We start from the raw sequence: 72089 nt of genomic DNA, 5'->3' as shown, positions 1-72089 counted from the left end.
CTACTATTATTCTGACATTTCACATTCTTAAAATAAAGTGGTGATCCTAACTGACCTAAGACAGGGTATTTTTACTAGGATTACATGTCAGGAATTGTGAAAAACTTGAAATGTATTTGGCTAAGGTGTATGTAAACTTCCAACTTCAACTGTAATCCATCCACCTGACAGGTATGACATATCAAGAAGCTGGGGACAATAAAAAGACACTCTAAAATTTTGCTACAGATGTCTCAAGTTTTGAGGGAGCGTGCAACTGGCATGCTGACTACAGGTATTACTAGAGCGGTTGCCAGATAATTGAACTTTCATTTCTCTACCATAAGCTGGCTCAAACGTTGTTTTAGAGAATTTGACAGTATGTCCAATAGGCCTCCCAACTCCAAACCACGTATAATCACCCAAGCCCAGGACCTCCACATCCGGCTTCTTCACCTGCAGGATCGTCTGAGACCAGCCACCCGGACAGCTGATGAAACTGTGGGTTTGCACAACCAAATCATTTCTGCACAAACTGTCAGAAACCGTCTCAGGGAAGCACATCTCGTCATCCTGAAAAAAAAAATCCTCACCAGGGTTTTGGCCTGACTGCAGTTTGACGTCTTAACCGACTTCAGTGTGCAAATGCTCACCTTCGATGGCCAACTGTTAAATAGTTAAATAAAATGTTATTTAAAAAAATGCATTTGATTTGAATACATAGAAACACTGCCGAGATCCTGAGGCCCATTGTCGTGCCATTCATCCACCTCCATCACCTCATGTTTCAGCATGATAATGCACAGCCCCATGTGCACAGCCCCAGGATCTGTACACAATTCCTGGAAGCAGAAAATGTCCCAGTTCTTCCATGACCTGCATACTCACCAGACATGTCCCCCATTGAGCATGTTTGGGATGCTCTGGATCGATGTCTACAACAGCGTGTTCCAATATCCGGCAACTTCGCACAGCCATTGTAGAGGACTGGGACAACATTCCACAGGCCACAATCAACAGTCTGATCTACTCTATGCAAAGGAGTGACCAACAGTCATGTGAAATCCATAGATTAAGGCCTAATGAATTTGTTTCAATTGATAGATATCCTTATATGAACTGGGAGTCAGTAAAATCTTTGAAATAGTTGCATGTTGTGTTTATATTTTTGTTTACTGTATATCAAGTTTCGCTGCTGAATATGTGTGTTAATGTGTGGTTACACCAAAAATCTGTCAATCAAAAAAACATTAAAATCCCAGCTACAAATGCTGTGTGAGGTGTTAGGTTTGTGTGCTGATTATATGCCGTCAAGTGTTTGTAGCAAATTCCAGAGATGGAAGGAGTGAGAGAGATGGAGGGAGTGAGAGAGATGGAGGGAGAGAGAGAGATGGAGGGAGAGAGAGAGAGAGAGATGAAGAGAGAGAGAGAAAGAGAAAGAGAGTGTGAGAGAGAGAGAGAGACAGAGACAGAGAGAGAGAGAGATGGAGGGAGGGAGTGAGAGACAGAGAGAGATGGAGGGAGTGAGAGAGAGATGGAGGGAGGGAGTGAGAGAGAGAGAGAGAGATGGAGGAAGTTAGAGAGAGATAGAGATGGAGGGTGAGAGAGACAGAGAGAGAGATGGAGGGAGAGAGAGATGGAGGAAGTTAGAGAGAGATAGAGAAGGAGATGGAGGGTGAGAGAGACAGAGAGAGAGATGGAGGAAGTTAGAGAGAGAGAGAAGGAGATGGAAGGTGAGAGAGACAGAGAGAGAGATGGAGGAAGTTAGAGAGAGATCGAGAAGGAGATGGAGGGTGAGAGAGACAGAGAGAGAGTTGGAGGAAGTTAGAGAGAGATAGAGAAGGAGATGGAGGGTGAGAGAGAGAGAGAGACAGAGAGAGGTAACTCACTTTAGTGATGGACTTGTACACTTACCCTCCTGGCACTTTGCCTGTGTTCCCTAGCAACAACTGGAGTTTAACACACACACACACACATACACAGGATGTTTGCCCGGCCAATAGCCCTGTTTGTGTGTCCTCTGATTAATGGTCACTACATACGATCCAGTGGCGGACTGTTAATGTCATATAAGGTCTCTCCTTTACAAACAAAGCCTTTCTCTCCACTGTCTACTCAGGCTCCGTCCCACACTGATACTCCACCCCTCCACTTGCAGCCGATGGTTCCAGACCGTCTCCTTGGCCAGGCCATGTTATGTCTCGACCTCGCCTTTCTGTCACTGTGCACCGCGGCACAGCTGTGTGTTGTCATACAGGACCAGTCAGAGGGCAGCTGGCCATGGCTCACTGTCTATCTGAAGCTCTGCTGTGGAGAGGCCTGCCGGGTTTATAGAGACACTCTAGCACATTTTTTTCCATAGTTCACAGCCGCTGAAACCCACTGTCTCTGTTGTGGAAGGAGATGGCGGCTGTTGGTAACCATGAAGCGATGGGTTTTTAGACCTGCCAAGGGGTTATAGTGGTGTTTAAGATCCAGCATCCTTCTCTGTCTCTCTCTCTCTCTCTCTCTCTCTCTCTTTCTCTCTTTCTCTCTTTCTCTCGTTCTCTCTCTTTCTCTCTTTCTCTCTTTCTCTCTCTTTCTCTGACTTTCTATCTCTTTCTCTCTCTCTCTTTCTCCCTCTCTCCCTCTCTCCCTCAGCCTTATCACCAGAAAGGTTTCCTCCAACCGGGGCCCATTTCCCATAATTCCCGATCTGTATGGTCGGTTAGCCAGATGCTGAGCCCATGAATCTGTTGACAACTCATGACAAACACATATTTATATACATATGTACTGGAGAAGTTTATGTGTCCAACTCCAGACATAGTTCCTACTGGTAAAGGAATGACATAATACTGTTCAGGAGACCACTGTATGAGATGGTGTTTATATACATTATAATGTCTTTTTACTTGTTTAGCATCAGCTCAGTCTGTCAGACACATCAGAGACACTCAGATCCATCATGCTCAGGGGCCGGCCACACACACACACACACTAACACACACTCATACTAACACACACACACTCACACACTCATACTAACACTCACACACACTCATACTAACACACACACACTCACACACTCACACACTCATACTAACACACACACACTCACACACTCATACTAACTCACACACACACTCATACTAACACACACACACTCACACACTCATACTAACACACACACACACTCATACTAACACACACACACTCACACACTCACACACTCATACTAACACACACACACTCACACACTCATACTAACTCACACACACACTCATACTAACACACACACACTCACACTCATACTAACACACACACACACTCATACTAACACACACACACTCACACACTCATACTAACACTCACACACTCATACTAACACACACACACTCACACACTCATACTAACACACACTCATACTAACTCACACACACACTCATACTAACACTCACACACTCATACTAACACACACACACTCACACACTCATACTAACACTCACACACTCATACTAACACACACTCATACTAACACTCACACACTCACACACTCATACTAACACACACTCATACTAACACACACACACACACTCATACTAACACACACACACTCACACACTCACACACTCATACTAACACACACACACTCACACACTCATACTAACTCACACACACACTCACACTCACACACTCATACTAACTCACACACACACTCACACTCATACTAACACACACACACTCACACTCATACTAACACACACACACACACACACACTCATACTAACACACACTCATACTAACACACACACACTCATACACTCATACTAACACACACACACACACTCATACTAACACACACACACTCACACACACACACACTCATACTAACACACACACACTCACACACTCACACACTCATACTAACACACACACACTCACACACTCATACTAACTCACACACACACTCACACTCATACTAACACACACACACTCACACTCATACTAACACACACACACACACACACTCATACTAACACACACTCATACTAACACTCACACACTCATACTAACACACACACACTCACACACTCATACTAACACTCACACACTCACACACTCATACTAACACTCACACACTCATACTAACACTCACACACTCACACACTCATACTAACACACACACACTCATACTAACACACACACACTCACACACTCATACTAACACTCACACACTCACACACTCATACTAACACTCACACACTCATACTAACACACACTCATACTAACTCACACACACACAGACTAACACTCACACACTCATACTAACACACACACACACTCACACACTCATACTAACACTCACACACTCATACTAACACTCACACACTCATACTAACACACACACACTCACACACTCATACTAACACACACTCATACTAACACACACACTCACACACTCATACTAACACACACACACTCATACTAACACTCACACACTCATACTAACACACACTCATACTAACTCACACACACACTCATACTAACACACACACACACTCATACTAATACACACACACACACACACACACACTCATACTAACACACACACGCACACACACACTCATACTAACACACACACACACACACACTCATACTAACACACACACACACACACTCATACTAACACACACACACACACACACTCACAGACCTGTGTTATCTTTACGGTAGTAGCGTACCTTTGCCGTGTATACTATCCAATGAGAGAGGCCTCCAGTTGAGGTAAAAAAGCTCTTTTCAACAGGGTTTATGTATGGTGAAAGAGAGTCAGTGTGCTTGGCTAAAAACAGTGCTCATTCATCTAGTGTCAGAGCTTGTGTGTGTGTGTGTGTGTGTGTGTGTGTGAAAGCTGAGGCCCACTGATTACAGCCTGAGCTCAGCCAGCTTACTTAATACACCTCCACCTGGACCAGAATGCACTGGTGCAGCTAAAAATAGACCAAATGGGCCACAGTGGGCTTCCTTTGTGTGAGGTTGGAATCTTGTGATGACCCTCCGCCACGCGCCACTCCAGAGAAGGAGGGAGGGACTGTTTTTCTCTCTCTCCCTCTCTCTGTCTCTCTCTCTCTCTCTGTCTCTCTCTCTCTCTCCGTCTCTCTCTCTCTCTCTGCATTTCAGCTGTTTTCCTCTCCTTAGGTATTCTTTCTTTCTCTCTTCTATTTAATATATTTCTCTCTCTTTCACTCTCTTTCTCAGTCTCTCATTTTCCCTACCTCTTCAGTTCTCCCCTCAGTCGGCACTGTTTGAGCTAGCACAGCAGCCCCTGTATTTGAGTGACACAACAGGTCCTATGTGTGGCTCTGAGGCTCCCAGGGAGAACGGGGAATGAGAGGAGAAAGGAGGGGAGTTGAAAATGGATTCCTCCCCAGAGGGCAGGTACCTCCATGGGCACCGATGCCCAGGCTGCATCCATCTCCCAGGAAACCTGGGAGAGCGGCAATTTTACATTTTATTGGTAGGAACCGTATATGGCGGGAGAGAGAGAGGGGGGAGGGAGGGGGAGAGAGATATGGGAGAGAGGGAGGGGGAGAGAGAGAGGGCGAGAGAGATGGGGGGAGAGAGAGAGAGAGGGAGAGAGAAAGAGAGATGGGGAGAGCGAGAGAGAGAGGGAGGGGGAGAGCGAGAGAGATGGGGAGGGGGCGAGAGAGAGAGAGGGAGAGAGAGAGGGGGAGGGAGAGAGAGATGGGGAGAGAGAGAGAAAGAGGGAGAGAGATGGAGGGAGAAAGAGGTAGAGAGTGTGAGAGAGACAGAAGGAGGGAGAGAGAAAGAGGAAGAGGGAGAGAGGGAAAGGAAGTGAGAGGTAGAGTCTGGTTTACAGGTTAGGTTTACTGTGACATCTGTCCAGTGGTATGAACTTTGACCTCTGTGAGTTGATATGAGTCACAGACAGGAAGTGCTACCGGGGTCAGTGGTGTTGAGTAAGGGGTGGAAACCGTTCCATCACAATGGACTTGAACCCACCATTGAAAGAAAGAAGGAGAGAAATGAGTGGGAATAAGATCGAGATAAAGGAGAAGGATGTGGGACAAGCAGATGGGAAAAGAGATCGGGGAGGAGAGAAAAACGACAACTGTGGGAGGAGACAGCAAACTGAGTGAACAAAGCCACATCTTCACACCATTCCAGTCAAGTAAGACAACCGATGACAACCTCAGCAGTGTGTGTCACTGTCGAGCTGCACGGCGCGGCGACGTCACACAGGCCAGCACACAGCAGGAAAGGTTCAAATTTACGACGTGGTAACACCATGTACACACAACACTATTACGGCTCCTTTATTTTGGCAAGGTCAAGGCCAGGGGCTCCCACAGTTTCTGCAGGATACATCATTGTAAAGAGCAGCGTCTGTGTGTATGCTGCCTGCCCTGGTGGTCATTATGCAGGCAGCAACTCACATATTTTTATCATGCAGTAATCCAGTCCTTGGATGGTTGGATGTGCCAAGCACTCACTTTACACTCTGAGTGGCTCGGTACTTGGCAGAGTTCTGTCCTAGAGTGGTTCTTGGGTTGAGGAGAGAATGTGTGGGTGTTGGGGGGGGGGGGGTAGAGAGAGGGTGGAGGATAGTTGACAGATAGCTCCCATGTGGGTGAGGTTTGTTACTAACTCTTTCTGTTTACTCCTACCGACTCCTAACTCTGCCGCTCTCTTGTCGCCTCATCTTTTCTTTTCTCCTCACTCTTTTCTCCCTCATCTCCTCTCCTTCACTGCTCTACCCTTTATTCCTTTCAATTATCTCCTCTAACCTCTCTCCTCTAACCTCTCTCCTATCTCCTCTAACCTCTCTCCTATCTCCTCTAACCTCTCTCCTGTAACATATCTCCTATCTCCTCTGACCTCTCTCATATCTTCTCTAATCTCTAAACTCTCTCCTATCTCCTCCAACCTCTCTCCTATCTCATATAATCTCTAAACTCTCTCCTCTAACCTCTCTCCTCTAACCTCTCTCATATCTCCTCTAACCTCTCTCCTATCTCCTCTAACCTCTCTCCTACCTCCTCTAACCTCTCTCCTATCTCCTCTAACCTCTCTCCTATCTCCTGTAACATCTCTCCTATCTCCTCTAACCTCTCTCCTATCTCCTCTAACCTCTCTCCTCTAATCTCTCTCCTATCTCATCTAACCTCTCTCCTCTAACCTCTCTCATATCTCCTCTAACCTCCCCCCAACTCCTCTAACCTCTCTGCTATCTCCTCTAACCTCTCTCCTATCTCCTCTAACCTCTCTCCTATCTCCTCTAATCTCTCTCCTCCAACCTCTCTCATCTCTCCTCTAACCTCTAAACTCTCTCCTATCTCCTCTAACCCCCCTCCTCTCTCCTCTAATCTCTAAACTCTCTCCTATCTCCTCTAACCTCTCTCCTATCTCCTCTAATCTCTAAACTCTCTCCTATCTCCTCCAACCTCTCTCCTATCTCCTCTAATCTCTAAACACTCTCCTTTCTCCTCTAACCTCCTCCTCTAATACATTTTCTCTCCTCTAATCTCTCTCCTCTAACCTCCTCTCTCCTCTAACCTCTCTCCTCTCTCTAACCTCTCTCCTCCAACCTCTCTCCTCTCTCTAACCTCTTCCAACTCTCTCCTCTCTCCTCTGTCTCTCTCCTCTAACCTCTCTCCTCTCTTTCCTCTAACCTCTCTCCTCTAATCTCTCTCCTCTAACCTCTCTCCTCCATCTCTCTCCTCTAACCTCCTCTCTCCTCTAACCTCTCTCCCCTAACCTCTCTCCTCTAATCTCTCTCCTCTATCTCTCTCCTCTATCTCCTCTAACCTCCTCTCTCCTCTAACCTCTCTCCTCTCTCCTCTAACCTCTCTCCTCTAACCTATTTCCTCTAACCTATCTCCTCTAATCTCTCTCCTCTAACCTCTCTCCTCTCTCTAACCTCTCTCCTCCAACCTCTCTCCTCTCTCTAACCTCCTCCAACTCTCTCCTCTCTCCTCCGTCTCTCTCCTCTAACCTCTCTCCTCTAACCTCTTTCCTCTAACCTCTCTCCTCTAATCTCTCTCCTCTAACCTCTCTCCTCCATCTCTCTCCTCTAACCTCTTTCCTCTAACCTCTCTCCTCTAACCTCTCTCCTCTAACCTCTCTGCTGCACGTTTGCCTCTTCTGTTCTCCAGCCTCTTTTTACTCCTTTCCTGTGCCTCCTCTCTTGTCCATGTTCTGTTCTCCAGCCTCTCTTTTCCCTCCTTTCCTGTGCCGCCTCTGTTCTCCATTCTCTGTTCTCCATTCTCTGTTCTCCAGCCTCTCTTTTCCCTCCTTTCCTGTGCCTCCTCTGTTCTCCAGCCTCTCTTTTCCCTCCTTTCCTGTGCCTCCTCTCTTCTCCATTCTCTGTTCTCCCGCCTGCTGCTGGAGTGGAATCAGGACCTCAGGACCCACCTGGAGCTCCAGACATCTCTTCTCAGCCATGAACAGCTTTCTCTCTCTCGCTCTCTCTCCTTCTCTCTCTTTCTCTAGCTCTCTCACGGGGCCTACTGTATGTTTGTTTATTTGTTATACTTTGCCTCCAGAGAGAGAGATAAAGAGAGAGTGAGAGAGAGAGAGAGAGAGAAAGAGAGAGAGAGAAAGTAAGCAAGATAGAGCTCCTGAGATCCCAGAGCTTTTTGAGGAGGAGAGCAGAAGCTCCTCCAGACCAAAGGCAAACACTGGGCCAAAAGCCAGCAGTACGTCGCTCCAGTCTTCAAGAGTGACCCTAAATGTTTTCCCTATCAATCCATCTCTCTCTTCTCTGCTTTCTCTTGCTAGGTAGACATTAAAATTACAGGAAGGTTGTATCATCCATTGAAGCTGGACATATTTTAGAACCTTGTTTTGGGAACCGTGACGACTCTCCGGTGGGGACTGCTGGCGAAGGGGGTTGCTGGCGAAGGGGGGTCACCCTAATTCATCGTACGGGCAGAGGAAACAGGTCTTGTTGATACAGTCATTCGAGTCAACTGGATAACACATTAGACCATACTAACTGGAGCTGTGCTCCGCACCAGCTGTGCACGTGACCAAAAGAAACCATGCTGAGTTAACATGAGCCCCCCTAATAGATATCGCATAGCCGTATTGGGATGTGATTTACCTGAGCGGTGGGTAAAGTTAATTATTAACCAGTCAACTTTGTTTAGGATATTGGGTATTATTTCGATAGGTCGTTGATTTTAGTTGGGTTTTGAGTTCCAACAATAGCCTATGACATACTGAACCAGTGGAGATTATGTGTGCTTAGAAGCCCACCTGTGTTTTTCTTCAACACAAGAGCCCTATTCTGGCCGGACATGTTGAGAGGCCAAAGGTCAAATTGGGGTTCATATGGTCCTCGAATCAGAACACAGGGAACTGTCCTCTCTCTTCATCTGCCCTTGCTCTCCTCATCCTTCACTCTCTTTTCCTTCAATATCATCCTCACTGACTTTGTCAGGTTGGATTTATCCATTATTCTTACCTCCACTCCTCACACCTTATCTTGAAGTGAAATTACAAACCAGAACCCACATGATCTAATCAAATGAATGAGAAAACGGGAGATGGTAGAGACTGAGTGATGGCGCCGGCGAGGATGGCTGCTATTTTATTGTCTCTTAACCAACCGTGCTATTTTGTTTGTTATTTCACATTGTTTGTAACTTATTTTGTACATAATGTTGCTGCTACAGTCTCTTATGACCGAAAAGAGCTTCTGGACTTCAGAACAGCGATTACTCACCTTGAATTGGATGAATAATTTTCTTTAATGAGTCGGACGAAAGGGATTTACTCCAGTCATCCGAATGGACACTCATCCCAGTCCTTCGCCGGAGAAAGAAACTGAGATTTTGCGGAAAGAGATTGGGGTGCCTTGTGAGGATCAGGCAACGAGTGGCTAATCTGCCTTTGCCATCTGTCCTGCTAGCTTATGTTTAATCGCTGGAAAATAAATGGGATGAACTGAAAGCACGTATATCCTACCAACGGGACATTAAAAACTGTAATATCTTATGTTTCACAGAATCGTAGCTGAACGACGACATTAATAACAGCTGGCGGGTTTTACATTATCGGCAGGATAGACCAGCAGCCTCTGGTAAGACACATTTGGCAAATCTGACCATAATTCTATCCTCCTGATTCCTGCTTACAAGCAAAAACTAAATCAGGAAGCACCAATGACTCGGTCTATAACAAAGTGGTCAAGTGAAGAAAACAGGTCAACATTCACAAGGCCGCAGGGCCAGACGGATTACCAGGACGTGTACTCCGAGCATGCGCTGACCAACTGGCAAGTGTCTTCACTGACATTTTCAACCTCTCCCTTTCTGAGTCTGTAATACCTATATGTTTCAAGCAGTCCACCATAGTCCCTGTGCCCAAGAACACTAAGGTAACCTGTCTGAATGACAACCGACCCGGAGCACTCACGTCTGTAGCCACAAAATGCTTTGAAAGGCTGGTCATGGTTCACATCAACACCATTATCCCAGAAACCCTAGACCCACTCCAATTTGCATACCGCGCCAACAGATCCACAGATGATGCAATCTCTATTGCACTCCACACTGCCCTTTCCCACCTGGACAAAAGGAACACCTATGTGAGAATGCAATTCATTGACCACAGCTCAGCGTTCAACACCATAGTGCCCTCAAAGCTCATCACTAAGCAAAAGACCCTGGGACTAAACACCTCGCTCTGCAACTGGATCCTGGACAACCTTACGGGCCGCCCCCCAGGTGGTAAGGGTAGGTAACAACACATCCGCCGCGCTGATCCTCAACAGGGGGCCCCTCAGGGGTGTGTGCTCAGTCCCCTCATGTACTCCCTGTTCACTCATGACTGCACGGCCAGGCACAACTACAACACCATCATTAAGTTTATCGATGACACAACACCGACAATGATGAAACAGTCTATAGAGAGGAGGTTAGAGACCTGACTGTGTGGTGCAAGGACAACAACCTCTCCCTCAACGTGATCGAGCCAAAGGAGATGATTGGAGATGATTGTGGATTACAGGAAAAGGAGAACCGAGCACGCCCCCATTCTCATCGACTGGGCTGCAGTGGAGCAGGTTGAGAGCTTCAAGTTCCTCGGCGTCCACATCACAAACAAACTAACATGGTACAAGCACACCCAGACAGTCGTGAAGAGGGCACAAAAAAAACCTATTCTCCCTCAGGAGACTGAAAAGGTTTGGCATGAGTCCTCAGATCCTCAAAAGGTTTTATAGCTGCACCATCGAGAGCATCCTGACGGGTTGCATCACTGCCTGATATGGCAACTGCTTGGCCTCCGACCACAAGGCACTACAGAGGGTAGTGCGTACGGCCCAGTACATCACTGGGGCCAAGCTTCCTGCCATCCAGGACCCCTATACCAGATGGTGTCAGAGGAGGCCCTGAAAATTGTCAAAGACTCCAGCCACCCTAGTCATAGACTGTTCTCTCTACTACTGCATGGCAAGCGGTACCAGAGTGCCAAGTCTAGATCCAAGAAGCTTCTAAACAGGTTCTACCCCCAGGCCATAAGACTGCTGAACCTCTAATCAAATGGCTACCCAGACTATTTGCATTGCCCCCTGCTGCTAGTCTCTGTACCGGTACAGACATTGAGTCTGTACCAGTACCCCCTGTATATAGCCTCCACATTGACTCTGTAGCGGTACCCCCTGTATATAGTCTCCACATTGACTCTGTACCGGTACCACCTGTATATAGCCTCCACATTGACTCGGTACCGTAACACCCTGTATATAGCCTCCACATTGACTCTGTACCGGTACCACCTGTATATAGCCTCCACATTGACTCTGTACCCGTACCCCCTGTATATAGCCTCCACATTGACTCTGTACCAGTACCCCCTGTATATAGCCTCCACATTGACTCTGTACCGGTACCCCCTGTATATAGCCTCCACATTGACTCTGTACCCGTACCTCCTGTATATAGCCTCCACATTGACTCTGTACCGGTACCCCCTGTATATAGCCTCCACATTGACTCTGTACCGGTACCCCCTGTATATAGCCTCCACATTGACTCTGTACTGGTACCCCCTGTATATAGCCTCCACATTGACTCTGTACTGGTACCCCCTGTATATAGCCTCCACATTGACTCTGTACTGGTACCCCCTGTATATAGCCTCCACATTGACTCTGTACTGGTACCCCCTGTATATAGCCTCCACATTGACTCTGTACTGGTACCCCCTGTATATAGCCTCCACATTGACTCTGTACTGGTACCCCCTGTATATAGCCTCCACATTGACTCTGTACTGGTACCCCCTGTATATAGCCTCCACATTGACTGTACTGGTACCCCCTGTATATAGCCTCCACATTGACTCTGTACCCATACCTCCTGTATATAGCCTCCACATTGACTCTGTACCGGTACCCCCTGTATATAGCCTCCACATTGACTCTGTACTGGTACCCCCTGTATATAGCCTCCACATTGACTCTGTACTGGTACCCCCTGTATATCATCTTGCTATTGTTATTTACTGCTGCGCTTTAATTATTTGTTATTCTTATCTCTTACTTTTTTGGGGTATTTTGTTAAAACTACATTGTTGGTTAAGCGCTTGTAAGTAAGAATTTCCCTGTTGTATTCAGCACGTGACAAATACAATTTGATTTGATTTGATTTAATCAGGTATTTTGGTTGTTGGCTGAAAGCTAGCTATGCTTCTACAGACTCTTGTTTTGTCTTCGTCTCGTATTTCCAACGTCTCGTATTCCCAACGTCTCGTATTCCCAACGTCTCGTATTCCCAACGTCTCGTATTCCCAACGTCTCGTATTCCCAACGTCTCGTATTCCCAACGTCTCGTGTTCCCAACGTCTCGTGTTCCCAACGTCTCGTATTCCCAACGTCTCGTATTCCCAACGTCTCGTGTTCCCAACGTCTCGTGTTCCCAACGTCTCGTGTTCCCAACGTCTCGTATTCCCAACGTCTCGTATTCCCAACGTCTCGTATTCCCAACGTCTCGTATTCCCAACGTCTCGTATTCCCAACGCACAACACAGCTAAGGAGATTGTGCAATAAGCACAATCAGACAAACTGAGGGAGATGAAACGACTGAACCTGCTTATCTCAGATCAGATAACACCAGCATGTGTGTCCACTTAGCAAGGATTACTTTCACTCAACACCCAATACCTGAGTGGGCAACCAGACATTGCTGTCATGAACAAATTGACATTGCTCGATTTTGGTTGACGAGACAACGGCTCTGTTGCAAGTTACACTTCGTGCTTGTTCTCGTTCACCACCATAGTAACAATCACATCCAGACAGTGATTCTATTAGGAAAATAACATACCTGAATTCACCAGAGCACGACCAAACAAGGCTTTTTCTCTCAGCCCGGTCGGTGAGTCGTCATGTCTATGCTGGGGCATGTTTGACACGCTAACAAAGCAGTAGGGAGCTGGCTTGGACAGCTGCCCATCGATGGAAAGGAGAAAACAAGCATTGTTTCACCATCGTGTCTCATTAAACACCATCTATAGAGTTGGGTGACACCCTCAATCTCCTCAACAGTCTGAATATCAACAAGTCTGAATATCAACAATCTGAATATCAACAAGTCTGAATATCAACAATCTGAATATCAACAAGTCTGAATATCAACAATCTGAATATCAACAATCTGAATATCAACAATCTGAATATCAACAATCTGAATATCAACAATCTGAATATCAACAATCTGAATATCAACAAGTCTGAATATCAACAGTCTGAATATCAACAGTCTGAATATCAACAATCTGAATATCAACAATCTGAATATCAACAATCTGAATATCAACAAGTCTGAATATCAACAGTCTGAATATCAACAGTCTGAATATCAACAATCTGAATATCAACAATCTGAATATCAACAATCTGAATATCAACAATCTGAATATCAACAAGTCTGAATATCAACAGTCTGAATATCAACAGTCTGAATATCAACAATCTGAATATCAACAATCTGAATATCAACAATCTGAACATCAACAATCTGAATATCAACAATCTGAATATCAACAAGTCTGAACATCAACAATCTGAATATCAACAAGTCTGAACATCAACAAGTCTGAATATCAACAATCTGAATATCATATCTACAGTATATTGACAACGTCATAGAGAAAACTTAATTTCCATTTCTCTGCTCCTGACTAGAACAAGAAACTTCTTAAGTTTTCTCCCCATTTTCAGATGGGGATGATTGGCGCGTTTGGCCGACAGGAAGCGCTCCACAAAACAGCTATTTTTTGGCCCATTAAACCCAGGAGCTGGCCTGTGATTTGTTCTGAGAGGAAATAAGCTCTGTGTTCCTACTGCTGTTTTTAAATCAGCCCTGTAGTGTGCCTGTAGCCCATTATAACCATAATTATCTGTGATTGGATTAGCCAGCCATTTTGAAGGGATAGCCACAGGGGCCACAGGGGTCATGCAGCACCTCAGTCAGGAGATCAGCTGACTGACTCATTACATTTGTCGGAGGGATGGATAAGTTATTTCCAGGTGATCGGGTCAGCCACTTGACCGCACACTGTCTCTTTTGATGAAGGTGGTTCACATTCCCTCCATATCGGCACATCAGGGATAGTTATATACAGTACGACAGTACATACCGCCGTAGGGACCTTCACCTCCCACATTGGTATTCCCCATAACACACTCTGGAATGTCTGACAATGACAGTACTGCTGGCTGAGTGCCTTAGGTCATGTGGGTCACACTCAGTCACTGACTGACCCAACTGTAATCTCAATGTCAACACCTGAGCATGAAAATAACATGGAGATGTGTCTCCTCTTTTCTGTTAACAAAAAGGGTCATTTCAGTGTTAGCCGTGTTCGACTAAACATTTTGAGTGTAAAGAAACATTAACTATGCAACTTGGTAAAAAGTCTCACAGCTATTCAAAGGCAGGAAATCATGAATGTCTTGTGTAAATGTCTATAATTGTTGGTGCAGAGAGCTATCAGAAGGTGGGCCGGTTCATCACAGAATCTGTCGTTCCGCGAATCAAATAGGCTTTCTTCAAAGCCTCAGCATGAAGCTTCATTATTCTTTGGCAGTTTGGTGTTTTTCATCTTCCCTCCATATGTAAAATGAGTCACCTCAACAGGGAGGCAATTATGCAGGAAGACAGCTCAGTGGGAATGTGCTGAGAGGTTGGTTCCTGGAACAGAGATTGTGGGCTGGCAGGCCCCAGCATCTGCCAGTGTCTGTGTGGGGTGGCCTACATGCATGGGCATTTGCACTTTAAGTCTAAAATTCGCCGTAAAACAAATTCCTTGGAAATAGGACTTGCAAGGTTTTCCAATCTTCCAAAGCAAGGGGATTTTTCCTCACACACACACACACACACACACACACAACCACACACGTCTGGATCCTTGCATTCTGAATGCCATTGCATAATCATTGTGGGCCGGTCCGTCCGGTGCATCATCATCGTGGGCCGGTCCGGCCGATGCATCATCATCGTGGGCCGGTCCGGCCGATGCATAGAGTGGAAGCAGGTACAGTCACCGTTTGTCCCTTGTTACATTCACATTTGGATCGTTAGACATTCTGGAGCCATTCTCCTATTCACACTAAGTCGTTGGTGTCTGTCAACCTTGTTTGCCAAGCAGCAAATTAATTCACGTCTCAGACACCTTCTCTCTGAGTCGTTATGTGGGTCCATGCATTAACTCTCCCTGGATCCTAGAAAGTCAAGAGTCTGTTTCAGAGGCTTTCATGGACACACACACACACACACACACACACACACGCACACACACACACACGCACACACACACACACACACCCATGGACACACACTGTACAATCCCACCAACGCCTCCTCCCCAGACACCTCTGGCCCAATTCACAAACTCACCAGCCGTTCATATGAAACTCAGTCAGTATCATAATACTAAGACTTGTTTCGTAGTACTACTTGATTTAACCGGCGGCTGAATCCCTCTAAGAAAATAAACCGTTTTTCTCTGAAACACAGTCTACTCCAGCCAAGTGGGCTGCACATGTAGGTTTATGCCCCAGCACTACACAGCTGATTCAAATAAACAAAGCTTGATGATAAGTTGGTTATTTATAATGGCGCCGGAGGAGATGCCGTTTTACAGGCTCCTAACCAATTGTGCTATTTTGTGTGTTTTTTCACGTTGTTTGTAACTTATTTTGTACATAATGTTTCTGCCACTATCTTTTATGACCAAAAAGAGCTTCTGGATATCAGAACAACAATTACTCACCTCAAACTGGACAAAGATTTTTTCTTTAACGAGTCGGACGCGAAGGATTTACTGCTGATACCGGACCAGGCCCAAATCCGTGATATTCACATGAAGAAGAGACGCCTATACAGGGGACGCAGGTCTGGGTGCCTTGTGAGAATTTGTTGGCGAGTGGGTAACCCACCTCGACCATCTGTACTATTGACCAACGTGCAATCACTGGAGAATAAACTGGATGAGCTCCGTTCGAGACTCTCCTAACAACAGGACATTAAAAACTGTAATATCTTATGTTTCACTGAGTCGTGGCTGAACGACGATATGGATAATATACAGTTGGCTGGGTTATCCGTGCATCGGGGGACGGAGGGTTATGTCTACTTGTCATTATCAGCTGGTGCACCAAATCTAATATTAAGGAGGTCTCAAGGTTTTGCTCGCCTGAGGTAGAGTATCTCATGATAAACTGTAGACCACACAATTTACCAAGAGAGTTTTCATCTATGTTTTTCGCAGCTGTCTATTTACCACCACAAACCGATGCTGGCACTAAGACCCCACTCAACGAGCTGTATACGGCCATAAGCAAACAAGAAATGCTCATTCAGAGGCGGCGCTCCTAGTTGCTGGGGACTTTAATGCAGGGAAACTTAAATCTGTTTTACCTCATTTCTACCAGCATGTCACATGTGCAAAAGCCTTGAGATAATTGAGACATGGATTGTGTATGTGTGCCATTCAGAGGGTGAATGGGCAAGACAAAGGCTGTAAGTACCTTTCAACAGGAGTAGTAGTAGGTGGTAGTAGTAGTAGTAGTAGTAGGTGCCAGGTGCACCGGTTTGTGTCGAGAACTGCAACGCTGCTGAGTTTTTCATGTGTATCAATAATGGTCCACTACCCAAAGAATGTCAAGCCATCTTGACACAACTATAGGAAGCGTTGGAATCAACATGGGCCAGCATCCCTGTGGAACTCTTTTGACACCTTGTAGAGTCTATGTTCCCGATGAATTGAGGCTGTTCTGAGGGCAGAAGGGGATGTGTCCTTAATGTTTTGCATACACTCATACATTCCAAGTTTGGAACCACCAAGATTCTTCCTAGAGTTGGGCGCCCGGCCAAACTGAGCAATTACGGGAGAAGGGCCTTGGTCTGGGAGGTGACCAAGAACCCGATGGTCACTCTGACAGAGCTCCAGAGTTCCTCTGTGGAGATGGGAGAACCTTCCAGAAGGACAACCATCTCTGCAGCACTCCACCAATCAGGCCTTTATGGTAAGCGTCACATCTGGAAGAAACCTGGCACCGTCCCTACGGTGAAGCATGGTGGTGGCAGCATCATGGTGAGGGGATGTTTTTCAGTGGCAGGGACTGGGAGACTCGTCAGGATCAAGGGAAATATGAACGGAGCAAAGTACAGAGAGATCCTTGATGAAAACCTGCTCCAGGGTGCTCAGAACCTCAGACTGGGGCAAAGGTTCACCTTCCAACAGGACAATCACCCTAAGCACACATCCAAGACAACGCAGTAGTGGCTTCGGGAGAAGCCTCTGAACGTCCTTGAGTGGCCCAGCCACAACCCGGACTTGAACCTGATTGAACATCTCTGGAGAGACCTGAAAATAGCTGTGCAGCAACGCTTCCCATCCAACTTGACAGAGCTTGAGAAGATCTGCAGAGAAGAATTTGGAAAAACTCCCAGGAGTGCCAAATACAGGTGTGCCAAACTTGTTGCGTCATACCCAATAAGTCTCAAGGCTGTAATTATTGCCAAAAGTGCTTCAAAAAAGTACTGAGTAAAGGGTCTGAATACTAAATGTGATATTTTCATATTTTATACATTCGCAAACATTTGGAAAAACCTGTTTTTGCTTTGTCATTATGGAATATTGTGTGTATATATATATTTTTCCCCCCATCAATGTAATACGTTTTAGAATAAGGCTGTAACGTAACAAAATGTGGATAGAGTCAAGGGGAATACTTTCCGAATGCACTGTATCTCCCCAAAAATGTTATTACAAACTTTGTGACTGACTCCAAGGGCAAACCATCAGGTAGGGCAGAGCACCACCTGTTTAGAGCACCACCTGTTTAGCTACAAAAGAAATCATGTTTTTTTCCCTGTTTTGCATGTTATTTTGACATTAATACGTGTAATATATCAGTTTTTATCATTTTTTTATTATAATAATTTAGTTAATAAAGCCGCAAACAAACATGGTCTCTTTTTTGCTTTCTTGAGTAAGGCAGGTCCAAAATACAGGTGTTTCAGCCTAGCTCAGTGCTTTCTGTGGTGGTGGGGCAGCCAGCGGAAAATACGGAGCGTAGGGGTTGGTAATGTTCTCTAGTTGCGCAGTGATTGGCTCAGTGTTCTGTCACTCATGCGGACATTACGTCAAGCCCTTTGAGTGCTGCCATAGATTTATATTAGAAGTGCCCATCCAAGAAGGCTCAAGGTCATTGGCCACAGATAAAATGACGTCAAATCACATTTACATCTACCGTAGTATGAGTCATCATTATGAATCAAGTTGACAATCTACTGGCAAATCCTTTCAATTCTTGTCATATGAAGAGAAATAATGAAGATAAATTATAGATAAAACATAGCAGTGCTCATCGGCCATCGGACATAAACATTACACAACAAGTTGGAAATCGCAAATTCAACAAGTAGTGGTTTGGAAGGAATCAGTGGCTAACTGCAAGCATTGCAAAGCAATCACTAGTCTGCTATTCAATGGAGTGGGAGTGTGGTCCAAATCTGAGTTTAAGGGTCTCTTTTCCAAGCTTAAAAGGATAAACATTAAACATTGGCCATGCTGTCAATCCAGCATGACTTCTGCCATGTTCAAAACAACTGGAAACTGAAAAAAAAGACCCCTGATTGGGAAAATGTGTTTTTGAACGGTCATCCAACTCTGAATTTCAAGTCGGGAACTAAGGCCTCTTTCTAGAGCTCCGACCTGAAGATCACTGATGTCATGATTTGACCTTGTTTTTTTCTGAGTTTCCAGTTGTCTTGAACGCACCATAAATCCAGAGAATGTCAGACAAAGTTTGATGAGAAAATGTGCCCACAAAGAACAGCCGCACCACCTTTCCTGTTCAAGTGAGCACAGCACAACAAGTTGAGTCCAAAAATGTCTTGTATACTGCCGCATAAATTATGTAATATGCCAGGGAGATATGTATACTGTAGCTAAGAAAGTAATACTAAGTGTATGTTGTGTAGTAAGCTGTTAGTAACCCATGTGCCTCACCCTAATAATTTGGTCATTTTTCCCTTCCTAATTTAGCCAACTGTTCTGACTTGTTGGTGCAGATGTGGCCTATAGCCTGTTTTAGAGAAATGTCATCATCAAATATTATAAGAGCTTTCATTGTCTGCTTATATGCCCCCTTTATTTATCATACGATTCTGACTTGGTGTACAGGGAGAATACTGTAAGTACGGCCCATGTTCTGAATTCTGTCGATGTACATTTCAAAGTGCTGAACAAATAGTTATATTGACTATGTCTGTCCTAGCTCGCTCATTAACGTCTTAATAAAAATGACGGCTTGCCTCTTATCCGCTCGTCGTCCCCTTATGCAATAGCTTTTACATCTCAATTATCAGTAGAAACCACATTTCTTCGGGATCGGTATCCATTCATCGGGACAGTTGAGCTAACATATGCTAATCGCATTAGCCTGAGGTTGTAAGAGAACACAAGAACATTTCCCAGGACATTGACATTTCTGATATTTGCAGAAAGCTTAAATTCTTGTTAAATGCAATGGTTCATTGTATCAGTCTAGAACTTTGCAGATACACTGATGCCATCTAGTGGCCAAAATCGAAATAGCATCCGGGCTGGAATAATACATTATGGCCTTTCACTTGCATTTCAAAGATGATGGTACAAAACAAATACAAAAGAACGGTTGTTTTTTTCTTTGTATTATCTTTTACCAGATCTATTGTGTTATATTCTACTACATTCCTTTCACATTTCCAGAAACTTCAAAGTGTTTCCTTTCAAATGGTACCAAGCATATGCATATGCTTGCTTCAGGGCCTGAGCTATAGGCAGTTAGATTATGTAATTTTCTGCAAAAATGTAATAAAAGGTGCTAATCCTTAATAGGTCAAATCAGCCATATCAGCTATGTTGTTTAAGGCAGTAAATAAGGCTGAATGAACTGTTTCGCTGCTAGATAAGGCTCCACTGATAACCAGGTGTAGCAGTAATAAGGTGTTGGGACTGCTGTAGGCCCTAACAGTTTGTGGGTACCATTTGTCACCGTTATAATGCAATTAATGTATTGTTAGTGATGTGTTGTCCAGTCGCATTTTTTTCGTTTGCGCCTCCAAGATGTACATGCTTAAATCGCCACTGCAAATGTCACTCCTTGCAGGTCTGCAAATCCAGAGACGTAAAACAGCTTTCCTCTAGGAGTTATGGGGAAACAAATCAATTATATTCGAGAAGACGGTTGAAATGGATCCCATTATTTGCATTGACACTGTCACTCATAACCCAAAAGGTTGACGCAGATGTTTTATCGTAGCCCACTGCCCTACTCTCATTTACATATGTGGACTTTGGGAGAGAGAGTCAGACAGGGATGTTGAAATGCCAGAACGCAGAGGCAGTGTCAAAATGCTGCATGAATTGAGCTTTCAGTTCTGCGGTGTTGAGCAGTTGACCGTGAGCGCGAGGAGAGCGCACGCACGGAACAGCCCACGGAGCTGACAGCGCGTGCTGGCATGTCAGGGAGGTTCTTGAAAAGCAGATTCGCGGTTGCTGAGAGAGGAGGACCATTCGGATGGAAAGAAACTGAGCTCCAAAAACCAACCTGTCGAGCGATGTCCCACGTCCCAGACGAAAGAATGAGTTTCGGGATTGATTTTTGGACTGTTTGCAGAGCAAGACAGTGACGTAAATCCAATGACTTTGGTAAGAACCACGTTTCAAACGAGGAATAAAACATTCCGACGGAAAAATGTGTTTTTACATTCCACAAGTTTAGATGAACGTTTAGGTGATCACAAAAGACACTTGTTGCAGAATTTGAAAGGACTGGACTGGTATATCGTCGGCTTCCGAACATAAACGCTATCTAGAGTAGGAGAATAGTCTATTGAGAACAATGCGAACCCACTTCTGTTATCCCGGAACATGTGCAGCGCGCCACTGCACTCACGCTGTGTCCATTATGACAACCAGCAACTTTGTTGCAATGTGCAATGTAGCAAACAATTATGCTTTTATTTTTTATTTTTTCGAGAGAGTGATGCAGTGATTTGAATGTTTTGGTTTTGATGCAGCGTAAACGGAGGGGGTGAAAATGTTTCTCTTCAGTATCCTGGCAAGTTTATTCGCGTTTACTTCACCAACATGTGGTTATCAGATGTCATGGGAAAATTGGAATAGCAATTTGCAAAACCGAGTGAATGAACTTGACAGTCCAACTACTCAACCTCACATCATTTTCATCCTGGTTGATGACCAAGGCTTCCGGGACGTGGGCTACCATGGGTCCGAGATCAAAACCCCAACTCTGGACAGGCTGGCAGCGCAGGGAGTGAAACTGGAGAATTACTACGTGCAGCCTCTCTGTAGCCCCTCCAGGAGTCAATTGATGACTGGCAGGTACGTTTATCCTACTGTTTAGTGGCCATTCAGTTGTGGTCAATGGACAATGCAAGTGTTTTAAATGTGTTATAAAGGGATATAAATGTGTTATAAATGTGTTATAAATGTGTTAAAGTCAAGAGGTGAGTAACTTGCTGACTACACCAGCAGGCGCGTGAGTCGTGGTGCGCCATCACGTGCATGTTGATTTTGTCCATCCTCACCAACACCATCATGACAGGTTAAAATATCAAAACCAACCGTGAACCAACTATGTTCATTTGATGGCAGGTCGAAACACACCTGAAACATTCATGGACATTTAGCTAGTTAGCTGTTGCTAACTTGTTTGTCCTAGGAGATGAACATTGGGTTGTTATTTTACTTGACATGCATATGGGCCTCATTTTTAGCTGGTTCTTTGTCAAATTTTTACCAGGAGTCATAAAGAATGGTGTGTTTCTCTACTCCGATGATTAATCAACATATAAAAAGGGAAACCTAGTTTGTTTTTTGATAGTGGTCTTTAATCTTTCCTCGGTGGCACAGAGGTCTAAGGCTAGAGTGCTAGATGCGTCACTACAGACCCTGGTTCGATTCCAGGCTGTATCACAACCGGCCGTGCAGACCGACTGTAGAGTCACCGTATGTTTTCAAGACACTGAAATGCAAAAGCACACCGTATAAAAATGCTGGAAGCGCAACGAGGTTGCAGCAAATTAAATTACAAAACACATAATTGGATGCTGGAGAACAAAGGTGCACGTCAGCACAGTAACAACTTAGCTGTTTGCAAGTGGAACCACTCTTGGCTTTCCCCATAGCAACCACCTTGTGTTTTGGGTCCACGGAAGGCAACGCTACAGATATATTAAAGAGCAGGGGTGAATACATGACGGTAGCCTGATTGCAGTTTCACTTAGTAGTGTAGTTTATACTGTATGTTTATTAGTCCTACGATGTTTCACATCAGCATTTTTCTCACACACACACACACACACACAGACACAGACACACACACACACACACACACACACACACACACACACACACACACACACACACACAGACACACAGACACAGACACAGACACAGACACAGACACAGACACACACACACACACACACACACACACACACACACACACACAGACACAGACACAGACACACACACACACACACACACAGACACAGACACACACACACACACACACACACACACACACACAGACACAGACACAGACACACACACACACACACACAGACACAGACACAGACACACACACACACACACACACACACACACACACACACACACACACACACACACACACACAGACACACACACACACACACACACACACACACACACACACACACACACACACACAGGACTGTCCCTATAGAGATGCCTGCCTACACCAGCATCTGTTTCGCTCCTTAGGAAACGGGAAGGTTGCTAGGCACCTCTTCTGGCTAGCGTCCGGGAACATAAGGAGAAAAGTGTCTCCCCTTTTGCCGACTCCCCTCACCCCTCTTGTACAGTATAAAGGGCTGATACTGTGGTAGTAGCATCCATATGGAAATGTAGGTGTACATTCTATTACGTTACCAGGTTACTTCTGGGAGGATGATTGCAAGAAAGTGGTGGTGGGGGGGTATCTATGATTCAAAAGAGAAGGGGTTCCTCCAAAGAGGTGATTAGGGGCCCTTTAGAAGTGATGTGTGTGTGTGTGTGTCACTAATGTGGTCAGAAATGTGTGGACAGCTATGGTACTGTAGTGTGCTATGTGCTGTATGTTGTAGGGACCAGACTGTGTTGATTTACCCTCCATGCCTTGCGGTGGGACTGCAGCAGATTGTCAGGCCAATGATCCATTCTATAGAGGGGTTCAAATGTCAAGATGTTCATGCTTTTATCCGTTTGCAGGCTACAATATTAGTAACTTGAATATAGTGCTGAACGTATGATTGTTGTGATCTTTAAACTTTTGCTTGACACTTAACCTCTGTATTGGACTGTACTCTACTGTACTCTACTGTTCTGTATTGGACTGTACTCTACTGTACTCTACTGTTCTGTATTGGACTGTACTCTACTGTACTCTACTGTTCTGTATTGGACTGTACTCTACTGTACTCTACTGTTCTGTATTGGACTGTACTCTACTGTACTCTACTGTTCTGTATTGGACTGTACTCTACTGTACTCTACTGTTCTGTATTGGACTGTACTCTACTGTACTCTACTGTTCTGTATTGGACTGTACTCTACTGTACTCTACTGTTCTGTATTGGACTGTACTCTACTGTACTCTACTGTTCTGTATTGGACTGTACTCTACTGTACTCTACTGTTCTGTATTGGACTGTACTCTACTGTACTCTACTGTTCTGTATTGGACTGTACTCTACTGTACTCTACTGTTCTGTATTGGACTGTACTCTACTGTACTCTACTGTTCTGTATTGGACTGTACTCTACTGTACTCTACTGTTCTGTATTGGACACTACTAGAGTTTGACCGATTATGATTTTTCAACGCCGATACCGATTATTGGAGGACCAAAAAAGCTGATACCGATTAATCGGCCAATTTTTTTTACATTTTCTATTTGTAATAATGACAATTACAACAATACTGAATTAACACTTATTTTAATTTAATATAAAACATCAATACAATCAATTTAGCCTCAAATAAATAATGAAACATGTTCAATTTGGTTTAAATAATCCAAAAACAAAGTGTTGGAGAAGAAAGTAATGTGTGCTATGTAAAAATGTGTGCTATGTAAAAAAGCTAATGTTTAAGTTCCTTGCTCAGAACATGAGAACATATGAAAGCTGGTGGTTCCTTTTAACATGAGACTTCAATATTCCAAGGTAAGAGGTTTTAGGTTGTAGTTAATATAGTATTTATAGGACTATTTCTCTCTCTACCATTTGTATTTCATATACCTTTGACTATTGGATGTTCTTATAGGCACTTTAGTATTGCCAGTGTAACAGTATAGCTTCCGTCCCTCTCCTCGCCACTACCTGGGCTCAAACCAGGAACACATCGACAACAGCCACACTCGAAGCAGCGTTACCCATCGCTCCACAAAAGTAGCGATGCAGCTCAAGGGGAATAACTACTCCAAATCTAAAAGCGAGTGACGTTTGAAACAGTATTAGCGCACACCCAGCTAACTAGCTAGCCATTTCACATTGGTTACACCAGCCATTAGGCTGAAAGGCTTGAAGTCATAAACAGCGCTGTGCTTGCGAGGAGCTGCTGGCAAAATGCACAAAAGTGCTGTTTGAATGAATGATTACGGGCCTGCTGCTGCTCAGTCAGACTGTTCTATCAAATCAGACTTAATTATAACATAATAACACAGAAATACAAGCCTTTGGTCATTAATATGATCGAATCTGGAAACTATCATTTCGAAAACAAAACGTTTATTATTTCAACCGTTCGGTATATTATCTAACGAGTGGCATCCTAAGTCTAAATATTCTTGTTACATTGCACAACCTTCAATGTTATGTCATAATTACGTAAAATTCTGGCAAATTATTTCGCAGTGAGCCAGGCAGCCCAAACTATTGCATATACACTGACTCTGTGTGCATTGAACGCAAGAGAAATGACACAATTTCACCTGGTTAATATTGCCTGCTAAACTGGATTAGTAGTTATAACTAGTGATTATGATTGATTGTTTTTTATAAGATAAGTTTAATGCTAGCTAGCAATTTTACCTTGGCTTCTACTGCATTCGCGTAACAGGCAGGCTACTCGTGGAGTGCCATGGTTAGAGTGTTGGACTAGTTAACTGTACGGTTGCAAGATTGGACCCCTGAGCTGACAAGGTGAAAATCTGTCGCTCTGCCCCTGAACAAGGCAGTTAACCCACCGTTCCTAGGCCGTCATTGAAAATAAGAATGTTTTCTTAACTGACTTGCCTGGTTAAATAAAAGGTATTAAAAAAAAAATAATAATAATCGGAAATTGGCGCCCAAAAATACCGATTTCCGATTGTTATGAAAACTTGAAATCGTCCCTAATTAATCGGCCATTTCGATTAATCGGTCGACCTCTAGAATGTACTCTACTCTTCTGTATTGGACTGTACTATACTGTACTCTACTGTTCTGTATTGGACTGTACTCTACTGTACTGGATTGGACTGTACTCTACTGTTCTGTATTGTACTCTATTGGACTGTATTCTACTGTTCTGTATTGGACTGTATTCTACTGTTCTGTATTGGACTGTACTCTACTGTTCTGTATTGTACTCTATTGGACTGTATTCTACTGTACTCTACTGTTCTGGATTGGACTGTATTGTACTGTTCTGGATTGGACTGTATTGTACTGTTCTGTATTGGACTGTACTCTATTGGACTGTATTCTACTGTTCTGTATTGGACCGTACTCAGCTGTAATCTATTGGACTGTACTGTTATGTATTGGACTGTACTATACTGTACTCTAATGGACTGTACTCTACTGTACTCTACTGTACTCTATTGGACTGTACTCTACTGTTCTGCATTGTACTGTACTCTACTGTTCTGTATTGGACCGTACTCTACTGTACTCTATTGGACTGTACTGTTATGTATTGGACTGTACTATACTGTACTCTATTGGACTGTACTCTATTGTACTCTACTGTACTCTATTGGACTGTAATCAACTGTACTCTATTGACTGTACTCTACTGTACTCTACTGGACTGTACTCTACTGTACTCTATTGGACGGTACTCTACTGTACTCTATTGGACTGTACTCTACTGTACTCTACTGTACTGTATTGGACTGCACTCTACTGTACTATATTGGACTGTACTGTACTCTACTGTACTGTACTCTACTGTACTGTATTGGACTGTACTCTACTGTACTATATTGGACTGTACTCTACTGTACTCTATTGGACGGTACTCTACTGTACTCTATTGGACTGTACTCTACTGTACTGTACTGTATTGTACTGTACTCTACTGTACTGTACTCTACTGTACTGTATTGTACTGTACTCTACTGTACTATATTGGACTGTACTCTACTGTACTCTACTGTACTCTATTGGGCTGTACTCTACTGTACTCTACTGGACTGTACTCTACTGTACTCTATCGTTCTGTCTTGGACTGTACAGGTCTGTATTGAACTGTATTGTACTGTACTCTACTGTGTGTATTGGACTGTACTCTACTGTACTCTACTTACTGTATTGGACTGTACTCTACTGTACTGTAACCTACTGTACTCTATTGACTGTACTCTACTGTACCCAATTGGACTGTACTCTACTGTACTCTATTGGACTGTACTCTACTGTACTCTATTTGACTGTACTCTACTGTACTGTATTGTACTGTACTCTACTGTTATGTATTGGACTGTACTCTACTGTTCTCTACTGTACTGTATTGGACTGTACTCTACTGTACTATATTGGACTGTACTGTACTCTACTGTACTGTACTCTACTGTACTCTACTGTACTGTATTGTACTGTACTCTACTGTACTATATTGGACTGTACTCTACTGTACTCTACTGTACTCTATTGGGCTGTACTCTACTGTACTCTACTGGACTGTACTCTACTGTACTCTATCGTTCTGTCTTGGACTGTACAGGTCTGTATTGAACTGTATTGTACTGTACTCTACTGTATGTATTGGACTGTACTCTACTGTACTCTACAGTACTGTATTGGACTGTACTGTTATGTATTGGACTGTACTATACTGTACTCTATTGGACTGTACTCTACTGTACTCTACTGTACTCTATTGGATTGTAATCAACTGTACTCTATTGACTGTACTCTACTGTACTCTATTGGACTCTACTCTACTCTATTGGACTGTACTCTACTGTACTCTACTGTACTCTATTGGACTCTACTCTACTCTATTGGACGGTACTCTACTGTACTCTATTGGACTGTACTCTACTGTACTGTATTGGACTGTACTCTATTGTACTCTACTGTTATGTATTGGACTGTACTCTACTGTTCTCTACTGTACTGTATTGGACTGTACTCTACTGTACTATATTGGACTGTACTGTACTCTACTGTACTGTACTGTACTGTATTGTACTGTACTCTACTGTACTAAATTGGACTGTACTCTACTGTACTCTACTGTACTCTATTGGGCTGTACTCTACTGTACTCTACTGGACTGTACTCTACTGTACTCTATCGTTCTGTCTTGGACTGTACAGGTCTGTATTGAACTGTATTGTACTGTACTCTACTGTACTCTATTGGACTGTACTCTACTGTACTCTATTGGACTGTACTATACTGTTATGTATTGGACTGTACTCCTTTGGACTGTATTGTACTGTACTCTACTGTACTCTATTGTACTGTACTCTACAGTTCTGTATTGGACTGTACTCTACTGTATTGTATTGGACTGTACTCTACTGTATGTATTGGACTGTACTCTACTGTTCTGTATTGTACTGTATTGGACTGTACTCTACTGTACTATATTGGAATGTACTCTACTAGACTGTACTCTACTGTACTCTACTGTACTGTATTGTACTGTACTCTACTGTACTCTACTGTACTTTATTGGGCTGTACTCTACTGTATTATATTGGACTGTACTCTACTGTACTCTACTGTACTGTATTGGACTGTACTCTACTCTACTGTATTGGACTATACTCTACTGTACTCTATCGTTCTGTCTTGGACTGTACATGTCTGTATTGAACTGTATTGTACTGTACTCTACTGTATGTATTGGACTGTACTCTACTGTACTCTACTGTACTGTATTGGACTGTACTGTACTCTACTGTACTGTATTGGACTGTACTCTACTCTACTGTTATGTCTTGGACTGTACAGTTCTGTATTGGACTGTTCTCTACTGTACTGTATTAGACTGTACTCGACTGTACTCTATTGGACTGTAATCAACTGTACTCTATTGGACTGTACTCTATTGGACTGTAATCTACTGTACTCTATTGACTGTACTCTACTGTACTCGATTGTACTGTACTCTACTGTATTGTATTGGACTGTACTCTACTGTATGTATTGGACTGTACTCTACTGTACTCTACTGTACTCTATTGGACTGTACTCTACTGTACTCTATTGGACTGTACTCTACTGTACTCTACTGTACTCTATTGGACTGTACTCTACTGTTATGTATTGGACTGTACTCTTTTGGACTGTATTGTACTGTACTCTACTGTACTCTATTGTACTGTACTCTACAGTTCTGTATTGGACTGTACTCTACTGTATTGTATTGGACTGTACTCTACTGTATGTATTGGACTGTACTCTACTGTTCTGTATTGTACTGTATTGGACTGTACGCTACTGTACTATATTGGACTGTACTCTACTGGACTGTACTCTACTGTACTCTACTGTACTGTATTGTACTGTATTGGACTGTACTCTACTCTACTGTATTGGACTATACTCTACTGTACTCTATCGTTCTGTCTTGGACTGTACAGGTCTGTATTGAACTGTATTGTACTGTACTCTACTGTATGTATTGGACTGTACTCTACTGTACTCTACTGTACTGTATTGGACTGTACTCTACTGTACTGTATTGGACTATACTCTACTGTAATGTATTGGACTGTACTCTACTGTACTGTATTGGACTGTACTCTACTGTACTGTGTTGGACTGTACTCTACTGTACTGTGTTGGACTGTACTGTACTGTATTGGACTATACTCTACTGTACTGTATTGGACTGTACTCTACTCTACTGTTATGTCTTGGATTATACAGTTATGTATTGTACTGTACTCTACTGTACTGTATTGGACTGTACTCTACTGTACTGTATTGGACTGTACTCTACTGTACTGTGTTGGACTGTACTCTACTGTACTGTATTGGACTGTACTCTACTGTAGTGTATTGGACTTTACTCTACTGTTCTGTATTGTACTCTACTCTACTGTACTGTATTGTGCTGTACTCTACAGTTCGGTATTGTACTATACTCTACTGTATTGTGCTGTACTCTACTGTACTGTATTGGACTGTACTCTACTGTACTCTACTGTGCTGTATTGGACTGTACTCTACTGTTCTGTATTGTACTCTACTGTACTGTATTGTGCTGTACTCTACAGTTCTGTATTGTACTCTACTCTACTGTACTGTATTGTGCTGTACTCTACAGTTCGGTATTGTACTATACTCTACTGTATTGTGCTGTTCTGTACTGTATTGGACTGTACTCTACTGTACTCTACAGTACTGTATTGGACTGTACTCTTCTGTACTGTATTGGACTGTACTCTACTGTACTGTATTGTATTGGACTGTACCCTACTGTACTCTACTGTACTGTATTGGACTGTACTCTACTGTACTGTATTGGACTGTACTCTGCTGTACCTTATTGTACTGTACTCTACAGTGCTGTATTGGACTGTACTGTATTAGACTGTACTCTACAGTGCTGTATTGGACTGTAGTCTACTGTACTGTATTGGACTGTACTCTGCTGTACCTTATTGCACTGTACTCTACAGTGCTGTATTGGACTGTACTTTACTGTACTGTATTGGACTGTACTCTACAGTATTGTATTGGACTGTACTCTACTGTACTGGACTGTACTCTACTGTACTGTATTGGACTGTACTCTACTCTACTGTACTGTATTGGACTGTACTCTACTGTACTCTACTGTACTGTATTGTACTGTACTCTACAGTGCTGTATTGGACTGTACTCTACTGTATTGTATTGGACTGTACTCTACTGGACTGTACTCTGCTGTATTGTATTGGACTGTACTCTACTGTGCTGGACTGTACTCTACTGTACTGTATTGTACTGTATTCCGATAGTTGCAGTGATTCCGTTACAGATTGTTTTGCTCCCCCATTGTAAACCACCCTTAAACACCATAGAGCCATAGATTTTAAATGTGTTTTTCTCAACTGTCACTATATGTACAGGTTGTCTTGCCTCATAAATATTCAACTCTCACTAGGGGACTGAACATGACTGACAGGTCCAAGTAAACATCCAGATATCCTGGCACACGTTGACATGTATGGTAATGAGGTTCACGTAGAGCGCATATCAGCCATTTCTTCAGTCTTATTCCCCACGTCACTGCCACTGACTGGCCATTACAGGGAAGAGGTTAGCGCTTTATCCTGGTGAGAAAGAAATGGATTACCGTGTGTTTCATCTCCTGTGTTTGCATAGTAGGAGCTGGTGTTGAGGCCTTTCAGTGGAAAGACCAGCTGAAGAAACATCCTTGCATGAAGCCCCATTGTTCTGGACTGTGAAGCACTCTCTATTGAATATGCTTTTAGTTCAGGAGTCGGTCTGCACAATCATCCCAAAATCTCTCTCAACCCTCTTGCTCAACCCCGATGCGCCCCCTCTCCCTACGACCATGCCCACACACTATCATTGTGACGGTGACAATGTTCTATGGGCAGCAAGTGTTTTTCCAGAATCAACTGGTGCAGAAGAGTTAGAGATGGTCAGGATCGGATGTTTTCTGTCCCACTCAACCTGGACACCAGAAAGAAGCCCAGCTTGATACTTCACACACATAGGTGCCCACTGTCTCCTGCCCTCTGGGCCTTCTTTATCAGACACCAGTGCTGGCAGAATGCAAGACTGACCCTGCTCCTTTTAAGAAACATATTTCAGTCTTCACCTCCGTCAACCTCATCAGGTTATCTAGACTGAGATAACGTTATGGAGTCAGTAATGGAGAAGAGTAGGAGACAGACAAGTGAAACCCCCATTGTGCTGCTGAGGTAAAGCACTTAAAATGTCCCCCATGACAGGAGCTGCAGAACAGATTGCTACGGTACCTGACCTCTCGGCAGCAGCTCTGAACGCGAGCGCCACAACCTATTAGACGATTGGAGGCTGTAGTGGAGCGTTTTCCTCCCAAGTTCAACGGCTAATTTGACTCTTCAAACCCTGTGAACTCTCACTGTTCTCAGTTATTCACTGGTTTCTCGGAGAGTCCACTGAGTTATGCCAAGGAAAAGGCAGAGGTTGCATTGGTCTGGCAGTGGGTCTGCTGTTCTTTTAAAGTTGAAGAATGTGGACTATGTCTGCGGAATGCGTGAGACATGGCAAGACAATGGGTGGTGCTGAAGATCAGTTTCTCTGAAATACCTTCTCAGCAAAACAAGGCGGCTGGGACAAAGGAACTTTGTAAACACTTCTGTCCGTGTCAAAGATTGAGTATTTAACCGCTTGGGAGACGACAACAGACGTGTCCAGACAGAGCAGACGTGTGTCCTCTGTCGCAGGTTTTTAGAGCACGGGTGTGGAATAAGGCATTCAGAAAACACACCTAATTCTCTTTGTCAAAACTTTGGAAACTTCGCACAGATATAGAATTTTAACTTTGTCACCCTGTTGCTGTTGAACGTCCTGAGTGTCGCAGCGGTGTACGGCACTGCGCCTCAGTGCAAGAGGCGTCCCTGGTTCGAATCCAGGCTGTATCATATCCGGCCGTGATTGGGAGTCCCATAGGGTGGTGCACGATTGGCCCAGTATCGTCTGGGGTAGGCCGTCATTGTAAATAAGAAATGTTAAACTTGTAGTGTGAGGTTTAAAAAGGCTTCTGAAGTTTGTCATTTCCATTTTGAAATTTCAGACTTTATTTTTACCTTACGAAAAAAGTTCAATCCCAACAAAAAATGTCATTAATTATAATCCGCATAATAATTCACATTTCCTGTTGCTACAGGATTATGTTCCTGCTGTAGCAAAGTGGTTCAAATTAAGATCCTCCATCTGTATAACTCCACATGGACATCCTCAGACACACTCCTTTAATATCGATTTGTACGTGGCCAGCCTAATAAAAACGATTGTAAAGGGAGCCAGAAGACCTTTCCTCCTCCATCTACTGAAACATACACTCCCTCCCACTCTCTCTCTTTCACTCCCCCCCCCCTCTCTCTCACTCCCTCCCCCTCTCTCTCTCTCACTCCCTCCCCCTCTCTCTCTCTCTCTCTCTCTCACTCCCTCCCCACTCTCTCTCTTTCACTCCCTCCCCCCCTCTCTCTCTCACTCCCTCCCCCTCTCTCTCTCTCTCTCGCTCTCTCTCACTCCCTCCCCCCCTCTCTCTCTCACTCCCTCCCCCTCTCTCTCTCACTCCCTCCCCCCTCTCTCTCTCACTCCCACTCTCTCTCTTTCACTCCCTCCCCCACTCTACCTCTCACTCCCCCCTCTCTCTCACTCCCTCCCTGCCACTCTCTCTCTCTCATTCCCTCCCTGCCACTCTCTCTCTTTCACTCCCTCCCCCCTCTCCCTCCCTCCCTCCCTCCCCCTCTCTCTCTACCTCTCACTCCCCACCCTCTCTCTCACTCCCTCCCCTCTCTCTCTCTCTCTCACTCACTCCCTCCCCCCTCTCTCTCTCTCTCTCTCACTCCCTCCCCCTCTCTCACTCCCTCCCCCCTCTCTCTCACTCCCTCCCCCTCTCTCTCTCTCACTCCATCCCCCTCTCTCTCTCTCCCTCTCCCTCCCCCTCCCTCTCTCTCCCTCTCTCTCTCTCACTCCCTCCCCCTCTCTCACTCCCTCCCCCCTCTCTCCCTCTCTCTACCCCTCTCTCTCTCTCTCTCTCTCTCTCTCTCTCTCTCACTTCCCCCCCTCTCTCTCTCTCTCTCATTCCCTCCCCCCTCTCTCTCTCTCACTCCATCCCCCTCTCTATCTCTCTTTCACTCCCTCACTCCCTGCTTCCCACGGGGGACAACTCAGCGGTCACTCTTGACTACCTGCCAAGCAGGAGGCATCGACGTAAAGCTAAATTAAATGTTGCTATCAAAGGCCCACATCTCTGATGAACCGCTGTCAGTCAACAAACAAATAATTAGGAATGTCCCACTGGTGCTTTCTGGGTCGCATGGAGGAGATTGCCAATGTGGATAGCAACCAACTTTTAAGGGCAGCTTTGTAAAATCAAGCACTGTGTTCTTTTAGAGTGTCAAGGCGCTGTAAGTTGTAACTATCAAACCTCAGGCAGAGTTGTAGTTTATTTGCACAGATCTGCTTTTATCCCTTTTACCTCTCACCCCAGTGAAGTCTCATCTTCCACTTCTCCAGACCCTATTCTGACTCTGTCCACAGCCTCCCTGCTTCTCTCACTCACCACCTCCTGTCCCTGACTCTGTCCAGTCTCCCTGCTTCTCTCACTCACCCACCTCCTGTCCCTGGCTCTGTCCACAGTCTCCCTGCTTCTCTCACTCACCCACCTCCATTTACCTCTCACCCCAGTGAGGTCTCATTTTCCACTTCTCCAGACCCTATTCTGACTCTGTCCACAGCCTCCCTGCTTCTCCCACTCACCCACCTCCTGTCCCTGACTCTGTCCACAGTCTCCCTGCTTCTCTCACTCACCCACCTCCTGTCCCTGACTCTGTCCACAGTCTCCCTGCTTCTCTCACTCACCACCTCCTGTCCCTGACTCTGTCCACAGCCTCCATGCTTCTCTCACTCACCACCTCCTGTCCCTGACTCTGTCCACAGTCTCCCTGCTTCTCTCACTCACCCACCTCCTGTCCCTGACTCTGTCCACAGTCCCCCTGCTTCTCTCACTCACCCACCTCCCTTTACCTCTCACCCCAGTGAAGTCTCATCTTCCACTTCTCCAGACCCTATTCTGACTCTGTCCACAGCCTCCCTGCTTCTCTCACTCACCCACCTCCTGTCCCTGACTCTGTCCACAGTCTCCCTGCTTCTCTCACTCACCCACCTCCCTTTACCTCTCACCCCAGTGAAGTCTCATCTTCCACTTCTCCAGACCCTATTCTGACTCTGTCCACAGCCTCCCTGCTTCTCTCACCCACCCACCTCCTGTCCCTGACTCTGTCCACAGCCTCCCTGCTTCTCTCACTCACCCACCTCCCTTTACCTCTCACCCCAGTGAAGTCTCATCTTCCACTTCTCCAGACCCTATTCTGACTCTGTCCACAGCCTCCCTGCTTCTCTCACTCACCACCTCCTGTCCCTGACTCTGTCCACAGTCTCCCTGCTTCTCTCACTCACCCACCTCCTGTCCCTGACTCTGTCCACAGTCTCCTTGCTTCTCTCACTCACCCACCTCCTGTCCTTGACTCTGTCCACAGCCTCCCTGCTTCTCTCACTCACCCACCTCCATTCCCTGACTCTGTCCACAGTCTCCCTGCTTCTCTCACTCACCCACCTCCCTTTACCTCTCACCCCAGTGAAGTCTCATCTTCCACTTCTCCAGACCCTATTCTGACTCTGTCCACAGCCTCCCTGCTTCTCTCACTCACCCACGTCCATTCCCTGACTCTGTCCACAGCCTCCCTGCTTCTCTCACTCACCCACCTCCTGTCCCTGACTCTGTCCACAGCCTCCCTGCTTCTCTCACTCACCACCTCCTGTCCCTGACTCTGTCCACAGTCTCCCTGCTTCTCTCACTCACCACCTCCTGTCCCTGACTCTGTCCACAGCCTCCCTGCTTTCTCACTCACCCACCTCCTGTCCCTGACTCTGTCCACAGCCTCCCTGCTTCTCTCACTCACCCACCTCCTGACTCTGTCCACAGCCTCCCTGCTTCTCTCACTCACCCACCTCCTGTCCCTGACTCTGTCCACAGCCTCCCTGCTTCTCTCACTCACCCACCTCCTGTCCCTGACTCTGTCCACAGCCTCCCTGCTTCTCTCACTCACCCACCTCCTGTCCCTGACTCTGTCCACATCCTCCATGCTTCTCTCACTCATGACCTCCTGTCCCTGACTCTGTCCACAGCCTCCCTGCTTCTCTCACTCACCCACCTCCTGTCCCTTCATTGAGCGGTCACTTTTTTTCTCTCTCCTTCACCCCATATACTCACTCCATCCCTGCAGATCTAATACAATACACACTGGGCTGCAGATCTAATACACATTGGGCTGCAGATCTAATACACACTGGGTTGCAGATCTAATACACACTGGGTTGCAGATCTAATACACACTGGGTTGCAGATCTAATACACATTGGGCTGCAGATCTAATACACACTGGGTTGCAGATCTAATACACACTGGGTTGCAGATCTAATACACACTGGGTTGCAGATCTAATACACACTGGGTTGCAGATCTAATACACACTGTGTTGCAGATCTAATACACACTGGGTTGCAGATCTAATACACACTGGGTTGCAGATCTAATACACACTGGGCTGCAGATCTAATACACACTGGGTTGCAGATCTAATACACACTGGGTTGCAGATCTAATACACACTGGGTTGCAGATATAATACACACTGGGTTGCAGATCTAATACACACTGGGTTGCAGATCTAATACACACTGGGTTGCAGATATAATACACACTGGGTTGCAGATCTAATACACACTGGGTTGCAGATCTAATACACACTGGGTTGCAGATCTAATACACACTGGGCTGCAGATCTAATACACACTGGGCTGCAGATCTAATACACACTGGGTTGCAGATCTAATACACACTGGGTTGCAGATCTAATACACACTGGGTTGCAGATCTAATACACACTGGGTTGCAGATCTAATACACACTGGGCTGCAGATCTAATACACACTGGGCTGCAGATCTAATACACACTGGGTTGCAGATCTAATACACACTGGGTTGCAGATCTAATACACACTGGGCTGCAGATCTAATACACACTGGGTTGCAGATCTAATACACACTGGGCTGCAGATCTAATACACACTGGGCTGCAGATCTAATACACACTGGGCTGCAGATCTAATACACACTGGGTTGCAGATCTAATACACACTGGGCTGCAGATCTAATACACACTGGGTTGCAGATCTAATACACACTGGGCTGCAGATCTAATACACACTGGGTTGCAGATCTAATACACACTGGGCTGCAGATCTAATACACACTGGGTTGCAGATCTAATACACACTGGGCTGCAGATCTAATACACACTGGGCTGGTTGATGAAGTGAACCTGTGGATAAGTGAAGCAAGGCCAACGTGTGAGTAAGGGAATGAAGAATGTGTTAGGTAGAGTCTGAACGTTTGAGTTTGAGTCCTGGAAGAGAACGTATGATAGAGTTTAAAGAGGAGTGCCAAGGCGGTAGCAGCAGAGATAGATTGAAGGGACGGTGTCAGTCAGAGAGATAGTGGAAGGCTGAGTGAATAGAAGTGAGGAGGGGGAGGGAGGGAGGGAATAAGCCAGAGAACCACACTGCTCCAAGGCTGAATTTTCAAAGCTTTAGAAAGCCGAGGAGAGGCTGCTTATTTGAACCATATGTAGGGAAGACGTGGAACAGTTACATGTTTGGCCCATGCAGCCCGGGCCCGGGGATAGTGATGGTTTGGAAGCTGGTACAGGCCTAGAACTCGGAGGCTGGGTGGCCTAGTAGTTGTTTCCCCTCGTGCCTTGTGGGACTCTGTGTTTGGTGATTTGTGTTTAATGGCGTGTGTGTTTTGTTGGCCTAGCGTTCCAGTGGTTGTGTAAAGACACCAAAGAGACAGTTAGTGTGATTACAGGGAAGAGAAGCAAAAGTAGGAAACAACTGCTAAAGGTTTTTACTGCCTGGTATGACTCCTTGTTGGGCATCGAAAGTGGAGCTGGCTGGCCTTCAGCCCTCAACCTTTGACACCTAGAGGCCTGTTCATGCCATGAAATATGTTAAAAGGTGTTTGTGAATGGGCTGTATTCAACATGGGGTGTGGCTGGGGGAAGTGGGGCACATCTTGAATATGCTCATGACTCCAGTCATATTTTTTAAGGGCCTAAAAGACTAGAAAGTAGAACTGTTCTTCAACCACTAAAGACCCGTACAATGTACCATTCCCTTGAAATCCCCAAATCCTATATGTATAGATAGATATAGACCAGAATACTTTGGAATTCCTGGAGTTCCACCTTGTACCAGTCCACATCAAGATATTCTGTTCTTGTGCTTCTACACCTGCATTGCTTGCTGTTTGGGGTTTTAGGCTGGGTTTCTGTACAGCACTTTGAGATATCAGCTGATGTACGAAGGGCTATATAAATAAATTTGATTTGATTTGATTTGTTCAGATGACTGATCTATGTAGGAAACAGAGATTCCATGCATGGCATGACATTCTCATTACAAGTCAGTAACCTTTTGGTATGTGAGCACCAGCAACGCCCAAGACTCCGGAGGGTTAGGAGTATATGATGAACTCATAAGCTTCCTTGCTCACACAAGCACTCTCTCCCTCCCTTTCGCATGAACACAGACACACACAGCTCTAGGATGCATCTGCACTTGGAGTTGTGTCCCATTGCTATTTTGTGGGGCTTGATCATCTGGAAGTTAAGATACCCTCAGGGAGATATTGTTCTTTCCTCTCAATCCTAGATTTCAATCCTTGGCTTTAACACGAAGCTGGACAAATAAAAACAAATGAAGTGCCGGCATGGAATGGAATATTGATTATATGCGCCGATAGAATCTAAACAAAGTGGTCCGTGTCTGGCAGAGAGGGAATATAATGGAGCAGAAAACCTCCAGGAACAATGTTTTATGGACATTTATCGACAAAGGACGAGACTAAATATAAACGTGTAATTGCTTGTGAAAAGAGCTGTAGAGATAACGGCCTATGGATGGAAACTAAAGCCTTTTATGAAAGCTTGCTCTGCACATTCTATATAGCGTTGTAAAGTCCTTTGAGATAAAGTCCACATATGTCGATTAATATATTATAGCTGTAGTCGAAGTCTACAAGCTCAGCTCCAAGTTCCACTACGGACCTCCAAAGAGCTCACTTCATTGAGTCTCTCTAGTCTCTACCCTAAGACAGATGTTGGTTCCCCCTCCTCTCTCGTTTTCCCATCCATCTATTAGTTCTTTGTAGACATATTGGATCCAGCTAATGATATCCAGTCAGCACAACAATGCTTCCTTTATTCCCCAGTGAGTGTGTTTGTTGTGGAGTGGTGGGCAACAGTCCCCTGCTCAGACTACTAACTGGTGAGAAGCCATCATCCCAGGCCCACATGAAACCAACAAACACTCTGGTACCCAGATCATCCCAGGCCCACATGAAACCAACAAACACTCTGGTTCCCAGATCATCCCAGGCCCACATGAAACCAAAAAACACTCTGGTTCCCAGATCATCCCAGGCCCACATGAAACCAACAAACACTCTGGTTCCCAGATCATCCCAGGTCCACATGAAACCAACAAACACTCTGGTTCCCAGATCATCCCAGGCCCACATGAAACCAACAAACACTCTGGTTCCCAGATCATCCCAGGTCCACATGAAACCAACAAACACTCTGGTTCCCAGATCATCCCAGGCCCACATGAAACCAACAAACACTCTGGTTCCCAGATCATCCCAGATCCACATGAAACCAACACTCCCTGGTTTGCATTCTGCTCTGGTGCCAGTATGGATTCCTCTCTGATGCCAGTATGGATTCCTCTCTGGTGCCAGTATGGATTCCTCTCTGGTGCCAGTATGGATTCCTCTCTGGTGCCAGTATGGATTCCTCTCTGTGCCCTTATGGATGGTGAACATTAAATGATCGTTTCCATTTCTATCCTCACGGTCTCGACTTTAAAGATGAATTCTGATATATCAATATCTTAAATGTTATATTTAAAAATGTATATATCATTTTTAAGGTCTCCATTTGTTATTTGCCAGTGTTGAGAATCTCAGGACCCATTCAGATGTACTTAACACCAATGCTTCCACAGTGTCTTCTTCAACATACAGCTCCTTCCACAGTGTCTTCTTCAACATACAGCTCCTTCCACAGTGTATTCTGCAACATACAGCTCCTTCCACAGTGTCTTCTGCAACATACAGCTCCTTCCACAGTGTCTTCTGCAACATACGGCTCCTTCCACAGTGTCTTCTGCAACATACAGCTCCTTCCACAGTGTCTTCTTCAACATACAGCTCCTTCCACAGTGTCTTCTTCAACATACGGCTCCTTCCACAGTGTCTTCTTCAACATACAGCTCCTTCCACAGTGTCTTCTTCAACATACAGCTCCTTCCACAGTGTCTTCTTCAACATACGGCTCCTTCCACAGTGTCTTCTGCAACATACAGCTCCTTCCACAGTGTCTTCTGCAACATACAGCTCCTTCCACAGTGTCTTCTGCAACATACAGCTCCTTCCACAGTGTCTTCTGCAACATACAGCTCCTTCCACAGTGTCTTCTTCAACATACAGCTCCTTCCACAGTGTCTTCTGCAACATACAGCTCCTTCCACAGTGTATTCTGCAACATACAGCTCCTTCCACAGTGTCTTCTGCAACATACAGCTCCTTCCACAGTGTCTTCTGCAACATACAGCTCCTTCCACAGTGTCTTCTTCAACATACAGCTCCTTCCACAGTGTCTTCTGCAACATACAGCTCCTTCCACAGTGTCTTCTTCAACATACGGCTCCTTCCACAGTGTCTTCTTCAACATACAGCTCCTTCCACAGTGTCTTCTTCAACATACAGCTCCTTCCACAGTGTCTTCTGCAACATACAGCTCCTTCCACAGTGTCTTCTGCAACATACAGCTCCTTCCACAGTGTCTTATGCAACATACAGCTCCTTCCACAGTGTCTTCTGCAACATACAGCTCCTTCCAAAGTGTCTTCTTCAACATACAGCTCCTTTCCTTTAAAAAGACACTAGACGCTCTATTTGTGGCTGGCGTGAAGCCAGCGTAATTGTCAAAAGCACAGTCGGTAGTGATTTTGACCTGGTAAAGCCGTCGCTCTTCTATTTTCCAACCCTAGAGCCAGGATTGGTAATTTACCCGTTTTATATGAGCTGGCTTGTGCTGAGGTGGGGAGGCAATATCTGAGGTGTGTCCTTAAAAACGTGTGCTGAAGTGGCAATTTCAGTGTGCTCTGGTGGGGATATTTAAGACCAACCAAAAGCTGGTTTTAGTGGTAACGGGTTGGCAACGACATGGATTTTGACAGAAGAAGCGCTGCCTATCCAGCCGTGACGCACAGTAACCATATGCACATGGAACAAGACATATGTGCTTTTTTGTTCCCAATTTGTTCCCAACCCCAATTTCAGCCTTTCCCCAACCACTTAAAAAAAATGTATGCCTTCATGTGAGAAGTTGTGGGTGAAGGAAGTTATTCGTTTTGGGGGTGGGTAAACATAGTTGTACCTGATCCCAACAACACTTTCTCACTAAAGCATACTTACCAGAAGTCCAGTGGTACGCTCTGATAATAAAATGATGTGCATCACGAGCAAATATGGCTCTGTACAGTTCTCACAGTGATAAGGCTCTGTACAGTTCTCACAGTGATAAGGCTCTGTACAGTTCTCACAGTGATAAGGCTCTGTACAGTTATCTCACAGTGATAAGGCTCTGTACAGTTATCTCACAGTGATAAGGCTCTGTACAGTTATCTCACAGTGATAAGGCTCTGTACAGTTATCTCACAGTGGTAAGGCTCTGTACAGGTATCTCACAGTGGTAAGGCTCTGTACAGTTATCTCACAGTGGAAAGGCTCTGTACAGGTATCTCACAGCATAAGGCTCTGTACAGGTATCTCACAGCGATAAGGCTCTATACAGTTATCTCACAGTGTTAAGGCTCTGTAGTTTGTACAGGTATCTCACAGCGATAAGGCTCTGTACAGTTATCTCACAGTGGTAAGGCTCTGTACAGTTATCTCACAGTGTTAAGGCTCTGTAGTTTGTACAGGTATCTCACAGTGGTAAGGCTCTGTACAGTTATCTCACAGCGATAAGGCTCTATACAGTTATCTCACAGTGTTAAGGCTCTGTAGTTTGTACAGGTATCTCACAGCGATAAGGCTCTGTACAGTTATCTCACAGCGATAAGGCTCTGTACAGTTATCTCACAGCGATAAGGCTCTGTACAGTTATCTCACAGTGATAAGGCTCTGTAGTTTGTACAGGTATCTCACAGCGATAAGGCTCTGTACAGTTATCTCACAGCGATAAGGCTCTGTACAGTTATCTCACAGCGATAAGGCTCTGTACAGTTATCTCACAGTGATAAGGCTCTGTAGTTTGTACAGGTATCTCACAGCATAAGGCTCTGTACAGTTATCTCACAGTGATAAGGCTCTGTACAGTTATCTCACAGTGTTAAGGCTCTGTAGTTTGTACAGGTATCTCACAGCGATAAGGCTCTGTACAGTTATCTCACAGCGATAAGGCTCTGTACAGTTATCTCACAGCGATAAGGCTCTGTACAGTTATCTCACAGTGATAAGGCTCTGTAGTTTGTACAGGTATCTCACAGCGATAAGGCTCTGTACAGTTATCTCACAGCGATAAGGCTCTGTACAGTTATCTCACAGCGATAAGGCTCTGTACAGTTATCTCACAGTGATAAGGCTCTGTACAGTTATCTCACAGTTATAAGGCACCGAGTTCCTGACATCTATTGCCACTTGCGGTGTAAATTCCAATCCCCCATGGGGCGCAAAAAATATTTGAAATGTAGACTCACATTTATTGCGGCATTGTGTTGGGAATAAAGGTGTAATCATCACCTAGAAAATGAAGAGATGGGGCTCAATCCAATCTGCATTGCAGTATTTACGCAGTAGCTCTTTTTCCAATAGTGATGAATTTATTTACAAATTATGGTGGAAAATAAGTATTTGGTCACCTACAAACAAGCAAGATTTCTGGCTCTCACAGACCTGTAACTTCTTCTTTAAGAGGCTCCTCTGTCCTCCACTCGTTACCTGTATTAATGGCACCTGTTTGAACTTGTTATCAGTATAAAAGACACCTGTCCACAACCTCAAACAGTCACACTCCAAACTCCACTATGGCCAAGACCAAAGAGCTGTCAAAGGACACCAGAAACAAAATTGTAGACCTGCACCAGGCTGGGAAGACTGAATCTGCAATAGTTAAGCAGCTTGGTTTGAAGAAATCAACTGTGGGAGCAATTATTAGGAAATGGAAGACATACAAGACCACTGATAATCTCCCTCGATCTGGGGCTCCACGCAAGATCTCACCCCGTAGGGTCAAAATGATCACAAGAACGGTGAGCAAAATTCCCAGAACCACACGGGGGGACCTAGTGAATGACCTGCAGAGAGCTGGGACCAAAGTAACAAAGCCTACCATCAGTAACACACTACGCCGCCAGGGACTCAAATCCTGCAGTGCCAGACGTGTCCTCCTGCTTAAGCCAGTCCAGGCCTGTCTGAAGTGTGCTAGAGAGCATTTGGATGATCCAGAAGAAGATTGGGAGAATGTCATATGGTCAGATGAAACCAAAATATAACTATTTGGTAAAAACTCAACTCGTCGTGTTTGGAGGACAAAGAATGCTGAGTTGCATCCAAAGAACACCATACCTACTGTGAAGCATGGGGGTGGAAACATCATGCTTTGTGGCTGTTTTTCTGCAAAGGGACCAGGACGACTGATCCGTGTAAAGGAAAGAATGAATGGGGCCATGTATCGTGAGATTTTGAGTGAAATCCTCCTTCCATCAGCAAGGGCAAAGGCATTTAAGATGAAACGTCGCTGGGTCTTCGTAAGAAGCATTTCAAGGTCCTGGAGTGGCCTAGCCAGTCTCCAGATCTCAACCCCATAGAAAATCTTTGGAGGGAGTTGAAAGTCCGTGTTGCCCAGCAACAGCCCCAAAACTTCATTGCTCTAGAGGAGATCTGCATGGAGGAATGGGCCAACAAAGGGTATATAACAAAAGTATTGAGATAAACTTTTGTTATTGACCAAATACTTATTTTCCACCACAATTTGCAAATAAATTCATTAAAATCCTACAATGTGATTTTCTGGATTTTTTTTCTAATTTTGTCTGTCATAGTTGAAGTGTACCTATGATGAAAATTACAGGCCTCTCTCATCTTTTTAAGTGGGAGAACTTGCACAATTGGTGGCTGACTAAATACTTTTTTGCCCCACTGTATACTGTATATTACAACTATGAGCAGACTGCACCACCAGTAATAACATTTGGAAAAAAATGATGATTGGTGTGTATTTCTTGTTATGATGGATGCAGCTACGAATATAAACAAATACTTCTCATATCCTACATGTTTTTTTCTTCTTCGTAAAAAGCACAGAAATGTGCATGAAACGGTAAGCAAACATGTTTAATTTGGTCATATGTGGAAATGTGCCTTTTGAATTTTTTTGTTACGTCAGTAGTCTAGTCAAGGAAGCATCATGCAAATATATTGTACCACCCAGTACATTTAGAAAGGAGTGTATTTCATACCGACCACTCCCTTGAGATGATGTGCCTCTACATCGAGAAGGGTGCAATTGCAGCCTGTAATTTGGGACGTTCCACTCTGGAAGGTGGGGGTGCTCCAGTACAGTCGCCCCCGCCTGTCAGGTACTGTTTTCCCATAGTTTTGTTAACGACTGTGAGGGCAGGCGGGAGCGAAGGACGCCGTCTAGCAGTGTCACTGCCGCTAGCTAGCAAGGAGGACTCTGGGAGGTGGGGCTGGGAAAACACAGATCATACGCTTATTTTCCTTTAGACCCAAAAGTGCCACACATGACGATGTCGTGTTTGGGGGGGGGGGGGGGGGGTTCATGAAGGAACCAATGGGATGCTCGAGGGGGGAATGTCCACCTGCAGGAACGCCCAGAATTGCGGGCTGCAGTGGCACACTATTGTCTACGTCACGATTTCAATGGTCAAATTCAACCGCTAGGGTCCAAAATAGCTTTATTTATTTAGATTTACTACTAAAAGACCGAAATATATCACTTTTAGAACCATCTGTCAAAATGAAGCCCAGAATTGATGTGTTTCACTATAAATAAGCCTAAAACATCTGGTTTTACACAAAGAAAATAATATGTTCATGAAAGTTACTCTTTAAAAACCAAGCATAGCCTCTCCTCCTCTCAGTAAAGTTTTTTTTTGTCATACCCAATGCTGTCGCCAAGTCGTCCAGACTATCGATACAGGGTTTCTCGTGAGACCACAATCACCAAAGCTTTATTAAAAGGTCAAGTTTGACAAGACTGTGAGAGGACATCCCCTTTTTATCTATGTAGGCTATTACATGATTTCAGACAGCTCCTGTTGTTATTGTGGACGTACAGTACAACCCCTCCGTGGAGGTTATATGCCCATCATGGAATGAGATAACCCGGTGACATTCTTTAGAAACATTTTAAGTTATTTTCCTTTAACAATTTGTATTGTATTTATTTTTTAATAAAAAGCAAGCCCCTTTCCCTGCTATAACGGAAGCTGGTTCAACAACAACGTGCCTGGTCTCTCTGATCCTGGCCATCCGTTAGCCAAGGAGCCGATACATAAAAGGTTTATGCTTGTGAGGCTTTTGCCGACATGCTTTGGAATTAATTATTCCTCATTCACATTGGCCCACCTACAGTGAATACTCCATTACCTTGTATATATCGATCCCCATTTCCAAACACACGCTCCTCCAAACAAAAGTTTCAGTCCTATAACACCATATCAACAGCAGGCCTAGGCTATATCTGGCTTGTTGAGAACATGGCTCACACATGTCTCACCCAATTTACAGGAGCTTAGTATTTTTTATTTGAGAAGAGTGCGATGCCTAAGGCCTGTACTCGTTCGAAGCCAATTACAACAATGTTGACTGTCAACAATCCAAACATATTGAGCCAACACTGGATGTTTCTGTTTTATGTTGCTATCAGTCGTTAGCCTCTGCTATTTAATAAACTGTAGTATCGATCCACAATGGACTAGGACTAGAATATTCCGTGGCCCCAGACGAATTGGAGATGATGACATCTCAAAGACAGTCAATAACCGACAAAACTTGAGACAAACGCATGCCTTATTAAACAATGGAACGCCTTAATTGACCCGTGAGTGGCCAAGCCCTCATCACACCTACAACTTGTTTATTTATCAAAAACCAGCTCTTTTCACACTACCGGCAGCTATTGAGCTCATAATAAAGGCAATGAAAACCCCAGGACCAAAAGTGCTACCACCAGGGTTTATATTTCTCATTGTGTTAGGTTTGTTAAAATAGAGCCCCTGAGGATCTTGGGGTTTAAATGACGGGTGTTGGGTATACTATGTTGGGTATAATGTCCCTATCTCTGCTTGTTGAATGTACTGTAATTACACTACAATTACACTACACTCTTAAGGACATGGGAACAAACAGCAACCCTGCTACCAAGTGTGTTGTTAACGGTCGATATTTGCTACCATAGCGGCCGTGCAGCGTTCGTTGAGAGACACTTCTCCACACAGCGGTTTAGGAGGAGAAGGAGAGGTGGAGGAGAGGTGAGGAGGTGGAGGAGGAGAGGAGAAGAAGAGGAGAGGTGGAGGAGGAGGTAGAGGAGAGGAGGAGGAGGAGGAGGAGAGGTAAAGGAGGAGAGGAGGAGGAGAAGGAGAGGTGGAGGAGAGGAGGAGGAGGAGGAGAGGTAGAGGAGGAGAAGTTTGTGGAGGAGAGGAGGAGGAGAAGGAGAGGTGGAGGAGAAGGAGAGGTGGAGGAGAGGTGAGGAGGTGGAGGAGGAGAGGAGAGGAGGAGGAGAGGTGGAGGAGAGGAGGAGGAGAGGTGGGGAAGGAGGTGGAGGAGAGGTGAAGGAGAGGTGGAGGAGGAGGTGGTGGAGGAGAGGTGGAGTAGAGGAGGAGGAGGAGAAGGAGAGGTGGAGGAGAGGAGGAGGAGAAAGAGAAGTGGAGGAGGAGGTGGTGGAGGAGAGGTGGAGTAGAGGAGGAGGTGGGGAAGGAGGTGGAGGAGAGGAGAAGGAGAGATGGAGGAGAAGAAGAGGTGGAGGAGGAGGAGAAGGAAAGGTGGAGGAGGAGGTGGAGGAGAGGACGAGGAGGTGGAGAAGGAGAGGTGGAAGAGGGGAGGAGGAGGAGAAGGAGAGGTGGAGGAGAAGGAGGAGGAAAGGTGGAGGAGAGGAGGAGGAGGAGAGGTGGAGGAGGAAGCGGAGGAGAGGAGGAGGAGAATGAGAGGTGGAGGAGAAAAAGAGGTGGAGTGGTGGAGGAGGAGAGGACGAGGAGGAGGAGAAGGAGAGGTGGAAGAGAGGTGGAGGAGGAGGAGGAGAAGGAGAGGTGGAGGAGAGGTAGAGGAGGAGGAGAGGTGGAGGAGGAGGAGGAGGAGAAGGAGAGGTGGAGGTGGAGGAGGAGGTGCTCCATGTGTTCAGTTGTTCACTGAGACAGACAGTCCTCCCAACTGACTGACTCCTGAGGCATAGTATACTGTACTGTATGGAGTTACACCTTGTGGAACAGCGGGGACTCTGAAGGAACACAAACACACATAATAACATACACACTATACACACGTACACATAGATTTTGTGTTGTAGATATGTGGTAGTGGAGTAGGGGCCTGAGGGCACACACTTAGTGTGTTGTGAAATCTGTTATGAATGTATTGTAATGTTTTAAAAATGGTACAACTGCCTTCATTTTGCCAGATCCCTGGAAGAGTAGCTGCTGCCTTGGCAACAGCTAATGGGGATCCATAATAAACCCCAGGAAGAGTAGCTGCTGCCTTGGCAACAGCTAATGGGGATCCATAATAAACCCCAGGAAGAGTAGCTGCTGCCTTGGCAACAGCTAATGGGGATCCATAATAAACCCCAGGAAGAGTAGCTGCTGCCTTGGCAACAGCTAATGGGGATCCATAATAAACCCCAGGAAGAGTAGCTGCTGCCTTGGCAGGAACTAATAGGGATCCATAATAAACCCCAGGAAGAGTAGCTGCTGCCTTGGCAGGAACTAATGGGGATCCATAATAAACCCCAGGAAGAGTAGCTGCTGCCTTGGCAGCAGCTAATGGGGATCCTTAATACACTTCAGGAAGAGTAGCTGCTGCCTTGGCAGGAACTAATAGGGATCCATAATAAACCCCAGGAAGAGTAGCTGCTGCCTTGGCAGGAACTAATAGGGATCCATAATAAACCCCAGGAAGAGTAACTGCTGCCTTGGCAACAGCTAATGGGGATCCATAATAAACCCCAGGAAGAGTAGCTGCTGCCTTGGCAACAGCTAATGGGGATCCATAATAAACCCCAGGAAGAGTAGCTGCTGCCTTGGCAGGAACTAATGGGGATCCATAATGAACCCCAGGAAGAGTAGCTGCTGCCTTGGCAGGAACTAATGGGGATCCATAATAAACCCCAGGAAGAGTAGCTGCTGCCTTGGCAGCAGCTAATGGGGATCCTTAATACACTTCAGGAAGAGTAGCTGCTGCCTTGGCAGGAACTAATAGGGATCCATAATAAACCCCAGGAAGAGTAGCTGCTGCCTTGGCAGGAACTAATAGGGATCCATAATAAACCCCAGGAAGAGTAACTGCTGCCTTGGCAACAGCTAATGGGGATCCATAATAATCAACAGGGAGAGTAGCTGCTGCCTTGGCAGGAACTAATGGGGATCCATAATAAACCCCAGGAAGAGTAGCTGCTGCCTTGGCAGGAACTAATGGGGATCCATAATAATCCCCAGGAAGAGTAGCTGCTGCCTTGGCAGGAACGAATGGGGATCCATAATAATCCCCAGGAAGAGTAGCTGCTGCCTTGGCAGGAACTAATGGGGATCCATAATGAACCCCAGGAAGAGTAGCTGCTGCCTTAGCAGGAACTAATGGGGATCCATAATAATCCCCAGGAAGAGTAGCTGCTGCCTTGGCAGGAACTAATGGGGATCCATAATAAACCCCAGGGAGAGTAGCTGCTGCCTTGGCAGGAACTAATGGGGATCCTTAACAAATACAAATACAGAGACTACACCATTACCCTCACCCCCACTTTTTTCTGATGTCCATTAGCTAATCCCTGTTCTGTCATTTAGCATGCAAACACACACGCAGGCATACGCACACTAACGCACACACACATACAGCTCGCAAACCACACACACACCTAATGTCATTTTGCAAACCCTGGTCAACATCTGTCTGACAGTTTAATGCTGTGTGAACATTTTAAGTGAATTACCTAGGGGAACAACCAATTAAATCTAAAACCACTAAGAACACTCCAATGTTTCATCAACTAAACTAAATGTTTTCCAGGGATTTAATAGCCAGTTTCCCTTACACACATAGAGTAATGCTATCTGCTATTAAAGTTCAAGTCAAGGGCAAGATGTTACTGCAGTAAGTAGACTACAGTATTTGCACTTCCAAGATACAGTTTGCTAAAATGACATGCAAAGACTTAAATATAACTGTGTCCAAGTGTGAATAAAGCGAGTGTTTTGGTGCTGTGGATACGTTTGAAATCATTTAAGATGCGGCTAAGAAACCCCTGGTTCGCCAGACCACCCTCCAAACGAAGCCTCCTTTTTCAAAGTGCACACCGACCGCTTATGTCATTTACCATTTCCCTGGTGAGTGATTGTGCCTTTTTGCCACTGGCCACAGCAGAGAAAGAGGGATGAGTGAGAAGGGGAGGAGGGGAAGGCAAAGGAGGAAGGGAGAGAAAAAAGGGATTGAGGAAGTCTGGTTTTCTCTGTCTGATAGCAGGAGAGTCAGACAATGATGAAGTCAGTCCAGGGGTAATTGTAGCTGTTAAGTCATTTCACCACTACAATGACTTCATCCTCTGGCATATTGCTCTTGGACATCTCCTGTCAAACTCGTTCAGCTGTCAGTCTATACCTGTTGGCTTTGGATTGAGTCCATTGCGATTAGAATTAGATTGAGTAATGCGTACTGTGTGTAATACAACGCTGATTCTGTCCTGTCTCATTGCATTTAAAATGTCTGTGAAAGGATTCATTGTAGAGTGAAAGAAACGACCTAATCTGGCGTTTTAGAAACTTAAACTGGATGAATTGTCAATGTGTTACCAGAACCTTGGCAGACTGTTTGGTTTATTTGGAAATCATACCGTATCATATTCAAATTGTATAAAAAGTATCTTTCTAGTATAGCCTATACCTATCTGGAACTATTTCTGTGCACATCATATACCATAGAATTCTACAATTCAAGCATAGAATTCCAAGGATTCGAGGTTTAGGAAGCCAAGCTAACGGGTGTATGTCAGATAGTGAGGAACGAGAAATCCAAACACCATGGTAGAATCATGGCAGACACATGTCTGGACCTGTCATACCACAATACTGCATCCAACTATATTATATTTAACTGTAAATGTTAGCAAACACTTTATTTGATGTATGACTGGTTTTGGATACTCTGACTGGCCAGATGAGGATGGTCTCTCCCTCTGCGCTCTGGTTCTTCACAATGTTTATCTAAACTAGCTATGTTTCCTAGACACGGTCACCTTGGCCTTCTCTTTAGAGGTGTACTTTGTAGCAAAGGTCATAGATAAGATTTGCTTGGTCGATTGGTTGACTGGTTGATTGACTAACAGCCTTTCTTTTCTCTGTGTCACATGCAGGTACCAGATCCACACGGGCCTCCAGCACTCGGTCATCAGGCCCACCCAGGCCAACTGCCTGCCCCTGGAGAATGTCACACTACCCCAAAAGCTCCGGCAGGCAGGCTACGCCACCCATATGGTGGGCAAGTGGCACCTGGGCTTCTACAAGCGTGGCTGCATGCCCACTCAGCGCGGCTTTGACACATTCTTTGGGTCCCTATTGGGTAGTGGTGACTACTACAGCCACTATAAATGTGACGGTCCCGGCATGTGTGGCTATGACCTGTACGAAGGGGAGGAGGCAGCCTGGGAACAGGATCGGGGCCGATACTCAACCTTGATGTTCACCCAAAAAGCTGTGGACATCCTGGCACACCACAACCCCCAGAAACCCTTATTCCTCTACTTGGCCTTTCAGGCAGTCCATTCCCCGCTACAGGTGCCCGCTCGCTACTTGGAGCGCTACAAGTCCATCCCTAACTTACATCGTCGCAAGTACGCCGCCATGGTGTCCTGCCTGGACGAGGCCGTCCACAACCTCACGCTGGCACTGAAGCGTTACGGTTTCTACGACAATACAGTGATAGTGTACTCGTCAGACAACGGGGGTCAGCCCATGGCCGGGGGCAACAACTGGCCTCTCAGGGGGAGCAAGGCCACCTACTGGGAGGGGGGAATCCGGGCCGTAGGCTTCGTTCACAGTCCCCTGCTACTGAACAAGGGGACCCGATGCCGGGCATTGATCCACATCACAGATTGGTTCCCCACCCTGGTGTCCCTGGGGGAGGGGACCCTGGACGAAGATCTCAACCTGGATGGCTACGACGTGTGGGAGGCCATTAGCGAGGGCCGCCAGTCCCCCCGCCACGACATTCTGCACAACATCGACCCGATCTACACCAAGGCAAAGAACGGCTCATGGAAGGCTGGCTATGGCCTCTGGAATACGGCCATCCGAGCCGCCCTCCGGGTGGGCCACTGGAAGCTTCTCACGGGGGTGCCTGGCTACAGCGACTGGGTCCCTCCGCAGACCTTCTCCAATCTGCTTCTGACCAACCGCTGGCATAACGAATATGTCCGCTGGGACCAGGGGAAGTCCGTCTGGCTGTTCAACATCATAGCCGATCCCTACGAGAGAGTGGACCTGTCTCTACGCTACCCACACATAGTGAAGAAGATGCTAATGCGGCTAGCACAGTACAATAGGACGGCCATCCCGGTGCGCTACCCGGCTAAAGACTCCCGCTCCAATCCTAACTTCAACGGAGGGGTGTGGGGACCCTGGTACAAAGAGGATGAAGATGATAGAGAGACTAACCTCCTTACCAACAACCTGGCCAAGAAGAGACGGAAGAAGAAAGTGAAGAAGAGGAAGGTGAAGGACTGAAAGAAAGGTGGAGGACTAGTTTTTTTATTTATTGCTGTGCCTTTTTGTTGTGAAAGACTTTTAGATGGTCAGATCTCAGGGATTGACACACGATCGCTCTTTAAAGATTGTCCTGCTCAATGATTTGAAGACTTTAATGGACTGGTGCTTTGGATATTACATGAACTCAATGGACAAATGGACCTATATTTGCCTCAGAGAGTAGGCTTTAAGGAAACAACCCACTTTAATAACTACTGTCAGACCCAGCACCTATGACCTCAAGACTATGAGTTAGGGCCTTTAAATAATGTTTATTTTTCTAGATTTTGATTGCATGCTTGAACTTCTGTGACCTTACGATTTTTATTAGATTTCTGACATTTAGGCAAAGAGAAAATAAATATAGAATTAATCTTTGTAGACGGCACCATATATTTGGGCTAAAAAAAAAGAAAAAAGATTAATAGTTATATTATATTAGCTGTTGATTGTAGTGTTGTAAGAAAATGAAAACAAAATGTCGGATTTATATTGGATAGTCAAATGAGATTGACTCTGTTTCATGAGTACAGTCCGTCTGAACTTGAGAACAGTCTATGTTCTCCCCATTAGTTCTGTCTAGTCTGGCACCAGGTAAACCTGAATGTAAAAGAAATTAGCTAACAAAATAAAATATGTTTTTCTCATTCTCTCATTTGTCTCATTCCACCTCTTGTCTTTCTCACCATCTTTCTCTCTCTGTACTTCCATGTCTCTCTCTCTCGCTCCCGCTCTCTCTCTTTCGCTCCCGCTCTCTCTCTCTCGCTCCCTGTCTCTCTCTCTCGCTCCCTGTCTCTCTCTCGCTCCCTGTCTCTCTCTCGCTCCCTGTCTCTCTCTCGCTCCCTGTCTCTCTCTCGCTCCCTGTCTCTCTCTCGCTCCCACTCTCTCTCTCGCTCCCTGTCTCTCTCTCGCTCCCTGTCTCTCTCTCTCTCTCTCTCACTCCCGCTCTCTCTCGCTCCCTGTCTCTCTCTCTCTCTCACTCCCGCTCTCTCTCGCTCCCTGTCTCTCGCTCCCTGTCTCTCTCTCTCTCTCTCTCTCTCTCTCGCTCCCACTCTCGTTCCCGCTCTCTCGCTCCAGCTCTCTCTCACTCCCTGTCTCTCTCTCTCTCGCTCCCACTCTCACGCTCCCGCTCTCTCTCTCGCTCCCTGTCTCTCTCTCTCGCTCCCGCTCTCTCGCTCCTGCCCTCTCACTCCTGCTCTCTCTCTCGCTCCCTCTCTCTCTCGCTCCCTGTCTCAAGCATTTATTGCCATTTTTATCAGACCCATTTGTCTCATATGTCGGGCGGCAGTCAGTGTTTATTTGTGACCAGAAAAATAATATAAAGCTCAAATTTATCAGATTTATCAGTCTTAGTGTTGAACAGCAAAACGTTCAAGGGAAAAACAGAAATCCCATTAATGGGAACAACTCACATGGGATGGGCAGAGGAACGTAACTCGCAACCAATACGTCAAAGTGTTTAATTTGACTTCCTGTTCCATGGCGTGGTCACACAGGCACACTTATTTATTTTATTTTGTATTTTGATCTTATTTTTTTTACTCCTTTATCTCCCCAGTTTCGTGGTGTCCAACTGGTAGTTGCAGTCTTGTCTCATTGCTGCAACTCCCATACGGACTCGGGAGAGGTGAAGGTCGAGAGCCGTGCGTCCACCGAATCACAACCCAACCAAGCCACGCTGCTTCTTGACACAATGCCCACTTAACCCGGAAGCCAGCCGCACCAATGTGTCGGAGGAAACACTGTGGCGACCGTGTCAGCGTGAACTGCGCCCGGCCCACCACAGGAGTCGCTAGTGCGCGATCAGACAAGGACATCCCTGCCCGGCCAAACCCTCCCCTAACCCGGACGACGCTGGGCCAATCGTGCGCCGCCCCATGTGTCTCCCGGTCGCGACCGACTGTGACAGAGCCTGGACTTGAACCCAGAATCTCTAGTCGGACAGCTAGCACTGATGCCTTAGACCACTGCACCACTCGGGAGGCCGAATGCACACTTTTTGATGAGGTACGCACCCCAACATTTAAAAAACGAAAGAGGTGCCGTTGCTTCGTTTTATTTGTATTTTATGGCCAAATCAGTCATTTAATGATGCTAAATGACTGTTAAATGCCCCCTAAAGCTATATACAATGCTTGATGATGATAGATCCCCACCTAAATGTATTTCTATAAAAGTGTGTTGTTGTTAAGTGCTGCTCTTTACATGCATTCCACATGCTCGTATTAATGTGAGCCTTTTGCTTGGTGCTATTACTGGTGGTGCTACAATTGAGTAAAGAGACCCATTTCTGTAGTTTTTTCTTTTCTCTCCTGTAAATCTAAAATGTCGTTTTTTAATCATGACCAGATCCCCATGCTAAGCCGCTCTCCCCATGGGATGCACTGCAGGTCATAGCTCAAGAATGTAACCAAGGACGACCAAATTGTTTGCTACTTTAAATCCAAATGACAAAGTAGAATTCCACAAAGTGGAATTCCGGAATGCTAGCTCGCATTCCAACTAACCCAACCAGGTCTAGAAATACAATCTTTCCATACTATTGGATGGTCCCCATCCAGACAGCCAGAGATAGGGGCTCGCTGCTGGAACCTTCCCCAGAGCGTGATGCACTCTTCTCCCATACAGACCACCCCACCTCCCCCTAACCTAATCCGTGCCAAGTCATGATCTCAAGCTACACCACATAAACCCCCCTCTATGGTGGCTAACCGACCGAGGCTAACCGACCGAGGCTAACCCACCGAGAAGAGTTTTTCCCATTCACATGACCCGACAAGAAAAACCCCAGCCCTATTGTCATAGCACAGATGAAAAGGGAAGCCATCTTCAATAATAAAAAATAATATTTTGTCATAGCCTATAAATAGGATCCAGAGTTTTACCTGACCAGGTCATGAGATCAGGAAAAACTCCAGGCTCCAGAAAAGACCGGTAGGAATTTTGCCACACCACTTTTGAACCTGTGGTGCCACCTCTGTATTTATCCATATATACACGATATATACATTATATACACTATAAAAACACACCTCTGATTTTATCCATACACTATATACACTATATATACACACACCCCTGTTTTTATCCAGATATACACTATATACACACCTGTTTTTATCCATATATACACTATATATACCCTCACCTCTGTTTTTATCCATATATACACTATATACATACACTATATATACCCTCACCTCTGAGTTGATCCATATATACACTATTTATATACACTATATATACCCTCACCTCTGAGTTGATCCATATATACACTATTTATGTACACTATATATACCCTCACCTCTGAGTTGATCCATATATACACTATTTACAGTGCCTTGCGAAAGTATTCGGCCCCCTTGAACTTTGCGATCTTTTGCCACATTTCAGGCTTCAAACATAAAGATATAAAACTGTATTTTTTTGTGAAGAATCAACAACAAGTGGGACACAATCATGAAGTGGAACGACATTTATTGGATATTTCAAACTTTTTTAACAAATCAAAAACTGAAAAATTGGGCGTGCAAAATTATTCAGCCCCCTTAAGTTAATACTTTGTAGCGCCACCTTTTGCTGCGATTACAGCTGTAAGTCGCTTGGGGTATGTCTCTATCAGTTTTGCACATCGAGAGACTGAAATTTTCTCCCATTCCTCCTTGCAAAACAGCTCGAGCTCAGTGAGGTTGGATGGAGAGCATTTGTGAACAGCAGTTTTCAGTTCTTTCCACAGATTCTCGATTGGATTCAGGTCTGGACTTTGACTTAGCCATTCTAACACCTGGATATGTTTATTTTTGAACCATTCCATTGTAGATTTTGCTTTATGTTTTGGATCATTGTCTTGTTGGAAGACAAATCTCCGTCCCAGTCTCAGGTCTTTTGCAGACTCCATCAGGTTTTCTTCCAGAATGGTCCTGTATTTGGCTCCATCCATCTTCCCATCAATTTTAACCATCTTCCCTGTCCCTGCTGAAGAAAAGCAGGCCCAAACCATGATGCTGCCACCACCATGTTTGACAGTGGGGATGGTGTGTTCAGCTGTGTTGCTTTTACGCCAAACATAACATTTTGCATTGTTGCCAAAAAGTTCAATTTTGGTTTCATCTGACCAGATGAACTTTAAACGACACTTTTTATGGATATCTTTAAGAAATGGCTTTCTTCTTGCCACTCTTCCATAAAGGCCAGATTTGTGCAATATACGACTGATTGTTGTCCTATGGACAGAGTCTCCCACCTCAGCTGTAGATCTCTGCAGTTCATCCAGAGTGATCATGGGCCTCTTGGCTGCATCTCTGATCAGTCTTCTCCTTGTATGAGCTGAAAGTTTAGAGGGACGGCCAGGTCTTGGTAGATTTGCAGTGGTCTGATACTCCTTCCATTTCAATATTATCGCTTGCACAGTGCTCCTTGGGATGTTTAAAACTTGGGAAATCTTTTTGTATCCAAATCCGGCTTTAAACTTCTTCACAACAGTATCTCGGACCTGCCTGGTGTGTTCCTTGTTCTTCATGATGCTCTCTGCGCTTTTAACGGACCTCTGAGACTATCACAGTGCAGGTGCATTTATACGGAGACTTGATTACACACAGGTGGATTGTATTTATCATCATTAGTCATTTAGGTCAACATTGGATCATTCAGAGATCCTCACTGAACTTCTGGAGAGAGTTTGCTGCACTGAAAGTAAAGGGGCTGAATAATTTTGCACGCCCAATTTTTCAGTTTTTGATTTGTTAAAAAAGTTTGAAATATCCAATAAATGTCGTTCCACTTCATGATTGTGTCCCACTTGTTGTTGATTCTTCACAAAAAAAAACAGTTTTATATCTTTATGTTTGAAGCCTGAAATGTGGCAAAAGGTCGCAAAGTTCAAGGGGGCCGAATACTTTCGCAAGGCACTGTATATACACTAAATATACCCTCACCTCTGTTTTATCCATATATACACTATATACACTATATATACACACCTCTGATTTATCCATATATACACTATATACACTATATACACACACCTCTGTTTTTATCCATAAATACACTATATACACTATATACACACACCTCTGATTTTATCCAGATATACACTATATATATACACTATATATACCCTCACCTCTGTTATTATCCATATAGACACTATATATACACTATATATATATATATATATGTACACACTATATATACACTATATATGCACTATATATATATATATATGTACACACTATATATACACTATATATGCACTATATATACACACACCTCTGTTTTTATCCATAAATACACTATATACACTATATATACACACCTCTGTTTTTATCCATAAATACACTATATACACTATAAATACACACCTCTGTTTTTATCCATAAATACACTATATACACTATATACACACACCTCTGTTTTTATCCATAAATACACTATATACACTATATACACACACCTCTGATTTTATCCAGATATACACTAAATATATACACTATATATACCCTCACCTCTGTTATTATCCATATAGACACTATATATACACTATATATATATATATATATATATATATATATATATGTACACACTATATATACACTATATATGCACTATATATATATATATATGTACACACTATATATACACTATATATGCACTATATATATACCGTATACATACACACCTCTGTTTTATCCATATATACACTATATACACACACCTCTGTTTGTATCCATATATACACTATATTTACAGTATATATACACACCTCTGTTTGTATCCATATATACACTATATTTACAGTATATATACACACCTCTGTTTTATCCATATATACACTATATTATATATACATTATATATATATACACTATATATGCACTATACAGTGGGGCAAAAAAGTATTTAGTCAGCCACCAATTGTGCAAGTTCTCCCACTTAAAAAGATGAGAGGCCTGTAATTTTCATCATAGGTACACTTCAACTATGACAGACAAAATGAGAAGAAAAAAAATCCAGAAAATCACATTGTAGGATTTTTAAAGAATTTATTTGCAAATTATGGTGGAAAATAAGTATTTGGTCACCTACAAACAAGCAAGATTTCTGGCTCTTACAGACCTGTAACTTCTTCTTTAAGAGGCTCCTCTGTCCTCCACTCGTTACCTGTATTAATGGCACCTGTTTGAACTTGTTATCAATATAAAAGACACCTGTCCACAACCTCAAACAGTCACACTCCAAACTCCACTATGGCCAAGACCAAAGAGCTGCCAAAGGACACCAGAAACAAAATTGTAGACCTGCACCAGGCTGGGAAGACTGAATCTGCAATAGGTAAGCAGCTTGGTTTGAAGAAATAAACTGTGGGAGCAATTATTAGGAAATGGAAGACATACAAGACCACTGATAATCTCCCTCGATCTGGGGCTCCATGCAAGATCTCACCCCGTGGGGTCAAAATTATCACAAGAACGGTGAGCAAAAATCCCAGAACCACACGGGGGACCTAGTGAATGACCTGCAGAGAGCTGGGACCAAAGTAACAAAGCCTACCATCAGTAACACACTACGCCGCCAGGGACTCAAATCCTGCAGTGCCAGACGTATCCCCCTGTTTCAGCCAGTACATGTCCAGGCCCGTCTGAAGTTTGCTAGAGAGCATTTGGATGATCCAGAAGAAGATTGGGAGAATGTCATATGGTCAGATGAAACCAAAATATAACTTTTTGGTAAAACTCAACTCGTCGTGTTTGGAGGACAAAGAATGCTGAGTTGCATCCAAAGAACACCAAAGCTACTGTGAAGCATGGGGGTGGAAACATCATGCTTTGGGGCTGTTTTTCTGCAAAGGGACCAGGACGACTGATCCGTGTAAAGGAAAGAATGAATGGGGCCATGTATCGTGAGATATTGAGTGAAAACCTCCTTTCATCTGCAAGGGCATTGAAGATGAAACGTGGCTGGATCTTTCAGCATGACAAACACACCGCCCGGGCAACGAAGGGGTGGCTTCATAAGAAGCATTTCAAGGTCCTGGAGTGGCCTAGCCAGTCTCCAGATCTCAACCCCATAGAAAATCTTTGGAAGGAGTTGGTAGTCCGTGTTGCTCAGCAACAGCCCCAAAACATCACTGCTCTAGAGGAGATCTGCATGGAGGAATGGGCCAAAATACCAGCAACAGTGTGTGAAAACCTTGTGAAGACTTACAGAAAACGTTTGACATCTGTCATTGCCAACAAAGGGTATATAACAAAGTATTGAAAAAAACTTTTGTTATTGACCAAATACTTATTTTCCACCATAATTTGCAAATAAATTCATTAAAAATCCCCTCATTTTGTCTGTCATCGCTTAAGTGTACCTATGATGAAAATTACAGGCCTCTCTCATCTTTTTAAGTGGGAGAACTTGCACAATTGGTGGCTGACTAAATACTTTTTTGCCCCACTGTGTATATATACACTATATATACACACACCTCTGTTTTATCCATATATACACTATATATACACACACACCTCTGTTTTATCCATATATACACTATATATACACACACACCTCTATTTTTTCCCGTATATACACTCGTATGGATCCCATGGGTTTAGAAGGCTGCCAGTAGGGAGCTCTGATACACTGTCACGAATTAAACATCTTAAGCACAGCCTCGCTGACAAAAAAGCTTCAATATAAAATACCAACAGAAGTGAGAGGGGAAGCATCTAGGCTTAACATCTATTGTCAGAGTTCTACTGCTAGGTGACCTATATTGGGATATGCTTAACTCCCCGGCCGTCCTACAATCTACGCTACATGCCCTCAATCTTGTACAAATGATCAAGGAACCTACCAGGTACAACCCCAAATCCGTAAACATGGGCACTATCATCCTGACCAACCTGCCCTCTAAATACACCTCTGCTGTTTTCAACCAGGATCTCAGCGATCACTGCCTCATTGCCTACGTCCATTATGGGTCCGTGGTCAAACGACCACCCCTCAACACTGTCAAACGCTCCCCAAAACACTTCTGCGAGCAGGCATTTCTAATCGACCTGGCTCGGGTATCCTGGAAGGATATTTACCTCATCCCGTCAGTAGAGGATGCCTGGTTGTTCTTTAAAAGTGCTTTCCTCACCATCTTAAATAAGCATGGCCCTTTCAAAAACAATTGAACTAAGAACAGATATAGATACGTCATGGTTGGGATGGTGTTCTCCGGGCTTGCAAGCCTCCCACCTTTTCCTCCAAACATAACGATGGTCATAATGGCCAAACAGTTCTATTTTTGTTTCATCAGACAAGAGGACATTTCTCCAAAAAGTACGATCTTTGTCCCCATGTGCAGTTGCACACCATAGTCTGGCTTTTTCTATGGCGGTTTTGGAGCCATGGCTTCTTCCTTGCTGAGCGGCCTTTCAGGTTATGTCGATATAGGACTCGTTTTACTGTTGATATAGATACTTTTGTACCTGTTTCCTCCAGCATCTTCACAAGGTTGACTTGCACTTTTCGCACAAATGTACGTTCATCTCTAGGAGACAGAACGCTTCTCCTTCCTGAGCTATGATGGCTGTGTGGTCCCATGGTGTTTATACTTGCGTACTATTGTTTGTACAGATGAACGTGGTACCTTCATGTGTTTGGAAATTGCTCCCAAGGATGAACCAGACTTGTGGAGGTCTACAATTTGTTTTCTAAGATCTTGGCTGATTTCTTTAGATTTTCCCATGATGTCAAGCAAAGAGGCACTGAGTTTGAAGGTAGGCCTTGAAATACATCCACAGGTGCACCTCCAATTGACTCAAATGATGTTAATTAGCCTATCAGAAGCTTCTAAAGCCATGACATCACTTCTGGAATTTTCCAAGCTGTTTAAAGGCACAGTCAACTTAGTGCATGTAAACTTCTGACCCACTGGAATTGTGATACAGTGAATGATAAGTGAAATCATCTGTCTGTAAACAATTGTTGGAAAAATGACTTGTGTCATGCACAAAGTAGATGTCCTAGCCGACTTGCCAAATCTATAGTTTGTTAACAAGAATTTTGTGGAGTGGTTGAAAAACAAGTTTTAATGACTCCAACCTAAGTGTATGTAAACCTCCGACTTCAATTATATTAATGATGTCGCTCTTGCTGCGGGTGATTCTTTGATCCACCTCTATGCAGACGACACCATTCTGTATACCTCTGGCCCTTCTTTGGACACTGTGTTAACAAACCTCCAAATGAGTTTCAACGCCATACAACACTCCTTCCGTTACCTCCAACTGCTCTTAAATGCTAGTAAAACGAAATGCTCTTCAACCAATCGCTGCCATCACCACTCTGGACGGTTCTGACTTAGAATATGTGGACAACTATAAATACCTAGGTGTCTGGTTAGAGTGTAAACTCTCCTTCCAGACTCACATTAAGTATCTCCAATCCAAAGTTAAATCTAGAATTGGCTTCCTATTTTGCAACAAGGCCTCCTTCACTCATGTTGCCAAACATACTCGTCGCCAAACCCACGGCTCCAGGTCATCTATAAGTCTTTGCTAGGTAAAGCGCCGCCTTATCTAAGCACACCGGTCACCATAGCAGCACCCACCCATAGCACGCGTTCCAGCAGGTATATTTCACTGGTCATCCCCAAAGCCAACACCTGTTTTGGCCGCCTTTCCTTCCAGTTCTCTGCTGCCAGTGACTGGAACGAATTGCCAAAATCACTGAAGTTGGAGACTTATATCTCCCTGACTAACTTTAAGCATCAGCTGTTAGAGCAGCTTACCGATCGCTGCAGCTGTACACAGCCCATCTGTAAATAGCCCATCCAACCAACTACCTACCTCATCCCCATATTTGTTTTAGTTTTTCTGCTCTTTTGCACACCACTATTTCTACTTGCACATCATCATCTGCACATATATCACTCCAGTGGAAATTGCTAAATTGTAATTACTCCGCCACTATTGGCCTATTTGTTGCCTTACCTCCTTACTTCCTTTGCACACACTGTATACAGATTTTTCTATTGTGTTATTGACTGTACGTTTGTTTATCCCATCTGTAACTCTGTGTTGTTGTTTTTGTCGCACTGCTTTGCTTTATCTTGACCAGGTCATAGTTTTAAACGAGAACTTGTTCTCAACTGGCCTACCTGGTTAAATAAAGGTGAAATAAAATAAATAAATAATAGTATGTGGCCCATGAGAGATCAGATTCTTATTTTTCAGCGGATCCTTAGCCCCCTGGAACTCATCAATGAAACGGTTTAAGCCATGACCCTCTCTCTCTCTTTTTCTCTCTCTCTTTCCATTTTCTTGTGATTCTTGGTAATAAAATCCGTATTTTGGGGGAAACAAAAACGATGGGTACAATCCTTCCCGTAACTGTTTTGGGTAAAGGTGATCCATCAATCCAAGGTTAGGATTAGTTCATAAAGCCTTGATAAACAGACCGTAACCACCCATTTGGAATCATATACGTAAATACAGTAATACGCTTTGATCCTGATAATCGTGGTAACTTTTCATTCAGCACTCATGCGAACAGCCATGTCTGTACGGTTTGGGTTTCCGCATGATCACGGTGCAAATTAGAGAAGGCCGGATCAGCTGGTAGTGACTACATCTGAACACCTTGACACAGCTAAGATCCTGCTGTACATCGTCTCCCTCTCTCTCTCTCTCTCTCTCTCGCTCTTGCTCTCTGAGCGATGAAAGATGATACAAAATGCCGTGCTGCTGTTGTCCAACGAAGAAAAACATACATAGATGTAATAATCCATGTGAAATCTCTTAAATGCAACCAAAAACGGCAAATGTAATTGGCACTCTTGCAAAAGCACACACATAGCAAACACTGCAAGTCTGCACTCCCAAATCTCTTGGCAGGAATGTCACATTCCAATCAGGAGAAGTAATGGAGTTTTTAATAAGGGGTTCTATGGGATTAAAGATGGCCGCCGCCCCACTCATATTTGTCAATGGTGTAATGTGGTTTCCACTAGTTACTACAGCCACAAAGTAGAAATGTGCTATATTGTAAAAATTCATGAAAACAGAAAATATAATTTGGGTCTTAATTGAAGGTTAGGGTTAGGCATAAGGTTAGCAGTGTGGTTAAGTTTAGGTTAGGTCACTGTTCTGCAACAATCTTAAACAATGGAATAATTTTCTGTTAGAACTAAGGGTTCATGTTTGCTATATTAATGTTGTTTTACATTCTAAATCTAGAAAAACATGCCAAAATGCTAACAAAATTAGCTCTGGAGCATTATACAGTGATATAAAACAAAACAAAAACAAGTTTGGAGATTTGTATTACATATTTGACTAATCAAATGTTAGAATTAAACAATCAAGGCCTTTAAACACTTGTTGGACAATACTTGTACAAATGAAATGCCTTATAATTAGTTGTGATGATTCAATAATTGTTGTATTTTATTTAGATGTTGTACCTTTACATAGTGTGATCGCTGATACTTTGGTCAAAATATATCATTCCATTTTTTAAAATATCAAGACAAATATTTGTGGGGAAAAAGTTGAGATTGTCCCGTCTTTCAAGAATCCCTGAGCTCTAAAACAGCAACATTTTTTCTAATCCTGATAGCAAAATGTGTAAAAAAAGCATGGGATTAGCTTTAATACTGTTCATCTGTCATTCTGCCCCATAAAAACATTGAAAAATAATCATCATTTGGTGGTGGGGACGCACTGCCCAGGAGGAAGACGCTCCGCCCAGGAAGTGTCTTCAAGGTTAGTGATTGATGTGTTAGGATGTTACATCCATTGCCTGTGGGAACAGGAGCTGCCTTGCTTTGTTATGATGGGAAGTTTATGTAGGAACACACAGTCCCACATTGTACACACACACTTTGCGTGTCATACCTGCAGCTGGAAAAACATAGTGTTCTGTTGTAATGCAAAATTACAGCTCCACATACACAACTGAGTTAAGCCTAAATATTAACAGTGACATTTATTGGTCCTTGTGTGGAGGTGTGGAGTGTGGGCGTTGGCGTGTGTGTGCTTAAGTACATGTGTGCTTCTGTCAGTATAGTGTTTGTGTGTATGGATGTATGTGTTTTGCAGAGACTGCATTCACGGTAAACACTGAATATGTCGGCTCAGTCTGAAATTACCTTTACATTTCAATTGCACTATATCGCAGATCTTTGATTGAATCTATCCTCTAGTTAGTTCTATCCCTACCCCTCACTTGTCAGCGTTTATCCCCTTTTCCCTCTATTTCAATCCCTCACTCTTTTTTTTGTCTACTCTTCTCCTGCTTGTCTTTCCATAGTCTTCTCCCCCCCTCCCCTTTCTCCCATTCTAACACAGGCCCAGGCCTGTGGTGGAGCTAGCCCTCCAGCTGTGCTGTCAGCTTTAAGCTCTCTCCAATGAGGGCCCCAACACTCCCACCCCCAGTGGACCTATCCATCTCTCAACAGCATGCTCTCTATCAGATCCGCTGACCACACGCCCTGCTCCGCCCACTGAGAGCTGGGCCATACCATTAGCCACAGGAGGGGTAACGCCTTCTACTCCCATACAGAATACACCATGACAATGGCCAGGAGGATTTCCTCCTCCACTCTGACCCGGAGTCACTGATTATACTGGCAAGAACACTCTGAAGACTACACCCTCAACAATGAATGCGCTGACCAAAAGTTATGGTTGAATCAATTCATCAACTCACAAGTCACACGCATCACTCAGAGGTATGATGATGTCATAGATTATGGCTTTCTGTAATTTTGGTTGCAGGTTTGCGTGACGGACCATGATAAAGGAATATCTTGTTCTCTCCTATACCATAGGATATGCAGGAACTAGTGTTTCTGTTTGCAATGATGTCATGGGTGACCCCTTCTGATCCTAGCCGTCCCTTGACCGTGGCCACTACCCATAGCTGACAATGGAAGGCAGGTCCAAGCGTGGAACAAGCATGTTTCCCAGGTTGAAAGGCAGATTTATTTTGCCAAATGACCAATGATGTAACCTGTATTGGTTGATGATTCACTGGCTCCTCCTTCTTTGATTAATCACATTCAGTTTCTCAAAACACACATTGACTGTTTAGTTTGTCCATTGGGAGACTATAGAGAAATGTGCTAATTGGGGCAAACATGCAGACCATTTACTCTATGTCCTTCATTGGCAGATGAAGGAAATTATGAATATCTATTATGAATATGAATTTATTATGAATATATTATGAATATTCGCAATCCAAATGATGCGTATGAGATCAGTCTTCCGCTGTTTCTCTGTCATCATGTATGAAACAGAAAGCAAACTTAGCGCCAGCAGGTTTTCACAGCGTTGTCTATATCAGTGTTTCCCAAACTGTGGGGCGCATCGCAATATATGCTGTATTTTAAAGGAACTCAGTCCAGCATTCAACTTACTTTTGAAAATTGTAATAGTAGAAGGCACAAGGTGCAATTTTTTAATTGGGTAGTATATCATCAGTTCCTCTTGTCATGTCAATAATTGCAGACCTTAGAGAGCTATTTATAACTTGTCAGAAATGTCCAGATCAACTGGTCCATGCCAGCTAGTTTTTATTAGCTAGTGTTTGTTTAACCCATATATTGTTGTAATGTTTGAATCACTCAAATATCACATGAATAGATATTAGACATGGCAAAATGCATAGAATTGCAAGAAAATTAGCTTTAATACGGCAATATTTTCTCTGCACTCAATGACAAAATGTGTAGATTTGCATAAAATGAGCTTTAAACCTGCAAAAATGTCTCTCCACCAACAAGAGTGGTGTGAACAGTTTGTGTCGTGAACTGTGCTTGGATAGCTCTCTGTCAACTGACTCAGGAAGTGGAGGAAATGTTGGATAGCTTCCTGTCAACTGACTCAGGAAGTGGAGGAAGTGTTGGACAGCTCTGTGTCAACTGACTCAGGAAGTGGAGGAAGTGTTGGACAGCTCTGTGTCAACTGACTCAGGAAGTGGAGGAAGTGTTGGACAGCTCTGTGTCAACTGACTCAGGAAGTGGAGGAAGTGTTGGATAGCTCTCTGTCAACTAGGCTGGAAGCCTAGTCATTTAAAATTTAAAATCATAATTTTCAAGCACACACCCAATTCATTAATATTCCAGGATGAGCCAGCATTTAACAAATAAATGCACTGACTGTGCATGTGTGCGCACAAGTGAGTGTGTGTGTATAGTGTACTTGCGATGTACTGCATGTAGTGTGTGTGTAAAGAGCCTGGAGCACCAAGGAGTGTGGTACTCCTAGAGCCCTCTATGTCTTTCTGGAGGTGAGGGCACAGCTGGGGTGCGTCAGCCCCTACCAGAGCCGACGTCATAGTGCCAGTCCCCTCCCTCCCACGTGTCCACCCTTCACCCTTCAGACGAAAACCACTCAGGAGTCTCATTGCCTCTGAGGGCTCCAACCAGTTTATTTGGCAGCCAAGGTTTCCTATTGCCGAAAGTCTTAACAGAGGGAGAGAGGGAGGGAGAGTTAGAGCAGCGAGAGAGCGGTGAGGAGAGGTGGAGGGACCGACAGAGAGAGAGAAAAAGAGGGATTTAATGAAAGAGAGAGGGGGAGAGGAAAAAGTACAAGTGGAGTTGCGGCCCTCCAAAGATACAACAGCAGTATGGGCAATAGGCAGGGCAGCAGTATGGGCAATAGGAAGGGCAGCAGTATGGGCAATAGGAAGGGCAGCAGGTGGGGCAATAGGAAGGGCAGCAGGTGGGGCAATAGGAAGAGCAGCAGTATGGACAATAGGCAGGGCAGTAGTATGGGCAATAGGAAGGGCAGCAGTATGGGCAATAGGCAAGGCAGCAGTATGGGCAATAGGCAGGGCAGCAGCATGGGCAATAGGCAGGGCAGCAGTATGGGCAATAGGAAGGGAAGCAGGTGGGGCAATAGGAAGGGCAGCAGGTGGGGCAATAGGAAGGGCAGCAGGTGGGGCAATAGGAAGAGCAGCAGTATGGGCAATAGGCAGGGCAGCAGTATGGGCAATAGGAAGGGCAGCAGCATGGGCAATAGGCAGGGCAGCAGTATGGGCAATAGGAAGGGCAGCAGTATGGGCAATAGGCAAGGCAGCAGTATGGGCAATAGGCAGGGCAGCAGTATGGGCAATAGGAAGGGCAGCAGCATGGGCAATAGGAAGGGCAGCAGTATGGGCAATAGGAAGGGCAGCAGTATGGGCAATAGGAAGGGCAGCAGTATGGGCAATAGGCAGGGCAGCAGTATGGGCAATAGGCAGGGCAGCAGGCGGGGCAGCATTATGGGCAATAGGAAGGGCAATGGGCAGGGCAGCAGTATGGGCAATAGGAAGGGCAGCAGTATGGGCAATAGGAAGGGCAGCAGTATGGGCAATAGGAAGGGCAGCAGCATGGGCAATAGGCAGGGCAGCAGTATGGGCAATAGGAAGGGCAGCAGTATGGGCAATAGGCAAGGCAGCAGTATGGGCAATAGGCAGGGCAGCAGTATGGGCAATAGGAAGGGCAGCAGCATGGGCAATAGGAAGGGCAGCAGTATGGGCAATAGGAAGGGCAGCAGTATGGGCAATAGGCAGGGCAGCAGTATGGGCAATAGGCAGGGCAGCAGGCGGGGCAGCATTATGGGCAATAGGAAGGGCAATGGGCAGGGCAGCAGTATGGGCAATAGGAAGGGCAGCAGTATGGGCAATAGGAAGGGCAGCAGTATGGGCAATAGGAAGGGCAATAGGCAGGGCAGCAGTATGGGCAATAGGAAGGGCAGCAGTATGGGCACTAGGAAGGGCAGCAGTATGGGCAATAGGAAGGGCAATAGGCAGGGCAGCAGTATGGGCAATAGGCAGGGCAGCAGTATGGGCAATAGGAAGGGCAGCAGTATGGGCAATAGGCAGGGCAGCAGTATGGGCAATAGGTAAGGCAGCAGTGTGGGCAATAGGAAGGGCAGCAGTATGGGCAATAGGCAGGGCAGCAGTATGGGCAATAGGAAGGGCAGCAGTATGGGCAATAGGCAGGGCAGCAGTATGGGCAATAGGTAAGGCAGCAGTGTGGGCAATAGGAAGGGCAGCAGTATGGGCAATAGGCAGGGCAGCAGTATGGGCAATAGGCAGGGCAGCAGGCGGGGCAGCATTATGGGCAATAGGAAGGGCAATGGGCAGGGCAGCAGTATGGGCAATAGGCAGGGCAGCAGTATGGGCAATAGGCAGGGCAGCAGTATGGGCAATAGGCAGGGCAGCAGTATGGGCAATAGGCAGGGCAGCAGTATGGGCAATAGGAAGGGCAGCAGTATGGGCAATAGGCAGGGCAGCAGTATGGGCAATAGGTAAGGCAGCAGTGTGGGCAATAGGAAGGGCAGCAGTATGGGCAATAGGCAGGGCAGCAGTATGGGCAATAGGAAGGGCAGCAGTATGGGCAATAGGCAGGGCAGCAGTATGGGCAATAGGTAAGGCAGCAGTGTGGGCAATAGGAAGGGCAGCAGTATGGGCAATAGGCAGGGCAGCAGTATGGGCAATAGGCAGGGCAGCAGGCGGGGCAGCATTATGGGCAATAGGAAGGGCAATGGGCAGGGCAGCAATATGGGCAATAGGCAGGGCAGCAGTATGGGCAATAGGCAGGGCAGCAGTATGGGCAATAGGCAGGGCAGCAGTATGGAAAATAGGCAGGACTGCAGGCAGGGCAATAGGAAGGGCAGCAGTATGGGCAATAGGAAGGGCAGCAGTATGGGCAATAGGAAGGGCAGCAGTATGGGCAATAGGAAGGGCAGCAGTATGGGCAATAGGCAGGGCAGCAGTATGGGCAATAGGAAGGGCAGCAGTATGGGCAATAGGAAGGGCAGCAGTATGGGAAATAGGCAGGGCAGCAGGCAGGGCAATAGGCAGGGCAGCAGTATGGGCAATAGGAAGGGCAGCAGTATTGGCAATAGGAAGGGCAGCAGGTGGGGCAATAGGAAGGGCAGCAGGTGGGGCAATAGGAAGAGCAGCAGTATGGAAAAAAAGTACAAGTGGAGTTGCGGCCCTCCAAAGATACAACAGCAGTATGGGCAATAGGCAGGGCAGCAGTATGGGCAATAGGAAGGGCAGCAGTATGGGCAATAGGAAGGGCAGCAGGTGGGGCAATAGGAAGGGCAGCAGGTGGGGCAATAGGAAGAGCAGCAGTATGGACAATAGGCAGGGCAGTAGTATGGGCAATAGGAAGGGCAGCAGTATGGGCAATAGGCAAGGCAGCAGTATGGGCAATAGGCAGGGCAGCAGCATGGGCAATAGGCAGGGCAGCAGTATGGGCAATAGGAAGGGAAGCAGGTGGGGCAATAGGAAGGGCAGCAGGTGGGGCAATAGGAAGGGCAGCAGGTGGGGCAATAGGAAGAGCAGCAGTATGGGCAATAGGCAGGGCAGCAGTATGGGCAATAGGAAGGGCAGCAGTATGGGCAATAGGCAGGGCAGCAGTATGGGCAATAGGAAGGGCAGCAGTATGGGCAATAGAAAGGGCAGCAGTATGGGCAATAGGCAGGGCAGCAGTATGGGCAATAGGAAGGGCAGCAGCATGGGCAATAGGAAGGGCAGCAGTATGGGAAATAGGCAGGGCAGCAGGCAGGGCAATAGGCAGGGCAGCAGTATGGGCAATAGGAAGGGCAGCAGTATTGGCAATAGAAAGGGCAGCAGTATGGGCAATAGGAAGGGCAGCAGGTGGGGCAGCAGTATGGGCAATAGGCAGGGCAGCAGTATGGGCAATAGGAAGGGCAGCAGTATGGGCAATAGGAAAGGCAGTAGTTTGGGAAATAGGCAGGGCAGCAGTATGGGCAATAGGAGAGGCAGCAGGTGGGGCAATAGGAAGGGCAGCAGTATGGGCAATAGGAGAGGCAGCAGGTGGGGCAATAGGAAGGGCAGCAGTATGGGCAATAGGAAGGGCAGCAGTATGGGAAATAGGCAGGGCAGCAGTATGGGCAATAGGCAGGGCAGCAGTATGGGCAGCAGTAGTTGTGTCCTACAACTATAGTTGCTCTGCAATTATAAGGCTTTGGGTTTTTCCCCAGAGCCCTACTCATGGTATTAGGCGAAGGAGGTAAAGTTTCCCATCACAATCTGATCCAACATCTGGAAAGGAGAATATTGGGATGCATAGTCTACTACACTAGTGGGCTGAAATTATATGGCCCCTCTCACCTTCTGTCCTCACTTTTAATTTGTTTAATTTAATTTAACCTTTATCTTCTCCAAAGAATATTTTATTTTTGTTTTGTAACGAAGAAAGTGAGGTTTAATTCCTTCTGGGCGTTAGTGGTCTATTGTTGACCTTCGCACTGAAGCAGATAGAGATATCAGAGGAGCTCCGAGTCTTCATGTGAAGTCCACATGTTCTCCCTGCGTCAAGAGAAAGATGTACCGTTATTAAATGTAAGGTCATGAGTTATTTCATCGTTCATTTTAATGACGGGCCTCTTGGGAAATGTCAGAGTGTGCATATTTAGTCAGGGTTAAACTGTGCGGGTAGAGAACATGAGGACGTTTAATGTCAAACTGTCAATCATTATCAAACGTGACGGCACCGCATATGATGTTGTGTAGAAGGTGTATCCATATGTGTCAGTTGTGTCTGATCACTGTCAAAATACGAGGGATCACAATTCATATGGAAATATATTCATCCTAAATTATACATGGAAAGATGTTGTCCTTTCTGACACGTGTTACCGTATAAATAAAATAATTTATTTGAGACATTTTTCACTTGTAGCCCATGTCAGAAACTTTCCCGAACATCTTGGCTTCATAAACAGTTGTATGAGTGGTCACAAACCCACACGCCCAAACGGACGCACACACACATGGAAGGAGTATATCATGAGGCAGTGGAGAGTTGGGTAAGTGGTAAGTTGAGCCATTTTGTACATTCAGCATCACTCCATCAAGGGAAATATAGTATTGTTTCTAACAAAGTTATCTACATAGATTTCAGGATGTGTAGATAATCAGAATTCACGTAAACATGACAGGTTTGAAAACAGCTTATGGGGTAAGTGTTGGGTAAGTTGAACTGAGGGACAGGGTAAGTTGAAATGAGGGACAGGGTAAGTTGAACTGAGGGACAAGGTAAGTTGAACTGCGGGACAGGGTAAGTTGAACTGCGGGACAGGGTAAGTTGAACTGAGGGACAGGGTAAGTTGAACTGCGGGACAGGGTAAGTTGAACTGCGGGACAGGGTAAGTTGAACTGAGGGACAGGGTAAGTTGAACTGAGGGACAGGGTAAGTTGAACTGAGGGACAGGGTAAGTTGAACTGAGGGACAGGGTAAGTTGAACTGAGGGACAGGGTAAGTTGAACTGCGGGACAGGGTAAGTTGAACTGAGGGACAGGGTAAGTTGAACTGCGGGACAGGGTAAGTTGAACTGAGGGACAGGGTAAGTTGAACTGAGGGACAGGGTAAGTTGAACTGCGGGACAGGGTGGCTCAACTTACCCCACTCTCCCCTAGGTATTATGTACTGCCAGTCACCCCTGACATGTAAATAAATAGGATGTTTGACTGACTCTCCCTTTTTACTCTGTAACAATTATTCTGATCTCTTCCTCCTAATATGGTCAGGGTCTGGCCATAGCCTGACATTCTCCTCATATGGTCAGAGTCTGGCAATAGCCTGACATTATCCTCATATGGTCAGAGTCTGGCCATCGCCTGACATTTTCCTTATATGGTCAGAGTCTGGCCATAGCCTGACATTCTCCTAATATGGTCAGAGTCTGGCCATAGCCTGACATTCTCCTAATATGGTCAGAGTCTGGTCATAGCCTGAGATTCTCCTAATATCGTCAGAGTCTGGTCATAGCCTGACATTCTCCTAATATGGTCAGAGTCTGGTCATAGCCTGACATTCTCCTAATATGGTCAGAGTCTGGTCATAGCCTGAGATTCTCCTAATATGGTCAGAGTCTGGTCATAGCCTGATATTCTCCTAATATGGTCAGAGTCTGGTCATAGCCTGACATTCTCCTAATATGGTCAGAGTCTGGCCATAGCCTGACATTCTGATCAGTTTAATCTGTGTATGTGATAGTTCACTGTGCATGAAAGTTAATGTGGTCAGTATCGGTCAGTTGTGGTCACACAGGACATGACCATGATCAGGCAATACATGGAGCAGTGATGTCTAGACTGAGCAGTGAGACATGAGGCAGGGCAAAGTGCATGCACCATCCTTATATTCTTATATTCTATCATTTAGCCCAAACAACTACCTCTTCCCCTACTGTATTTATTTATTTATTTATTTATTATTTTTCTCCTTTGCACCTCATTATTTATATCTCTACTGTGCACATTCTTCCACTGCAAATCTACCATTCCAGTGTTTTACTTGCTATATTGTATTTACTTTGCCACCATGGCCTTTTTTGCCTTTACCTCCCTTATCGCACCTCACATGCTCACATTGTATATAGACTTATTTTTCTACTGTTTTATGGATTGTATGTTTGTTTATTCCATGTGTAACT

At 44.9% G+C, this 72089-nt stretch overlaps 1 protein-coding gene across 2 annotated transcripts; it reads left to right on the top strand.

The window, feature by feature from the left end:
* The first annotated feature begins 20878 nt into the window (after positions 1–20878).
* LOC110500728 (arylsulfatase J) lies at positions 20879–52296 on the top strand. Of its 2 annotated transcripts, XM_036958210.1 has the most exons (3): positions 20879–21196; positions 21754–21892; positions 50257–52296. In XM_036958210.1, the coding sequence occupies exons 2-3, from the start codon at positions 21882–21884 to the stop codon at positions 51623–51625; spliced, it is 1380 nt and encodes a 459-aa protein (XP_036814105.1). In that variant the 5' UTR covers positions 20879–21196; positions 21754–21881; the 3' UTR covers positions 51626–52296. The 2 variants fall into 2 exon arrangements, with proteins under 2 accessions (XP_036814105.1, XP_021433927.2); XM_021578252.2 differs by having other exon boundaries at positions 20881–21892.
* The last annotated feature ends 19793 nt before the right edge of the window (positions 52297–72089 follow it).

The sequence above is a fragment of the Oncorhynchus mykiss genome, chromosome 21, assembly GCF_013265735.2.
Source record: "Oncorhynchus mykiss isolate Arlee chromosome 21, USDA_OmykA_1.1, whole genome shotgun sequence".
Taxonomy (NCBI): domain Eukaryota; kingdom Metazoa; phylum Chordata; class Actinopteri; order Salmoniformes; family Salmonidae; genus Oncorhynchus; species Oncorhynchus mykiss.
Note: the sequence above shows the minus strand (reverse complement) of the source record. Positions and strands in the feature narration are given on the sequence as shown.

Coding starts and splice junctions, on each gene's coding strand:
- LOC110500728 (XM_021578252.2), top strand. CDS start 21,588: ATGTTTCTCTTCAGTATCCTGGCAAGTTTATTCGCGTTTACTTCACCA. Junction 21,893..50,256: donor AGTCAATTGATGACTGGCAG/GTACGTTTATCC, acceptor TGTCACATGCAG/GTACCAGATCCACACGGGCC.